This window comes from Ambystoma mexicanum, chromosome 3p (assembly GCF_040938575.1).
Source record: "Ambystoma mexicanum isolate Mex_15411 chromosome 3p, UKY_AmexF1_1, whole genome shotgun sequence".
NCBI classification, from domain to species: domain Eukaryota; kingdom Metazoa; phylum Chordata; class Amphibia; order Caudata; family Ambystomatidae; genus Ambystoma; species Ambystoma mexicanum.
This window is the reverse complement of record NC_090925.1, coordinates 384,395,472-384,467,560: the sequence shown is the minus strand read 5'-3', so window position 1 is coordinate 384,467,560 and position 72,089 is coordinate 384,395,472. Positions and strand designations below refer to the sequence as shown.

Genomic DNA, 72,089 nt, shown 5'->3' with positions numbered 1-72,089 from the left:
TGTGTTCTGTGTGGTGAGTGCTTCTTCACCACCAGTGTGGATTCATGGCACTCCCCCAGTGTCTAAATAGTAGATCCCTCTACATTCAATTGGCAACAGGCATGTCCGGAGCTGCCTGCTGTCCATAAGATGCCGCTCATAATGTTGGGAGCCATGATGGGGCAAGGGATAGAAGGCTTGAGCCTGTCGGACAGCAGAATCAGCAGAGTCTTAAAACCTGCTCACTCCTTCTGGAGGGACCATGAGGCTAAATGAGCCTGATCCCACAATGAGCTCTCTCAGACACAAGTTATCAACCCTGCATACACTGAATGAATATGTTATAGATCGAGAAAACTGGAGTAACAATTCAGAGTGTTTTAACAGAAATATAATTGTCTTCCCAGATGGGAGACTGACTCCATTTATATACATGGGGTCACTGAGATGACCAAGAGTGAAACTGTACATTCAGTTGTGAGATTACCAGCAACGGTCGATACTATGCTCCAAGGAGTGAGGTGCATACTCAATATATCACACTCTTTATATAGGTGTGAGACCCATCCTGAATGCTTGCCCAAAGAGCCTTGGCCAGAGTTTCACACTGAAGTAGTGAGCATGTGATCCGGGGTCTGCAGCCCACACACACACAGGGGATTCCCATGCTCCCACTTGCGAGATTTGCACCAAATTAGTGCGATTGTGCTCCAAGGTAGGAGGCACCCGCACAGTCTTTGCTCCGACGTTTGACACACTCAAAGGATGGGACGGCATTTAATTCTCCCATCCTAGTTGTGTTGCTCTGCTTTTTGAGGGCCACTACAATCTGGATGATTATAGAGGGGTGGAGTAGGGGCAGTGATCGCCTACTGGAATGCAACTCGAAGGCTTAAATCTCCTTCTTACTTGACTTTAGTATATGCAGTACATGCTAGCCAATGTTCCCACTGTTCTGCGACTCCACACCACCACCCCCCCCCCTGCGCACCGTTGCACCAAGTTGGTGACTACATGCAAATTTGTGGTCCTATAACTGCCAGTGATGTCACTTCCTGTATTTGGGCCCCCCCCCCAGGAAATTCATAAATCGGCTCCCCTGCCACCATGTACACAGGGCATGGATTTTGGAATGGCACAGAAGTGTGTTGGCAGTTCAGCTGTGCCACGCCACGTCCAGGTATATAGCGAGGTAAGATGATTTTGGACAAATGTTATCATTTTAGTAAAATAAATGAAAATTACTATGTGGGAGACTACAGAAAAAAATGGAGGGACTGGCAGTGTCCAAAATTGGATTGTATATGAACGGGTAAGACGCAGGTCCTCAGGATGAAACTTGAGTTGCTTGAAGCTGTTTGCATATCTGTCATTCTGCCAACACCCCAAAAATATGCACCCATCACTGCGTGGGGCAGTGCAAAGATAAAGGTAGGCCAGCATTCTGATGTCAAAGGAGCCTCAAAATACAATTGTAAGGTGATTGCTATGCATGTTTACACTTCACTGCAGACTCTTAAGGGCACTGCACAGACGGAGAACCTCCACAAATGCCAAATTACGGAGCATGTTAGGGAGAAGTAAGGAGATGAAAATCCCACCTTTTACAGCCAAGATGATGTAAACACGACTTTATCCTGGTACTTCAGTGAGATAGAAGGCATTTCACTGGGAAGATTTATAGATAAGAATAGCCTCTACCTATCATTGAGGATGGGTTCACCCCTCCACCTCTGTGGACCTCTTCATTCTACAGGCATCCGACAGTCCAAATAACAGGAAAATTCTGAGACTAACTTCAGTGAAATGTGAAGAAATTGGATAGATGATGTAATGCCTCGCACAATAAATGAGACTTCACTATTGACTAGAAACTGTTGAATGTTCTGGAGCAGCGTGGACATGCTCACACCTGCCTTATCAGAAGTGAATGCGGGTTTGTTCAGTCCTGGACCACAGGCACCTGGATTCCGTAGACAGGGATAGTCTTCTGCTTATGGTCATCTTTCCCGGAGAAGGCTCTCTTGCTGTCCCCTTTCTAGAGTATGCACTAGTGCCTCCTATTGATGAATGCCACTTTGCCTACGAGAATCTGCCTAGCACCTGAGCTATCTTCCTAAAATGGGCTGCCCTGTGCCACCTCTTGAAGTGCCACCCACTGGAGACACATTGCAAGCACACATTTCTAAGGATGGCACATGCAAGGCTGACTATTGCCCATCTACTGGCTGACTGAGTGGACAGGGGTTTTGGCATCATCTTAATTAATATCGGGTGGGTAAGCTGTAAAGAGGTTCTGGTGCTAATGGAGTAATAGAACGCAGAGCATTTGATTGGAATATTCCTGCCTTATGTGCACGGCTGCCAGTCAGTTTGTTTATTTCTATTTTATGCATATTTTATTACATTTGTATAGCACTTTCGCCAAATTGCTGAACTATGATACAAAATGGTAAAAAGTAATTTTTAAAAATTGTATTTATTACTATAGCGCCGAAGCCCGCAGGCATCAGGGTGCATTATATAAAGACAAGGACAACAGGAAAGTAATGGGACAGCAGAGCAGAATTACAGGTCCTGAGTAGATTAACTTTACATTGTCTTTAGTATTTATGCAGGTCCTTTATTTGAACAACAGTGTCTTCAGTTTCTTCCTAAAGGATAGGTAGTTAGATTCTAGCCTTATGCCGTTTGGGATAGTTACATTTTAAAATTTAATATAAAATGTCATATTAAATAATATGACAAGTAAAATAAATGGAAATCACGAATTATGATAGTGAAAGCAAATGATTTTCCAGTGCAGCACAGGAGCGATGAAGAGGGGGCAGAGCAGATAGGGAGAGTTCCAAAGTATGGGAGCAAGTAACAAAAATGAGAAAAACCGGGATGGAGCCCAGGGGATTTGCAGACAGAGATACAGAGAAGAGGTTCAGAGCGAAGAGAACGTGCAGGAAGGTAGAGAGAGTTAAGAGGGCAAGATAGGAAGGAGCAGGACCATTAAGGCCTTGAAGACCGTGCACAGAAAGCGAAAGAGAAGTCGGTTGTCAAATGAGAGAAGTCGGTTGTCCAATGAAAGAAGGAAATTGGAGCATCGGTGACTGCTAACGGAATCACGAGCAGGAAGAGAAAACATGAGACGAATAGACGAGTTCAAGACTGAGCGGAAGGGACGGCGAGACAGGAGACCACCAGAAGGGATGGGCACGACAACTGTTATAAAGGTTATAGCGGCCACACAAACAGACATTGCTCCAACAGTTGCCAGAACATGTGCAGACTTGAAATCCACCGCTGCAGAAAGGAACGGGCCAGAAAAAGGTATTCTCTGTCTATGCCCCAAGACTATGGAACCTCCTCCTCATTAGCATCAGACTCACCCCCACGCTCCTACAATTCAGAAAGGAACTCAAGACCCACCTCTTCAAGGAGTCGCTCATACTCAAACCTAGGCCATCACGTCACCCCTTGCACCAACTGACTCACTAGATGGCGCCTGCCCCTCTCAACACCACCACCCGGTACAGCTGTACCCCTCTTTGCTCCATGTATCCTACACCCCGATGTATATCTGTTCTGTTACCTCTGAAAAGCATTCCGTTATGCATCTGTACTTTTGTATACCTCTAAAGAGCTCCATTATACATATGTACTGCTGTATACCTCTCTTAAGAGCCCCGTTATGCATCTGTACTGTTGTATACCTCTCAAAGCTAGGTCCACCTCAATACCATTATATTAATAATAAAAGCAGTAGTAGAGATATGAGCAGTGAAAGGGAGTGAAGACTCAAAGATTACACCAAGATTTCTCACTGTAGAATAAAGGGGATTGAAGCAGGTGGGAAGGAAATACCAGAAGGGTAGGCAGAGGGAGGAGGGGAATAAATAGAAGCTCGGATTTTGACTGGCTTTAAGGTGAAGAAAGTGGGTGTGGATTCAGAGATTTAATAGCTGAGAAGCAAGCAGAGACATTGGCCTCGAGGGAGTCAGAACAGTTAGAAAGAGGAGAAAAAGTTGGGTGTCATCTGCACAGAAATGAGGCAAAGATTAAAGGAAGATATGAGATGGGATATCGGGGACAAGCGCAGAACCCTGCAGGACACCAAATTGGAGAGGAAGAGAGTCAGGTGTAGAGCCAGCTACAGACCAGGTTACCAAAATGATTGATACGAAAGGTAAGAGGTGAACCAACGAAGGACAGCACGAGATACCAAGTGAGGCAAGGGAAGACAGGAGCGTGGAGTGATCAACAGTGTCAACAACCGTTGACAAGTCAAGAAGGCTGAGAACGGAAGAACGTTGGTTGCGCTGGGCAGAATGAAGAACGTGGCATGAAGGAGGGTGGTGTCTAGTTTACCTTAGCACCGAAACCCACTCACTCTAGATCACCCAAGTAGTGAATCCCAACCATCCGAGCACACCCCAGTCCTATGTTATGTTACTTGCTATTTATATAGCGCTCTATATATCATTAGTATGATCTCAAAGCGCTGGTAGTTTGAATGCCCTCAGGAACCATAGTTCTGGTCAACAACTTACCTGCCTCAGCTTTGCCCTTCCTCCATCATGTTCCCTAGCACATGCCAGCCTAAAGCTCACCACACCCAATCCCACTTTACTTCATCCACCCAGCTGTCCCAACAACCTCACCTCACCCTAAACCCTCACCCAGAAATCTCAGACCGGCCACAATCACCCCACTAATACACCTAATTCCACCCAACCACCACCTCTCCTCAACCAAACCAACCCCCCCACTACCTCACATCACCCCATCTACAGCACCCGACCAACCATGTCACCAGCTCACCCAACCTCATCACATTAGCTCGCCTCATCCAACATAATATCACCCCACCACCTCACTGACCCCATGACCCCTCCCACCTAGGCTAACAATAGCACATACACTTGAGAACCCTAGCACAATACCCACCTACTCTAGCTCATCCAGGCACAACCAATTTTTCATAACTAGCCCCAGAACACCATAGCTCACCCCAACACCCCACTCACACATGCTAGGTCACCTCAAAGTAACACCACCCACCCAACCCAGCCTGCCTCAGCAACCCACCCAGAGCTCACCCATCCAAGCATCTCAATAGCTCACCCACACTTGCTACCCCAGGATCACACCTAACCCTCTACCCACTCTTCCTCACCTAGAATCCCCCCTGCTCGTTGCAGCATCACACCAACACACCCTAAGAACCCACCCACGCTCACTCCCATACCCTAGCCCACCCCATACCCTATGACACCCTGATCACTCCCAGCCTGACTACATCACTGCAACACATGCGGCTCACCCCAACCACCCTTGCGCACCTTAAACCCTAGCTCGCCCCAGCACATGCATTGTAATGTGTAACCAAGCTGTGAATAACCTTGTTGCTCCTGCGCCCTCATACCCTCAGGTCTGGTGCACAACACAAATGAATAAACCAAACCACAACCTACCACACCCAGGAACCCTAGCTCAGCCAAGCATTCACCCCCAATGCAAATGCAATAAAAACAAGCACAACTCATTCAACATAGCTCAGCCCAGCAGCCCACCTATCCAACCACTGCCAAAGCACCCCGAGTTCACCCCAGCGCCCCATTTTCCCCAGTCACACAACCTCCCTCACACCTAACCCAACCTCACACACCCCACCAAACTTCAACAAACCACTTTGCCGCATGCTACACAAGCTTACCCAACAACATCACCCCGCCCTAGCTACCCAGCATAACACCGACCCACCCTAGCTCTCCGCATAACACCGACCCACCCTAGCTCTCCGCATAACACCGACCCACCCTAGCTCTCCGCAGCACGCCACCCATCTACCCCAACTAATCCCTGCACAATACATATCCACCCTAGCTCCCTCCAGTACATAAACCTCCCGGCCTAGCTTGCCCTGGCACAATACTTATTGTAGCTCACCCAGGGCACCATAAGCTGCCTCAGCAAACCAATCCACACACCAATCCCAGCTTGCATCAGTACACTCCCAACCTTTCCTCTCTCCAGCTCACCACCAACCCAACATAGCTCACCACAAAAAAAACACAACCCTAGATTTCATCTTCTTGATGCCCGCCCACTGTATCAATTGAGCAAACCCTAGCTCACACAAGCATCCCATAGCTCACACAAACACACACCCAACTGAGCTGAAGTGTGCTGCTTTTAAAAGGGCCTCATTACAAGTTCAGTGGCACGGCAAAAAGTGGGAATTCCATTACTGCCACTTTTTTGTGCAGTAGCAGAATTACCGCCATTTTTCACAAACCACTGAACACACACAAAAGTATGCCAGTCAGGTAACACAATGGTGTCCCCTCCAAAAACATCTTTTTTGGCAGATACCCTGAATTATCAACATACTTGTTCTGTGACCAAATCGTACAGTTTCTCCTCATGGTGTATGAAATAGTAGGACAATCCTATAATTTTAGCCCACCGCGTGTTGCACCCTGGAACTTGGAGTTCCATATTAAATTTGACATAATAAATACGAGCTCCACAATGCAGAAGCTTGTAGCGTATGTAAAGTGTGCAGTGGACCTCTGCTGCACCAGTCTATATGCAGACCTGTCTACATTGGCTTCTTGGTGGCCCCCACACCTAACGGTGAGCCCCCCACCAGCCATGGAGATTCACCAGCTTCAGGGGAAGGGATGCAGGCAGCTCCAAGGGGAAGGGGCGCCTGGCAAATGGGAGTGTGTGATAAAAGGGAGGGCATGCTGGGGTGAAGAGGATGGCAGAAGGACATTGGCGGATACTGGGGCAAGGTGTGAGGGGCTGTCCAGAGGCAAGGCTGGATAGTGGGAGGCAGGGAAATGTTTATATGCACAGGTTTGGGGAGTAGTAGCCCAACTTTGTTTGCTGAATTGGACAGTGAAAGGTGTAGAATACCTGAGTAGTACTGCTGCTGCCTTTCGAGGTATGTTTATTCTTAAATAACTTACATTTGCTTTTGTTCCCCATTTTGCTTACTTATGGCAACTTATTCAAAAGTCACTTCCATGGTTGGAATTGTGCTGTAGAAAGACCAGGGCATATTGCCTCTGTGATGTTTGTGTGTAGTGAAGCATTGGGGGCAGGGGCGCCGAAATAGCAGTCTCTCATCCGCTCGCCCCCTCAATAAGCGGTGATCAGATGCGCTATGTATATGCATTTTTGAAAGCCAAATAAAGCACAGCTCCTACTCCCCCTGTGAAAGCAAGCCTGTGAAAGCAGTCGGGTGGTGCTGTTCTGCGTCGCGTGCGATAGAAGATATATTGGAAATATTAAAGTTAAAGGAAGTGTTCCAAAAAGCCTGGTCGGCTCACTAACCTTTGCATTAAATGCACCCTCTGGATATCCCCCGCCCCGCTCATAACAAAAACCTGCGAGGGGGGACTGTAAATCCGGCTACCTGCAGAGCGTCTGGCTCTTCGGCGAAGGCCTCACAGGGCTGCCAGGTGCAGGCCCAGACCTTGGTGGCATCGGGCCCGCCTCGTCGCGGACCCTGTGTGTGCTGGTGCTTGACAGTTGATTCTTTTATGTATAATTTTAAGTAGATAAGCGATGTTTACCATGAACGTTACAAATTCAAAAAAGGGCAATGACTACCTTCATTAAACGCTACTTCCATTTTCCCTGTTTTTAAAGTACAATATCTGCACTGAGGACTCTCATTCTGAAGAGCAGAGAAGAAGGCCGGTGCGTACTGGGGACAAGGGAGGGGGTAGGAAGTGAGGAGGCTAGAATAGTGGGCTTAAGAATACGAGAGAGGCGCAACAGAGTAGAGGGCAGCGGGGGGGGGGGAGAGAGAGAAGAGTGAATGGGTGAGGCCTGTACGTACCTTGGCTGGCAGGAGTAAGTGGAAGGGTGAATGAAGGGAAGAGATGGAAAGTAGAAGTATGTACCGAGGGTATAGGTGGATAGACTAACAGAGGTGGCTTATATGTTCCTTTCGTTAGTGACAGTCTTGGCGGGGGAGGTGTTGTACAACGAGGGGCCAGGTGGATGCATTTCAAGAAGGATAGTACCAGCAGGAGGTAGTGAAAGGAAGAGGAGAGCTTGGGTTGTATGTATGGTTTTAAGTTGCGATTGCTAGCGAGAGGGTTGGATGGAGTAAATGGAGTAATGGTTTAAGAGGAGAAACTTCCTTGAAATGGGGGTTGTCTTAGAGGCGCTCGTGCTGCCAGTAGGTGGGTAATGGGTGAATCAGTTCACAAGTAATCAAGGGAATTGTTGGAGGGTTATGAAGGTGTGTAGATAGCTATGGTGTGACTTGGAAGGACTAGGCGGTCAGGCTATGTGTGACCAGGGGTATTGTAGCGTCTCGTATTGGAGGGGATTCATATAGTGAAGGACGAGAGAATGGGACTTTTGGGGGAAATTTAAATGGCATTTGTGCAGCTGGTGATCACGAAGTGGCTAAGCTTGACGAGGAGAGATGCGGGGAGGGCGGGTGTATGGAATTGTGATGTGTTCAACAGGTGGCAATTATATTAGTGAGGGTAACTAGCGCTCAGTTGCTGGAAACATCGGGTGACTTGGCCGAGTTCGGCTTTTTTGTGAGACCAGCGGTGGGGTTTGCATGCAGACGGATTGTGAGCTTGTTACAATGGGGCAGTCTGGGGTGTAAGGTGTTTATGTTGGCAAACAGTTTACAGAAAATAGTGGGTATGCTGTGTGGGTGCGAAAGAAACTGCAGTGAATTGTTTTGGTGGTGGATAGACGGGTCCGTATCGTTGGAGATGTTGCTGTGTACGGAAGGAGATGGATAGTTTGTGTTTTTAGAGTCAGATGTTAGGACGCTTGCAGAAGAGATTGCTAGGTGGGTTATTTCTTTGATAGATTGATGGTCTCTGTGTGAGAGGGGGTTATGTGCTTGATGTAATGCTGGTGAGTACAACGGTGTCTGGGTCTTTAGGAGGCAAATGCGTTGCCTCTGTGTATTGTCGTTTATGCCTCGAATAATAGTTGTTAGGGTCTGGGTTCATCAGTGTCGAGAAGGAAGGGTTTCAAAGTGAGTTTTTGGTGTCATAGAAAATACGCCAGCGAGTGGTTGTATAGTGTGTGAATTTGAGAGGCCATCGAGGATGGGATGGACGTGTGTGTAGATGGAGCGGAGGGGCTGGATGTTCTTAAGAGTTAATGCTGGTTAATGATGGCCTGGAGTGTGTCGTTAAAGAGTTCCAATGGCTATTGTCTCACTCCCTGCCTCGTCTCCGCTGCTTGCACGCAGACTGCGACCCATACATAATTGATGCATGATGCCCCTGGTGGCTAAAGTTGTGCCTGTGCATACCTTGCGCCCCAGAGACATGCAGGCCTGAGCGGAAGTAAACGTGAGGTCCCTGTGCATGCGTGCAGAGAGCTGCATAGAGCACAGGCTTTGCCTTGCGCTGACCTCGGCAGAAGAGGGTGGAGAATGCCATCAGCGAGGCAGTGCCCTCACAGGAACACGGCTTCAGCAGGAGCACAGCTGCAGAGCCACCAACAAATCAATGAAGCCGCGGTCGGCTTTCCTTCCCTATACCCCTCTCTCTATGTCCTTCCCTGAATTCTCTTCTCATCCATATTAGTGTACCCCATTACTGCAACCTCTTGTATGAGTACATGCGAGCTATAAAAAAGTGAGTGCACACCTGCATGCAGATATGTACCCTATGTGCGCGGAGGTCGTGGCATTTTTCCAAACGGAACCAGAAGTACCTGGACCAGGATACAGACACCACTAACGTAACCCTCAATTTTCTGCATACTCAAAACCACTCACAAAACCATTTCTATCCCAGCAATCCCCACGCACTTTACCACACCAACAACACAGAGCGAACCTACAACACACAAGGCCTCGCCCGATCCGATACTTGCACCAAAGCCCAGCACTCGGTGTATAACGAGCTGAAGCTGCCAACAGCACACCACTTCTCCCACTCTTCTACTCCCCTCCTCCTCGACTAACCCTACCCGCCCTCATCCTGTTTACAGATCCGCCAGACAGCATGGGTAGCAATTCCTTTGGCGACAGTGCGCTATATAAGTACCTTTAACATTACATATTGAAATGTCCATATCATTGGAAATGTTAAGTACTGTGTGACATGTTGCCAGAAAAGGTGCAGACAAAGCTCATCCTGTTAGCAACTCTCCAATTTGAACATTGTTTGAGCTTATAGCCGTCAACAATCATGTCCTTGTATTGCGTCTTCGCAATACTAATGATCAAAATAGTAAAGCACTGGTGGGGCATATAGAGATTGCACAAGCTGCCATCCTTAAAATGCACTTTGAGGCAGTACAGTGACCCAAAAAGTTTCAATCCACTTGGGCGTGTCATCAAACTGAAAAAAGAGGAATTGTTTCATAACCTCTTACTCCACTTACCCGGTACACAGGCAAATGCCTGCTCTCGGTATTATTTTCTGACGGGTAGGAAAAAATGGTTCCATGTGTTAATATCCACGCAAAAATATTGATATACAAAAATATCGCCGTATTTTTGCAGCGATATTGAGCTATGGACCCTGCGGGGGACACCCCACGCAACCCCAGCATTATTTTTAAATGTATGGGGGACACCCCCGCATCCCCCGCTCCCACAAATTATCCCTCCCCCTCCCCCCCAAAATATTGCCTATGGCAAGACCACCATATATACAGCAATATTTTTGGTGGGGATAATATGTAGGGTTACCGAAAAAATGACCGTGGGGCTGTCCGATGTCCCTACCCGTCACTTTTTCCTACCCGAGTGGGTTGGCGAATGCCTGCTCTCGGTAGGATTTTCTGACGGGTAGGAAAAAATGACAGGTCAGGCTGTCAGTTTTACCTACCCCCGTCACTTTTTCCTATCGGTAGGATTTTGACGGGTAGCAAAAAATGACATTACCATTCCTGTCAGATTTTCCTACCGATAGGATTTTCTGACAGATAGCAAAAAGTGACGTTACACCGGCCCGCTCTATCAGAGTAGGTGTGCAGCCCTCTGCCACACGGGGCCCAGCCCCCAGGCGCTGTTGATGTGCTGTGGGTCAGTTGGGGGCTGGGAGTGGGAGGAACAGTGCCTCCTCCCCCACGCTGTCCACCACAGTACGAGCCCCTGCAGCAAAACTCTGCACGGCCACTTGAGTCAAGACTCGAGGCCTTGTGTACTCATTTGCGTCATCCACCTCCACCACCCCCGGGGCGCTCAGGGTCTCCTCGGTTGTCCCCACTCACAACTCCTGGGAGTCTGCAGCGTCAGTTCGCTCCTCCTCCCCCGCCCGGGGCACTACAGCAGCGCAGGCCTCTTTGCCTCCTCGTTGCCGTTGGGGCAGTCTCCAGCCGTCTCAGGAGCTCGGGCTCAGTCAGTAGGTGGGCAGTCCTAGTGTAGATGTGCTCCCGTCCCACGATTTACTCCCCCCACCCCCTGACTGTTGGCCAACCCACGTTGAAGAATATAGAGGCGGTTGCCAAAGAGGCAAGAGTCTATACATTGAACCACCCTGCCCACAGAAGTGAGGGCAGCAGCCAGAACTATGCCATATGGATCAGACCCGGCACAAGCATGTCAACAGCCATGAGGACCTGCTGAAGTTACCCTGGGTGGCGTTTTAGTCAGAAACAGGAAGGCAATGAGCCTGCTTCTACTCACTGCAGGGAGGGGATTCAGACCATCAGAGACTGCACACGCTCCGACGACTGTCTCTGGACAGCAACTATAAGGCTGTGAGCCCACTATAACGGACAGCTCAGCATAAAGGTACGGGATTCACCATATAAAATGTATTTGTGCATAATAGGCCTTCCCAGAGGAGGGAGGATCTACGGAATTATTTCTAGAAACCTGGTTACAAGACAACTGAGTTTGAAAGGCTACATTCGAATTGGTTCGCAGAGGCGCAAGAGCTCGCGCACACAGGCCTCCGCCTGGAGCCAGACCTAGAACGGTGATCTTCAACCATAATGACGCACTCCTACAGATGGCCTGGAGGCATGGCCCAATACGAGTGGACAATGGATCCGTCCGTTTTTTTCTCAGATTATACGAAACCGGTGCAACAACTAAGAACTTTGAGGAAATAAAATGAATCCTGGGAGGAAAATGGTACAAAACACGTTGCTGTAGCCTGCGAGGATGAAGATCATTCAAGGGGACAAGCAACAGTCCTGCAACTCCCCAGAAGAGGCATGGGTGTGGTGGGAAATAGAGGGAAGTTGGTCCACTGAATCTTCTAAGAACACAGGCAGAGACCTTCTCATCAATGTAGACCCAGGGGTTAGTCAAAGGATATGCAGTGGGAGGCACGGAAGGTGGAAACAGAGTGCAGGAAGACATCGCTTCACAGATGACAGAAGTAATGAAAGGGGGCGTGGGGGAGGGGGTGCAGAGACAGATGGGCCCACAGGAGAATCAGATCATAAAGGCAAAACCCCTTGAACTCTGCAAGAATGGGGTCTGTACAAGACTCACAGTTAAGATATTTAGAAGATCAGGAGATTGTAAATAATTTCAAACTGAATGAATAGTCAGTGGATAATTATGGCACAATCTGGGAGGCATCCAAGGTCACTATCAGAGGGAAATATCTAGTCACCCCACACACCCCCACCGGGATCCAATTTACGACACAATCTGACAAACTCAGAACCGTGTATGGCAACTAAAAGGCAAACTGGCTAGAGTGCTACTGTGGGGCAGAACTACAGGAATGGGCCTGTAAGGCCCAAGCACATGAACGAAACAATTACACACAATATGAGATAAAAGATCCATGGAGAAGGTGATCAGGCAGGCCAACTGTTAGCTTGGCTTCTGCTAAGGGAAGAACCGAGGGGTACGATAAACCATAGTATAGCAAAGCGGGGAATGTAGTAACGCTGTAAGAGGGCTTAACTATTATGTTAATTTATACCATTAACAGGGGGACCCCTGGAAGCTGAAGATATGAGGGAGACACTAGGCCAAGCACGTCTGACAACAATGGCTGAAGATACTGCAGAATAAATGGGACCAGTGACAGAAGGGGAAACTAGGACTGCAGTTGACTCTTGGGATAGGGAAAACACCAATAAGTGATGGTTCCCGGTGGAATTTTACACAACATAAGCAGACTTGATTCCTCAATTGAAATCGCTATACAACTACGCCTTCCAGACAGGACTTCTACTCGAGTCCCTGATGGAATAAATAATAGTGGTCCTGTTAAAGCCCAGGAAGGATCTGAGTCGATGTGAAATCATACCACCTGATATCGCGCAAAATAAGAAAATACTAGGCAAGTTGATCACGAACTGATACAGAAACAGACCTTGCACCTGGTCCATCAAGACCAGTGCTGCTTTGTGTGGGGAGAAACACAATCATGAATCTGCAGTGGCTTCTACATATAATAGCATGGATGGTAAACTTGCAGGAGGAACTAGTTGTATACTTGCTAGATCCTAAATTTTGCACGATTGGTCAAAACTCTAGGGAACAAAACTCCCTACTAGAGAAGCGCCAAATCACTCCTGTCCTTCAATCCATGTTTACCACAGGAACAGAACGCCGTGCAATGGTTCCATGTTATTTTTGAGACAGGAATTCTACCAGAGTACTTTACACTGCCTGAATTCTGGCAAACAATACTAGACATTTTGCTTAATTTTTAGGGGTTGTGTGGGTCCACTGCAAACCCCCATGTTCCCTACACTAATCCCCTATGCCAGGCCCCTCCCCACCCGTTTAACACAAAGCCACACCACATAAGTCAATGAGTTTATTGGCAGAATTCTGACAAAGTACTTCAGCAGATTTCCTGTTGAATAAAAATGCCTGGATATCCATGCAATATCGTGAAAATACATTCCACTAAAAGATGGCAACAACTCACCCCAACTATATGTGAAGGCAAAATGGGACAGGGACATAAGGTAGGCAATAGATGTGAAGCTGTGGTCCAAGATTTGCTCACAAATTAAAAAGGTCTCCAGAAATGCAGAGTTTAAATTGATCCAATGCAACATCCTGCAACGCGTCTACATAACGCCTAGGAAGCTAAATATGATGAGGATAACACACACAGACACACACGTCAGGGGTGCAGCGAGTAAGCAGTCTGGTTTTGGCACATGCTTTGTCAGCAAAAGGATGCTTTTGGCATGCAGCGACCTGTAAACGGGTAAATTGGAATGTATTCCGAAGAGGCATTCCAATTATTGGGGGTGCATCCAGGTGGGAAAGAGAGAAGACATACGAATGAGATAGCCATGCAGTGTCTCGCGAACTATAAGAGATTTGGCTATCTTCTGGAAGTGCCCCAAGGTACCCTTAATAAGCTAACGGTTACAGGAATGACGTGGGCAGCAACAGAGAAGGCAGTAATAAACAAACAAAGGGCAAGCGAGGAACCAGAGACTTTGCAAGTCCATGAGGAGGTTGCCCCATTCCATTGCCAACATCCCCACAAGATCTACCTCCTTAAAGCAACGCTTCTGGACATGGTAAACAAACTGCACACCAGACATAGTAAAGGGGAGCCTCCATGATCAAAAACTTATCTTTTTAGCTGGTAGGCCTACACGTTCAAGAAACTGGGCTGAGAGGAGGGGGTGGAGGGTGGTTTCTAATGGGATCGGTTGTTAAAACGTCCTTTTTTGGGAATACTAAAGAACAAACGTTAGGGAAAAAACGCGACAAATATATTTTCACACTTGAATTGTGAGAGTTGGTCCAAATAAAATCTTAATGACAAACAGGTCTTTAGTAAGATTGAAGAAAATGTGTAGAATAGGTCATTTGACCCAGTCAAACATTACACAATTCCACCCAATAGTCATTGCTGGAAATTCACCTCCACTTCTGAGCCCCATCAGCGAGGCACTGTGGTGTGCAAATTAGCCGATCTGCAAATGCAATTCTCCAGGAAATTGCCTTGGTCTTAAAGGGCAGTGCTACATCGCTCCACCAACCAAAGACTTGACATTTTGCAAGGCTGTCAGGGCAACTACCTGGCTTCACCCTTATGAGGGACTAGCAAAAAAGTACCATTTCTCCGAACACGTTCTGCAGACAGACATAACTCATCAAGTCTTAATCATGATCATCTAGGTTGCTGTTACAATTCGTTTATCGCTTGATTTGCTTTGCACCCCGAAGTAAACTACACTGAGGAGTGCGTGTGGCTGGCTGGCGGACATACCCCAGAGGAGATGTTGGTGGAAGGCAAGAGTTGATGCGCTGCTGCATAGTGGGACCTTCTGTGCTCTCTCCCAACCAGTCGCCTCAACCTGGTGTGGTAAGTTCGTTGCGGTGCAAATTATCTCGGAAACCGTGCATCCTAGGGCCTTAAAACGTGGTGATGTCAGACAGGGGCCTCTAGTTTTGTTTCACATGTCAAGACCGGTCCTTCTACAACCACATTGATGTTTTTGCGATTTCAGTCAACCTTCTCGTGTGAAGGTGCTAAAATCCAGGGGGGTGCGGTAAGAGGGGTTGTGACACCAAATGTCATGTAGCCAGTAATGTCTGGAGGGTCCCAACAGGTAATTGTGCAAAATATGGTGCAGACCTACAAATTATGACTTATTAATATACAGAACTGGAGGTTAACTTTCAGCGATGGCTACAAGGTGGTGTTGTGGAATGTGTGACTTGGCTCAAACAGACTATTCTACTTTCACATTTCTGGTGAATGTTTATTCAAGTCTTTTTAACCCCACCATAACATGTATAGGATTACAGGAGTTTCCAGTGCTCACATTAGTTTGAGTCGTGTGAGATGTCAAGGTGGACAATCTGGAGGCCCGAAATGCCTAAGGGAGTTTGATGTGCTGTAAAGGCACCCGCTAACTCCCAGTTACAGGATTTGCGAGAAGTGCTTCGCTCACTGTAGCAAGGAATTTACAGAATGAGCTCACATCTGGAATTTGGGTGCATTAGAGCGACAGAACAGCAAGAGCTTTTTCGGATAAAGATTAACATTTCTTTCGGCAAAGTTGTTGTGCTTCCTTTGTAGGCCCCACCATTGTTTCACTGCGTGGTTTTTCGTTCCACAAATCTTAGAGCTCTTTTTTCCATTAGTTTTCCCTTTTAATCTTCCTACACACCATTTCCCACATTAACCCTTAGTCTTACCACTTTCCCCTCCTAAATTTCCTTTCTTTGTGTAAGGATTTGAGGAAACCTGGGATGAAAGGAAGCAAATGCTCTTTTTTTTGCCGACCATTTAGTGGATGGTGAAGGGAAGACTAAGCTTTGTCCATTTTTCGGCTGTTGTGGAGGGGAACAAGACTGGCATAGGAGTCCCTGAGGTTTTGAAAGGGTCAGCGTGGTACCATTCAGGTGGAGTGGATGCCAAAGTGAAAGCTGCTTTACATTTCACAATCGTGATTCACCAGATTAAAAAAAAATAAGCTTGTAAGGTCCTTTGAAGAACGGACATCTGATAAATTGGTTTTAACCTTTACAAAAGTGTCCCTTCAATCTACAGACCATGCAGACTCGGTATACAATTGTGACGAAGATAAATTGAGAATTACAAAAAATCCAGTTTAAAAAAAATCATTGAAATGGAGAAGAAAAAAAAAATGGTTAAACTGAGGTAGTGGACACCCATCACTAGTAACATACAGGTGATAATCTTTGTCAATGGCACGAACACACTAGATATTTCATAGCCAGCCAGAAGAGTATTTTATTGAACAATGAAGTTACATAGACGTTATTTGAAGTACAACCAGCAAGTAAACTACATTTTCGTTTTATAGAGCCATGAATGCATCATTCTTCAACTTGATAGAAAAGTACAGGTTCAAGCAGCATCCTTCAAACTCTAAAACGGAAGGAAAAGAAAAAACAAGGTAGTCAATATTTCTAATGATCAACATATTACAAGAATTTTGTGCATCAGCAAACTAGCCACCTTCGTGTCTAAACTTAGAAAAACACTTTCTAATCAAGAATGGAACCCAAAACATTACCAAATATATAAAATTCAATTAAAAAGGCAGTGAACGTTTGACAGAGCATTACAGAACAAGACAATGCAACAGAGCTCGTTTATGTTGTGTATGACTTTCACTGAATCCGCCCAATTCTTTTTCCAGATACCATACACTTTCTGTGATGTCATGATAGGGGATTGTGGAGTTCATATTCAATTGCCCTGGCATTACGAGGGGGTGGTTGGGCAGAATCTTTACGGCCTACTCAGCTCATCCCCACCCCTACAAGACGAGGGAAACTGACAAAGCTCAGCAGTAGCGTGGACGAACCAATCCCACAACACCCATGACATGGTAGCCTGGATTCTGAGAATTTGTGAAAGCTGTGGCTCGTCCTGCATGGTCCACGGCTGCTCCATCTTGGACGGCGTGGAAGCACAAACTCACGTACAGCCAGACAACAGGCTCCAGCATTTTCTGGATGTGGTGTCATGCAGGTGGGATGCTGACGGCGAGGGAGGAGGTGGGGAAGCCAGGCAGCCCTACAGAATAACAGTTTACCAGCCACATTAATCCGTCCACACACCCAATTATTTTTAAACGTGTAAATACAAGAAAATTAAGTTAGTGGGAATAAGCTAGAAAAGTGCAAGAGAGCAGTGATGTGCTGATGACAGCCTCAGCCCGGTGGGTCCGTCGGCTGGGCTTGGGGTGTTACGGTCGGTAGTTGTTGTGTGCTGTTGTGCAAGTCTATGTGGGGTTTGTTTTGTTGTTGCAGTGAAGTGAAGTTAGTGCGGATTGCTGCGTTTTAGGCTTGTGGTTGCGTTTGGTTAGAGTTTGAGAAGTGTATGCAGAGGGATGAAATTGTTAGTGGATTGGTTAGTTGGCAATGCTGTCCTTGCAGTTTTGTCTATGTCTGATGTTTGCTATCATTCACTATTCCATCGTTGCTAATTTTCAATATTCTGTCTAGATGTGAGGCAGGCTAGTGATCACGATTCCAATCAAGTGTTGCACTTACCATCATTCACAGTTTCATCCAAGTGTGGCGCATGCTAACATTCACATCTCTAGCTAGATGCGATGCAGGCTAACGTTAAGAATTCCATCTAAGTGCGGTACATGCTAATCATAATCCTGTTTAGATGTGACGCAAGCTAAAGTTAAGAATTCCATCTAAGTGTGGCACATGCTAACATTGTTAATCCTGTCTAAAGATGACGCAGGCTAATCTTAACATTTCTGTATAGGTGTGGCACTAGTTAACATTGGCTAGTGTGTTAGTGCGTAATGCAATGCAACATTTACAGTCAGGCCAAGAATGGAATTAGGCTTGTGGTCACAAATCTCTATGAATGCATGGCTTAATTCTATGGCAGTCTACGTTATGGAGAGGTGAGGTAGAGTGGCAAGGGCTTTCTGGAGTAGAGTAATTGCTCTACACCCCACCCATGCCACACTTAGTTTTGTTGCTGTCTGTTGGCTTCCTTTGCGGACACCTATAGACACTCCTTGGAGCCGCTGCTGTAGGAGCCGCCCTTTGCCTCGGGCCATTAGCCAGGGGGCTGCCGGGCAAGATGTGAGTAACATGTTTAGTTTGGACTATTAGATGGCGACTGAGCTGTGTACAAGCCAAAACTCACCTTATAGAACAAATCAGGAGAAATGGCATACGAGTAGGCGTTTGGTTATTTGCCACCTATTGCCATGCTAATCTCTATGGCCATTCGCTGCCCCTCTCTGCCCAAAACACCTCATGGGAACTTTGATCTCACTTCAAGCCTTACAGTACCTGCCAGTGTTTTTTCAAAGCATTCCGAGTTAATGACTTGGAGCTGTAACCTGTGCAATCAAAATGTCTCAACTAGGTCTGCCTTTAGCCACTCCATTTAGAAGCACTATGCATGTCCTTCACTGCAGGCCTGTTTAAAGGGTTTAGTAGCATTGGCAAAGCCAACAGTTTTAGCTTGTATGCAACGAAAATGCATTTGCCGGGGACTACATTTTGCACCATCTACTATGATGGGCAGCAATTTTTCCGCCGTCATAAGTTTTTTGTTCCTCGTGGGCATGGGAGGGGCAAGTGGGGACTGAGCCGTGGCCGAGTTCGTAGCTACTGTGAATAGTAATAGATGGTGGTCAGTCCAGATCTGGGGTACAGTTTCTGTGATGGTTACTCCACAGTTATGTTCCGCTATCCAGTCTAGGATGCAGCCTTTGTCATGAGTGGGAAGGTTAACTTTCTGGGAGAAACCCAGTTCTTCAAGGATCAGAGTTGTAGCTGTGGACTGGATATCCTTAGCATCATTATAGCCTAAGTTGAAGTACCCTAGCACTATTGTTTGGGAGGTGCTTTTTAGGTTGTTGGATATGGTTGTAGATAGATCCTCAGCGAAGGTTCCAGTAGGACCTGGAGGTCTATAGATAAGGATGAGGTTCAGTGTTTGGGAGTTAGCGGTGGCAATTTTGACCGCAAGGCATTCGCAAGATTTCGAAATAGGGGTTGTGGTAATTCTCATGTCAAGACTAAGCTTGGCTATGATAGCTAGGCCCCCACCTCGAGAGGTGTGTCCGTCTGCTCGTAAGATGGTATAATTGTCTGGAACTGCTAATGATAGGGCAGGGCCTGCTGCATCATGAAGCCACGATTCTGAGATAGCCAGGAAATCGAGGTTGTCTGCGAGAATGTCATCTGAAATCTCTGTTGCATGTGCTACTAGCGACCTAGCGTTAATGAGCGCACCTTTGAGATGATGTTTGTGACTTTCAGGTTTGGGGTTCGTGGTACTGAGACTAGCAGTGGTGATAGATTTGGAACAGTTTTGTGTGAGTTTTTTGGGATTGCTATCTTTCCTGGTATATTCTATAATTGGCTTCGACAGTAGGTGTTTTTTTTTGTGGAGATTGAGTTGTTCAATTTTCTTAGCTGGTAGTTCGTGCAATTTAGGTAGGCGTGCGCGAAGTTTAAGGTTTCTGTCTGCGGTACTACAAGGCCTTTGTAAGATAGTATCTTCCTGATATTGGTTCACTATAGGTCCTATGATTTGTTGTGATATCGGCGTGGTGTGGTATGGGAGGTGGGTAGGGAGTGGCCTGGTGCTGTGGGACAGTATGCTAACTTTAGTAGCTAGGCTAAGTGATAATGCTACTAATATGATGGAGGAGGTGATGAGGCGAGGTAGCTTAGCTATCCTAAGGTTGGCAGCAATAGTTTGTTTCACTAGATTTAGGGAGTACATGCTAACTGGTTAAAAGTGAGCAGCCTGGATGCGACAAACAAGCCAGGTGCGGTTTGGAATTCAGGTACATGTAAGAATGCTTAGTGCCGTCAAGCTAGGAGCGTCTGACTGGCTAGGTACAAAATTGAGATGTTTCAGTGTATTTTAAGATGGCTAGGTATAGGCGGGCTAACTGAGGCTAACAGTCATTGACAAGTTTTAAGGTGGCAGGATGTAGATAGACTAGGTGGCATTTCACAATATACAGCAGTCTGAGTGCCCCTAGAATCAAATAAGCAGAATACAGCGCAGCTAGATTCAAATATCAGGCACATCAGGGAGTGCAGTGCAAAATACAGCGCAGCTAGATTCAAATATCAGGCATATTAGCTAAAGCAAAGAGCAGTATACATCAGGCTGAGGGGTGTGCAAAGTTAGGTTGTTAATGCAAATAGGCAAGGCAGTGTAAAGTTCAGCCAAGGAGTGTACCACAGTGAACCGCTAAGGCATGGCGAATCATAAACAAGACAGAACAACCTAGGATAAGGTGCAACATAAATCAGATGTAGTCTATTTAGCGACCATAAGGCACAACCTGAATCAAAAGTGGTCCGTTAGCGACCAGAAGGCACAGCATAGATCAAATGTGGTCCATTATCGACCGTAGGCCAGCATATGGTGCAGCGGGGTAGCATCTAAGTTCAGAGTGATGCATCAACTGATGAGCAGTTATGCGACACATGGTAGGTACATTAGGATAAATATGTAATGCAGTGGGGCCACAACTAGGTACAGAGTCGTACCTAGAACTACAAAACTGCGGTGACTTGTAGAGGGCCGGCTACCTTAAGGCAGTGGGAGGAGAGGTGACTACTCCAGTAGTGAGAGGCCGGTGCAGAGCTAGTACAGAACCGTATGGGCAAAGTCTTCATAGATTACGATCAGGGTTCCGAGCAGGGGGCAGGTTGGCCGGCTGGCGATAGGCTACTTACTAGGTCAGGGCGGCTAATGAGGGTGCTGCTCGTAGCCTGTGAGGACCCAGATCAATGGAAGTTGGATTTGGCCATAGCGGGCGGCCATCTTGGGGAGGCAGCCCAGTATACAACAAGGGGGGGGGGTGCGCTGGTTTCTGGCGGGATGCTGCCGTGAAATGGCACTTTCATGCAGATTGCAGCAGAAATCGGGGGTCAGGGTTAAAAAGGAGGAGGCACAGTTGGCGCGTAATTTCGGCTGGAATGCGCAGAATATGAACTAGCAAGCCCAGGGGGCCTACCTTGATATGTGCGGGAAGCTCCTGCTTCACTCTGCGACGTCACACTGCTCCTGCAGTGGAGGCGAGGCTCCTGTTCCTCCGTTGTCTTAGAGTGTTATGGCGACCCGGCGCCCAAGCGGCGAACAACGGCAAACAAGGCCTTTTACTCCTGGCCTTCTGCGACTGGCCGGCTTCCTTCCGCCTGCCGGCGGATGTGTCCTGGGTAGGTAGGTTGCTCAGCAACTGCTTGGAGCCTCGATCTGAGGCCGCATTGCGCCGGCCATTTTGGGACCAGGCACGGCTCGGAGAACAGCTGATCGTCGGGTACGGCGAATGTGGGAGGCAGCTTAGATTACACACTATGAATCGATTAGCAAGCAGTGTCTGGAGAAGGTGGTGGGTTGTGAGAAGCAGCAAATAGATGTTTAAGCACTGCCTGTCCCACCTGTGAATCTGCTTTAGAATGTGCGTCAATGCAGTAATGCTGTATGTATGGAACTCCATGTAGCTGATTTGCAAATGGCGTGCAGCGGGACATTTACAATAAAGGCCAAAAAAGCTCCTGCACCCCTAGTAGTGAGCTTTTGGTGTGAAAGGCAAGAGTTATATTTGAACGGGAGTAGCAGAGCTGTATGCATTTCACTATAAATCTGGAGATAGCGGTTTTTGAAACTGGATCACCTTCTCTGCCAGGTGCTATGGAGACAGTTGGTCTGTTTTTCTTAGCGATTTTGTCTTGTTTACATGGTAAAGAACCAACCTGCTTACATGTGTATGGGGGTTCTCAGCAGAATTTGTAGGATTTTTAAAGAAAGCGGGTAATTCAATGGATTGTTTAACATGGACGTGGATATGAACTTGGTACCAACAAAGAGAGGGTTGTGCACTGAAAGCTTGTAGCTCACTGACACTTCTTATGGTGGTGATGGCCATCAGAAAAGCTGTTTTGTATGTTCAGTGTTTAAGGCTGGATTTGTGCATAGGCTCAAAAGGGAGGACCTAGGAGCTTTGCTAGTACCACATGGAGATCCCCACCCTGGAGGCCGATTGGAAATGAGGAGTCGGGGCGCGGTGGGCGGGTTGGGATTGGGTGGGGGTCATGGTGGGCAAAATAAAGTTTCTTTACTCCCTCAAGGAAAGCCTCAACAGGGACTTTCCACCAGGATACCTTGTTTTGTGAAGTGATGTACCTGAATGGAGCATTGGCACCATATTACAAATCTTTTCCATTTATTAAAGTAACAGTGTAACCCTCGCAGCTTTTTTTTTTTTTACCAACACCACCAAAAGACCTAAACGCCACAAAAAGTTTGAACTTTTGGTAGTTAGAACTTCGTGGTGTGTGTTTTAGGTCTTTTGGTGAGGTCAGTAATTATGGGTTAGGTAATTTCGTCCTAACCCCTTAGCGAGTCTGCTAGAGAATTGAGTTACCCTGGAATGTGTTGAGATAATAATAGGAACACGCTTGAGTACCCATTTCCAAATTTGGAGAGCGTGTTCCTCCCTGCTCGTTTATGTAAAACAGGACAGTGGTGCTGTCTGAACTTTCACCGTTTGACCTGTTAGATGCACCTGAACGGCTTGTAGGGCCTTGAGAACTGCTAGCAGCTCCAAAAGATTGATGCGATTTTGGGCTGTGATCTGTGTCCACAGCCCATGCACTGTGTGATATAGGATATATGGCATTTATAACTAGTCTATACACAAGTGTGTGGTGAAGGCAATGGGCTCCCCATCCAGAGAGTGAGGCGTCTGTTGCAACCATCGCTTGCACTGGAGGATTGTGAAAGGGTTTTCCCCCTTTAACAGATTTTCCTTTGTCCACCAGCATAGTGATTGAACTAGGCTTAGCGAAACAACTACTAGATCATCCCACTGACCGCTTGCCTGACACTACGGTTATGCAAACCACTCTTTCATTGGGCGCAAGAGGAACCATTCCTGATTAACCAGGTAAATGCATGAAGCCATCATCCTGAGCAAGCACATTGCTTTGCGTATGGTTATTTGGCAACCAGCCAACTACTGAGGTATTTGCAGCAGCATGGTTTTTACTCCCTCATTTGAGGGGAAGACTAGCCCCTCTTCCGTCTTTATGATAGAAAATAGGAACTGTTGCTTTTGCAACGAGCTGCGATTTTCTCGTTGATCGAGAAACCCAATTGGAACAGAAGATGCATTGTCCTTTGGGTATTTGCCAGCTGTCCAGATAAGGGTTCACAATCCTCTGTGTAGGTTTGCTGCCCATACCTTGATGAATACACTTGGAACTGAGGCTATGTTGAAGGGTAGTACCCTCAACTGTTCGTATTGGTTTGCTATTTTGAAGCGCAGGAATTTTCTGTGCGCTGAAAACATTTGAATATGAAAGTTTGCCTTCCCACGTTTGCCATGTAGTGCCCGTGTTTTAGAGTGGGATTACTTCTTGTAGTGTAGTCATGCAAAAGTTCTGAGGCTTGATATTGCAGGGCGCAGCTCTAGGACTAGGCGCACTGTAAGGTCTTGGGACAAGGAAGTACATTGAATAGATACCTTCGATTACCTGGTTTGCCGGGACGATGTCTATGGCATCCTTTAGTAGCAGTGCTTTGTCCTCTTCCAGCAGCATGCGCGTTTCCTCCCGCAACGTTTGTCATGGTTGGGTGGTGTCTGTAAGAGTTCTATGCAATAGCCTCCTGCCACGGTGGAAAGTACCCACTTGTCTGACGTGATGCCCTCCCATGCGTGGGTAAAATGAGAAATCCAACCTCCTACTGGAGAGGCGTGGGAGGGTACCTGGAGCAGTTTGTCCTTGCTTTGATAGAGTGGAGCCTGGAGAAAGATCTGCCTCTACTTCTCAACCTTCTGTGGCCCCTTTGAAAATTCTGTTGGGTGGATTGCCCCTGTGAGGACCCCCGCCCTCGCAATTGGAGGACCGCTGGGGATTTAACAGTGTGTATTAAATGCACTCCTCTCGTTTGTAAGCTGACCCAGGTAGTGGAGGGGGCCATACTCTTAGTACTTTTTAGTGTGTCCTCGACCGCTTTCCCAAATGGAGCGTTCGGCTCAATTGCCAGATTTAAAAAGGGTGGCTTGGGTTTCCAGCTTGAAACCTGATTGACCTAGCCAGGCATGGCGTTTAATGAGGGTACCCTGAGCTATTATTCCGGCCTACATTATATGCTGTGTCCAGATTATTTTTTAGGATGCAGCTTGCCACCTGTTCACCTTCAGCTACCGTTTTTAAAAGCTGTGTTTTTAGGGGCTCTGGGGCAGAGTCTTTGTTGTGAGATCTCGTCCCACTTGTGGCAATTACAACAAGCCGGAAGCATAGTGTTGTTGGCTATCCTTACTTGGTAAGCAGCAGAGGAATCTACTTTACTGCCCATCGAGTACATCTTTTTGCTCTCCTTGTCAGGTGCCGCTTCAGTAGAAGCTAAATGTGTGCCCACTCTTCCTTGTGGGGACCACCACAAGAGAATCGGGCTTTAGCCGGCCCCTGATGTATAAAAGAGTCTGGTCTAAACATCTTCTCAATGCGAGGGTTGACTGCCCTGGTCAGGTTTGGGGGTAACCAAAGAAGGCAGACTACGCCACTGGATAGATTGAAGCAGTAGAATGAACTGTTCTGCAGATCTTATACCTGAGGATCCGGAGTATCAATTTAAAAATGCAGCTTTTAAAAGGTGGTCATATTACAGCTGGTCATCAACCTGTGGCTCAATCACCTGTTGGTCTATAGGGTTTCAAGCTTGAATGATGTATTCATCATCATCATAATAATAATATTGGTCTGTATCCTCTAGGCCCCCTTGGTCTGCTATTGAACCAGGGTTATGCAAAACGGAGTGTCAAAAATAGTATGCCCCGTCAGACATGTTTTGATGGGTGGAGGCACTAGGCTGGGTCACGTCTAGGTGGGGTCTTTTGGCTTCTGGCTGCTTATTAGCCGTTTCGCCTTAGAGGGGTGTGGGGGGCCCCGGGATATGGTAAATTGATCAGGAAGTTTACCAAAAATGTTAAGCTAGACATTCTCATTACCCCATCAAACTGTTCAGGGGTCGACTGAGCGGAGCTTAGTAAGACTGTGGGGACAGGGGCTGGGAAAGGCACTGGTGTAGGTGAATGTTTGTGGTGCATTGCCCCAGAGAGGACGTCACTAGGGGCACTGTTCTTTATCCCTTGTGACCGATGATTTAGGAGATAGGGGGGGGCGAAGATAGTTTCTATAGGTCTTTGCTTTGAGGAGTGTTAAGACGTTTATGAGTTCACTCATTTTTTAGTTCTTTAGGAAGGCCTGTACACGATGACTTGCCCGATTTGCTCACAGTGTCAGAAACTGGCTTCAGCATCTGTTTAAGGGGCCTGTTGTGTGGTTTATTGGTTGAAGACATGGTCGACTGTCGGCCATGGGGTTTGGGATGTGGACGGGGGGCATGCAGCGAGTGCCTGAGCCGCCGGGGGTTGTCTCCGTAGCAGAACTGCCAGCCTGCCTGTTGGAGTTGGGGGCTAGCACGCGGGAATCAGTCAGGTCCTGATCGCCCTCGGCATCACTTAGAACGCCGATACTGCCATCGCTGGAGGCTCCCTCAACGTCCATGGCGGCCTCTGCCTGCCTGGCGTGGTGGGCCCAGCGTTTAGTCTTTCGATCCTTTAGTGTCTTGGGTCCAAACTGTTTGCAGGGCTTGCACTGTTTTTTGGAATGGACCCTAGGAAGGCAGAGACTACACACCCTGTGTGAATCTTTCCAGGGAAATCCAATGGCGTTTTCTCCATAGTAGGCAAAGATGGCAGCTCGGCAACCTAAAAGGAAGAATACGAAAATAGGCTACAGCCATCGCCGGAGATCTTGCGGTGTACGGCCGTCGAAAGGATAGGAAGAAAGTCTAAAATTTGAACTTCGTATAAGTAATGGCAAAGAAACTCTGCAACTTGCGTCCGACTATGATGGCGGGAAAACAAATCGAGGGACCTCGACGCGTGAAGGACCATGGGTACAGGAGACATCACATTAGGGATAGTATTACCGGCGCACCCAGTCAACATCCCATTGAGTTTTGAAAACAAAAAACGTAATACTTCTGCAGCTACCACTAGATGTCGGCTATGCATAGCATGTGATCTAAGATACACAAGATATATATATATATATCATGCCTGCCTTCCCCACCCCCTAGGATGCTTTTCCATGAGGGGGGCACAGGCAGTCGTACAACAAACAGGGGTTCAGGAGGGGATAGGGAAAACATACAACATAAAATTGCAGCTGGAACACATCAACCATCGGGTGCATTTCACCTCAGGATTTGGAGTGCCATTGAATCACTTTTAGCCACTGCTTCTAGTGGCATGCTTATGGGAAGTGTGGCTGTAGATGTCACTTATGCTTGCTGTAAGGGCGCTTGCTGTAAGGGATCAGGACCTGTTGTGTGGTATAAACCAACTTAAGTCACATTTGATGCCAATCGTTCACAATAAATAGACAAGGTATTTGCCCTGTTGAAACGTATAAGAAATCAGCAATAGCTTGAAATGAAGTGTCTCATGTACTTGCTGTAGTGACGGAGTATATTTTGCCTAACGCAAAAAGTAAAGTCGCAAAAATCAGAAGGAAACCAACACAAAATAAGGGAAAGCATATGCATGCAACCTGGTGAGCGAGGATGAAGAGTAGAACGCATACCTGAAAGGCCGAGTAATTGGAGAATTGGGTAATGTACATAGAGACAAGTCAAGAGGTCTTAAGAGGTGGTAAGAAATGGCTGAATAGAGGACTGCCTTACCAAAGGCCAAATCCTGCTCATGGATGGAGTCCAAGGAATAGTGTCTCACAAAAGTATGTACGGAGGCCCATGTGGCTGCTTTGCAAATATTGCGAATAGGAACGCCCCTCTGTAGAGCAGTAGAGGCAGCCACACCCCTAGTAAAGTGACCCCGTAAACCTACTGGAGGGTCCTTTACCGCCAAACGGTAACACTAAAAAATCGTCAAAATGATCCATCTACACAAGGTCTGTTTGGAAACAGCCTGGCCCAAGCGCCTTCCAGCATAACCAACAAAGAGCTGATCGTCAACTCTGACCCGGGACATCCGTGAGATAGAAACTCAAAGCTCTTCTAGGATCCAACCTATGGAGCCTCTCCTCTTCCTTACCAGGATGTGGAGGAGGATAAACCGCCGGAAGAATCACCTTCTGGCTCAAATGGAATTCCGACACAACCTTCCGAAGAAAAGAAAGCCGCACCCGCAGGACAACCCTCTCCCTATGGAACACAGTAAAGGGTGGCTTGGCCAAAAGTGCCTGCAACTCACTCTGCGTGCGGAAGTAACCGCAACTAAAAACAGTTTTAAAGGACAACATTCGCAACAGACAAGAATGTAAGGGCTCATGTAAGGGCTCAATTGGAGCTCCCAATAGGAACTTCAAAACCAAATTCAAATCCCATCCCGGCACCTGGAAAGGCGACGGTGGAAACACATTGGTTAGCCCTTTTAGAAACAGAGAAATCAAAAAGGGATCTTAAAATAAGAACATTCCTCAGACAAGCGCTTAAATATGGACAGCGCTGCCAGGTAACCCTTAAATCCTTAAATGGTATCCACTTACAGGCTCTTGTGGCCTAAAGAAAGCAAAAAAGACAAAACCAAAGAATGGAACATTGGAAAGGATCCACATTCTGTACCCTGCACTAGACACAACTTTCTCCAACGGCAACGGTACAGGGATTTCGTTGCGGGCCTTCTGGCCGAAAGCAACACCTAGATCACGTCTTCGGGGAGGTCCCAATCCTTATACCTCAACCTTTCAGATAACAAGCATGAAGGCTGAGAGACTCGACCTCTGGATGGAGGACCCGACCCCCCTATCGTGAGAGCAGATTGTCTCAGTAGGGAAGACAGCGTGGAGGGCAGATGGACATGTCTAGAAGGTCCGGGTACCATGCTCTCCTGGGCCATGCCAGAGCAAGGAGGATCATTTGGGAACCGAACCTCCGCAACACTTGCAGAATGACGGGGACTGGAGGAAACACGTACAGCAGTGGGAAGGACCACTCCACTACGAACGCGTCCCCCAAGGCTCCTCTTGGAGGAAATTCCCACGAGCAGAATCTCTCGTACTTTGGTTGACACTGGTGGCGAAGAGATCCACTTGTGGGGTTCCCCAAAGGGCGAAGATCTCCAAAAGAACTTCCTGAGCCAGCTCCCCCTCGTGAGAGACCGTGCTCTGCCTGCTCAGGGTGTCCGCCGCCGCGTTTTCGTCTCCGGCCAGATGAACTGAGATCGAAATTTCCTGCTGGATTGCCCAGAACCAGAGCTGCATCGCCTCCCTGCACAACGGGAGTGACCCTGCCCCCCCCCCCTCTTTTTGTTGAGATAGTGCATGGCCACTGTATTGTCCATCATAATCAGGACATTCTTCCCCCGCACAGATGGCAGAAAAGCCTTCAGGGCTAGCCTGACAGCCCTCAGCTCTAACAGATTGATGTGGAGTCTGGACTCGGAGACCAACGTCCGCTGGCTGTCAACTCATTGGCATGAGCTCCCCAACCTGAGAGGGATGTGTCCGTCACGATCGTCACCTCCGGCCATGGCTGCCAAAATGGTGCTCCCTTCATCCGATTGCCTTCGTCTGCCCACCACAGAAGATCCTGGCCGACCGAGGTCAGAATCTGAACGGGATCCGACATCCTGCCAGATAACTGCGACCACTGCACCTTGAGAACCCACTGCAGAGATCTCATGCGCAGTCTGGCCTCTGGCACCAGGAAAATGCAGGATGCCATGAGGCTAAGCAACCTCAAGAATTTGAACGCCGGGAGACTGGGCACGTTGAAAACTTGGTCACTATCTGCAGAATGTGATGAGCCCTCACCTGGGGAGGCGAACACTGCCCCAGGGATGTGTCGAGCACTGCGCCGATGTACTGGAGCCGCTGGGTAGGTGTCAAATGGGACTTCTTTAAATTGAGGGAGAAGCCCAGCTTGTGAAGGGAGTGGCAGGTGATGGAGAGATGATCCAGGGCTTGCTCAGGAGAGCGCGCCCTGATCAACCAATCGTAGGGGTAGACGTGAATCCCTTTTCCTGAGATACGCTGCCACCACCATCAGCTTGGTGAAGACCCTTGGGGCGGAGGTGAATCCGAACAGCAGGACTCAAAACTGAAAATGCGAGTCGCCAACTGCGAACCTCCGGTACTTCCTGTGCTTCAGCACATCAAAGTAAGCATCCTTGTGGTCCAGAGACACCAACCAACCCTGAAGTTGAAGGGCCTGGAGGACTTGAGAAAGAGTTACCATCTTGAACTTGTCCTTCCTGAGGAGCTTTTTCAACCAACACAAGTCCATGATGGGTATCAATGCCCAGTCTTTTTTTGGGATCAAAAAACAAGGGGAATACCATCCCTTGTTCCTCTCCACTACAGGCACCAGTTCTATGGCGCCTTTCTCCAGCAGGGATAGGATTTCCTGCCCAAGGAGCGGATCTGGATGCTACAAAAGAGCTTCCCCGGTGGATTGTCATGAGGCCTCTGCCGGAAGGGAAGACAGTAGCCGTGGGCTATGATCTCCAGAAACCACACATCTGAAGTAATGGCCCACCATTCTCCAAGATGCTGCGCAAGTCTGTACCCAAACGGCGAACCATGGGACATGGCCTCATGACTGAGCGGACACGGCAGTGCCTGAGGACAAAGAGGCAACTGCCAGAGCGGCTTTTGCACCCAGAGTACCTTGCTTTCCACCCCGGGTACTCCTATGGTGCCCCTTTGACTGGCAGCCCCTCTCGATCTACCAAAAGAAAAGTAGTACCAATAGGAACTTTCCCTCCATTGCTGTCCCCTAGGACGAAAAGGCAGAGGTTGACGTACTGCAGCGCTCCAAGACTTTGCTGCAGTTTTGGAGGTCTGCAGCCTCTCAAGGATCTCGTCCGCCTTGCTGCCAAACAGATAACCACCACCAAAGGGCATGTTCAGAAGACGGAATTGCACATCAGGAGCAAACCCCGACTTCCGCAACCACGCAAACCTGCTTATCACAGTGCTCGCAGTCATAGACCGGCTGATACAGTCTGCCGTGTCCAAACTCAACTGAACAGACTCACATGGCATCCTTGGCGTCTTGCACGAGGGCTAGAAAACCATCCCGTTCCTCCCCTTCGGGAATATGCTCAGCCGCCAAAGACGCACAGTTCCACAGTGTGTGTGTTAATCTCGCTACGGCACAAGTGGAGTTGGTCGCCTTCAACGCCAGAGCCGAAAATACCTTCCTCGCCCAACCATCAAAGCGCTTATCGTCCCCATCAGGAGGGATGGTAGGTTACGCAGCCTGCTTCGAGGAGGCCGTAGCCGCCTGCACCAAACTCTCCGGAGTAGGGCATGTCGATAAGTAGCAGGGGTCACAACTGGAGGGGCAGTATTTTTTGTGGAAGCGACTTAACTGCCGGGAAACTCTCCGGAACAGTCCAAGCCGCCACCACCCTCCTTTGCAAAGCCATGTGAAACGGCAACACCGGGTCAGTGGGTGGACCTTGATCCAGGATGTCCGTCAAATCATCCTGAGCAAAAACAGGTGGAGCAGACCACCGCAAGTATTCTGCCACTCTTAACATGAGACGCCGATAAGAGGAATCCACATGCACCCCAGACTCAGGTCGGCCAAACTCCACCTCCGGAGAGGTGTCAAGGCCACTAGCGTCATGCAATGACTGATGGAGTTCCTCCATCTGACTATGCCCAGACAAAAGATCATCAAGGACATCAGGAGGCACAACCATCTCCTCATCAGACAGTTCCTCAACCTCTGAAATATCTAAAGGTTGGAAAAACTCCAATCTAGAAGGAGGAACAGAATACGGCTCAAAAACAGGCAGCACAGACTTACTGAGAGCCTTCCTCGGAGGTTCCACAGCCCTCAGGGGCACCTCTGGCAAATCCTCCACAAACGGCATTGAGGGCATCAGCGTAGGTGTCGACTGAGGCGCTGACAACAGCTTCGAGGGCGGAGCCCTGAGAGTGTCCCTTGACGGCCACAGCGCCGATGGCGTCGAAGCCCAGAGATTCCAAAGCAAACACGTTTGTGGAAAATGAGGCTATGGACGCCGTGCGTCCTATATATAACATCCGGTGACGTCGACCCTCGACTGAGGCCCTCGAGGGACAATGGATTGACGCAGGACACCCGCTACTGAAAATTTTCCGAAGCAGCACAGCTGTGGACATTACCTCTCATAGATGTGGAAAATACGTCGGAGGACACAATCCCCTCGAAATGTGGCCATTATGAAGTATGTTACGAATATTTTAGTGCGGTTGGTGTAAAGGGCGTTTTAGGACTGCGATTCTAGAATGGTGGTCTGTGTATACATTACTATTTACCTGAAATAAACTAAATAGGATAACGGTGTCACGTTTCCTGGTGGTTTAGAGGTCGACCACCACAATGCTAGAAATCTCCCAAAAAATATTGAGGCAGAGGTCCGATGAAAGGGTAGTGCTCTACAAGAATACTGCTGTGGCATCAATTCTGAAACTCAATCAAATGGCAGATATAATCGTCACCAATCTGTGTGTAAAGCAATTTTAAGTCCTGGTGCCTCCGCGCATTATATAGTTGAGCGATTCTTCTATTAATGCATTGTTTTCCTCTTTTGGAGACAAAAATATTGTACCGATTTACAATAATGAAGAGGCACCCACTGTACCCAAGAAGTGGTTCCGAATCGATGCTTAGAAAGAGGTTGGGACCATGGGTCAGTCACCTAAACACTGGAAAGTTCATAATTTCGTATGAAAGTATGTAAAACGGCAGGCAATTGACCTAAAGGGATGCTGGTCTACAGCAAGAAAGGTGACTACAGTATGCACAAGCCTGCAACCCATGAACATAAAAACGGCATTTGGTGAGACCTGGACTTAATATTTCAGTTAGTAGTAGGGGTTGCAATATTCCAGTGCGGAAGCCGTTGCTGGCACGGAACACCATGCTGAAAACACAAGAGGGTGAATAAAAAAAGAAGTTGAATGTTTAAAAAAAATAAAAAAATAAAAATAAAAAAAAATCCTAAATTGTATTGTGATGGAGCAGGGGGATTAGTTGAGGATTTAAAAGCGCACATTCCAAAGGCAATACGACAGACATTTTCACAGAATTCCAGAAAGTGCCGCAAGACGGATATTCGATGGTGGAGAACATTGAGATCCACAAGTTAAACAGTAACCTACTGGAAAATTGTTCTAAACACAAAGAGGTGGAATCCTGGAACAGGGCCCAGAAAATGACTGACAAAATCCATGGAGGCGGGGAACAGAAAAAGATCCTCAGGGAGGGAAAATACAGCAAACCGGATGACGGTTTGGTATCCAGCAAGGCAATAATTCTTCCCCACCATCAAAGGCTGTGTGAAGTTATTCCCTCAATTCACAGGAGGAACCAAGCCAAGATTTGGAGGCATTAAGGGTGCGATAACTGAGACGTGTTAGAAAGTCATGTGCCTTGAAAGTTATGTACAAGCAATAATCAGGTGATAAGTGGGTGGAATTCATGCACAGCCAAAATATTGCAAGCTTTAAATTGCATGTACCCCAAATGTAACCCTACAACCAAAGGGCTCCTTATCCAATCAATGCATTTATAGTTCGTGTTATTTTTTCGTCAACTGCAAACCAGACTCTTTACTATGGCTGGGTGATATGGGTCAAAAGGCATCTCGATATTTTGGGCTGAATGGCTTTCGATATACATCTTGATATTGTCCATGTGGGTTAAATGATGAGTTGTAAGCCACCAACTACATGCGAGATGTCACAAACAACTTTATTTATAAAAGACATTAAACTAATGTGCAGGCACAGGGTTCCTGTTCGAGAATACACGCAGCTGTGTAAATATAATGTACATAAAATAGTATATGTAATGATTATATACACACGATCTTGCGTCATCCTGTATTGAAATATATATCTCTATATCTCCAAAACCCGATATATATCGCCCAGCCCTACTCCACACAAAGTGTCATACAACTTTCAAGTGACTAATTTCCAATGGATCAACAATTTACGAAACTGTACTGACCTTATGCTGAAACTATGTGCTCTCCTTTTTGGGCTTTACTATTTTGACACTGGCCACCGAAGCCTTCTCCGCCTCAGCTTTGAACTGTGGCTTCAGGGCAGCCCGCACTGCCTGTGCACAGATGTGGGAGTAACGGATGTAGCTGAAAAACAATACATCTAATTACAAAACGTCTTATGGGAGTGGAAAAACAATCTGCCTAAAATACTCCAGACACCCGTACAGGATACACGAGAAACACCCCAGCCCAACTGAACATAGCTGTGAGAAAAAGTCACACACTGCAGGTGACAGACAAAACAAAAAAAATCTAGCAGGGGCGACTGCCACAAAAAAGAATTGTGCTGATCACTAAGGGGTCTCAAAAGTCGCAACATAAATGCAGTCAGGCAGTACACATTCATCGAAAGGCCCAGAACTCGATACCCAAAGATGTGCACATCTGGGATGCTTAGACTAGGTCAACACCTTTTCAAGCTCAAAATAGTTTAAACAACGATTTACTTTAGTTGATGCACCGTGGTACGGTTCACTGCTTGCAAAAATAACATGCATCTCAGATTATCTTCATATTTACACATGCGGAATTGAAAGTCATTTCCACAAAATACGGTTTAGAAAATTACACTGGTTAAGCACATGACTCGGGACATTAAAAATGCATACAATAAGAAAAAAACATGCCTTCGATTCAGTGGCGTCGCTAGGAATAAAATGGAGGGGCACAGAGGGGGCCAAAGACAAAAGTAGGGGGAGAACATGGTCACTGCTCGTCTTAGGTAGGGGGCACAAGGGGGGCACAGGGTTTCAGGCCCTGCCCCCCCCCCCCCCAGGCCACCCCCTAGCGACGCCACTGCTTCGATTCCTTGTTGGGATACGGTAAATTGGTTAGGTGTTCCATTTCACCCAACGTCCTAGGGAACAGTGCGTGTGGCTGCAGCACGCTTTTGAAACCGCTTGTTCTTTTTTTCCTTTTAGAGTTCCATGCGTCCAGGCACCGGTCATATATGATAATTAGATAACCTTTCTGCGTCGAATTTAGCATGCTCCAGGTATCTCAAAGGCCTAAAATTCTTATAGTAAAGTCCCTCTCTGTCTTGTCGGTAGGACGGGCATAAGAACTTCAAACAGATTGTGGACTCGGTTGGCTTTCACAGAGATACAAACTTGTAGAGCGCTACGGCTGACCCTCCTAGCAAAATGGCAGCAACTTGCTTACTAATGGTAGTAACTGTTCAGATGAGGCTGCAAAGTCAATAAAGCCAGGACTCTTGGCTTTTTAAACACTTGCTTTAATACACCCACACACAAAGGACACGAGTTCTGGGACACTTATTATTTAGTATGAATAACATTTCCTGTGGAAGCAGATATTGCATTTTAGGGCTCCATTTTTGAAAAAATATTAGGACTCAACGTGGGCTCTCATTTAGCACATTGATACATGGCCCCATTTCACCTTTTATAATTATGTGCAGGATGAGGCTGCAAGAATGAAAAGGCCGTTCATTTTGCTCTAGTGGGAAGCATTTACCATCGTAAAAATGCAACCATGGATGTCGAGGACTGTCGCAGACAGCAAACTCTGACTGTGTGGCATATATAGGTAAAGTCTACGCTGCCCAATTTACTTCCTCGGACTCGTGCATACTCCACTAGAGGTTTGTGCTGCTGTCTCTATGGTCCAGTAAATTGCCAGCTTTATCTTCCTAGAGGAGTTCACAAATCATTTTGTTGCATTTCACACATTCAACGAGCCGGCCGGCGAATCTCTTCGCAACCCCCAGTTTCTCTTGCTGGTTCTCCTACGACCTAATTTGTTGGCATTGGGTCAAGAGACCATTCTTTTAAAAAGCAAGAAAAAAACATTTAGAAAGACTGCTCTGTGACCGCACACGGCGGTCTTTCTAAATCGAACTGCCCCTGCGATGCACACAAGGGCGCGCAGTGGCACACAGGCACGCAAGGAGCCGGAAGCTGCCTCGACAGAGAACGGTAAATTGATATGTATGGGTGTTCGTGTACGTTTAGGTGAAGGTGGGGGGGTAGGGGGGGGGTTTGAGGGGTGAACCACAATCCGGGAAGAAAGGGCGAAGAAATGCCATTATTACGATTTTTGTATGCCACCTAAAATCGGCCAGAAAAAGTAAAATAAATAACAGGAATAAAATTCTTGGTTCCGCGACCTTCAAAAATCAAAATAATGCCTTAGAACCAATTTCTTGTTCTCGTGCCTTAATACTACCCATAATCCGGACACAATTGAGGCATTTGAACTAGAGCGATATGGTTTAGACCTAGCCCAAGCCATTTCACCGCTATAAAATACTGCTGGTAAACCTCACATCTCTAGGTTGCTGCATCATTGTTTTCAAGAAAAATCTCTCCTCTAGTGCAACCTAACAATCTTCTCAGCCGAGCTGTCTCATCAGCAAAAGAGACCTGCACCCTCACACCTCCCCCGCCCCCATTATCTTAGTTTAAATTTATTTTTGTTTGTATTGGTTTATAAAAACCTTAAAGTAATTAAAAAAAATAAAATATAAAAAGTATGACATGCATTTGGCAAATCTCCAGATTTAAAAACATCAGAAAGGTTTTAGTACAACTATCTAGAAATATCTAGATTTGTAAAAGTGAAAATCTGTGTGAGACTTGGCGAAGCATTGTTTCAATTCCACACTGTTTCACCAATCCGCATAAATCTGAAACCTCCTATAGGATCATTGACTTTCAACAATTGAGACTTGTCACATCTATCGGGTACTTTTTGCTAGTACAATATAAAACTCAATCAAATATATAAAACCACAAAAAAGTGGAGTTCTCCAACATAAAAACAAATAGATTTACATCAGTTTGAGATAATAAAAACAGTAAAAGTTAAAATTGCTCAATTAAGTTTCAATTAGTTAAAAAGAATGCAACCGTAATTAAAAGTGAAGTAGGCCGACCACTAAGAATCCTGTAGCAAAAATAAACCTCATTGAGATAAGCAGGTCTATTCTTAAGAGCTGCAGCACAGGACATTGGAGTTTGTTTTGCAGCCGTTTGTTGACAAAATCAGCAAATATCTACGCCGAGGTTCCCGATTTATAGTTTGAGTGTTGAGTCTAGGGAAAGTTCTTGAGGCGTCCATCAGGACATTGCCTTAGATACAGGGGAACAGTACCCAAGAGCTTATTCTTGGTTTTAATTCATAGACTACTACTAATGAAATCCAGACTTTGCCAGTGATTTAAGCACACGTGTTCGACTTGGTGACCTTTTATGGACTGAAGTCTCTTGTTCAACTGGCACCTCCAATCTTCTAGACAATTTCAAAGCGCATCACTCAATTGGTTCTACAACCAACCCGTAGGATGGGTCACACTACTGGTACGTGCTTTACTTTGATGGCTCATATTTTGATCCTTGTGCTTATCCCAACTGCTCCCCAGCCAGTGCCCCCCCACCCCCCAGTATCACTTTTTCAAACTGTGCTACATAGGGGTGTCACGTATTAGTTTTAGGACGGTACGATAACTTTCTTGCCAAATGACGGTATATCATGGTTATCGCGGTATAGAAGGTGGAGTTAACTAATCTTAAATATTTTCTGAAAGATCATAAAGTGTCAGATTTATCATCTGAAACAAAACCAGGCACCCAGGGATAGAATTGGGCTTTTCAACATACTTTCCACTGAAATGCCACCCTTTGCTTCCACCAAACAAATACGTGTGGAGAGGAGGGCGTGTGAGCCCTGTTGCGACTGGCAAACAAACTAAATAGCTTTTCTTAAGTGGTCATTTAGGCTTTTAGCTCCCCCACTGGCTACTGGTGAAGATTAACATGTTGCCATCTTTATAACCTGCATGCCACAGAACAATGGAGGCTGATGGTAGTATACGCTTGTGCGCATAAACGCACACGCACTCTTTACGTTACAGCCTTTAGTTTACTTGCGGGCCAAAAGGTGTTCAGTAATCACGGACATGTTACCCTTTGGTATGACAGCAGGTAATACCTACAGAGAGGAGTGAATTTCGCAGCGTGGCTTATATGTAAATTCAATGATAGAACCAGGGAAATCCCCATTGTCGTATGTTTAGAAAACATCCATTATAAATATATAAACCACAAAGCTGCCAACCCAAAGTAAACCCTTTTCCTTCTTGGCACTGTATTTATTCTTCCTATTGCTAACATATTGATTTTGTGTCGGGCACGTGTGGTTTATGGAATGGCATTAAAAACTGCTCCAACTGAAACTTGGCAGACAGCACATCCAACAGTGCAAGACCAAGACACTGCAGCACTTGCTTACTGCAGCCTTTCCAAATCAGATTGAAAAGCACACTTAACGGTATACCGGTATAAACAACGTGACGGTTATTGTTCAATTAAGTGGTTCACGGTATCTTTAACAGTATACCATTATACGGTTACATCCCTAGTGCTACGTGCTCCTCCGCTCCATTGACAGCTTGCTCAATAGCCTTGACCCATAAACTGCAATCCCAGAGCCGCTTACAATACATGAGTCACTGAAGCACTAAGTTATTTCCACTTACCAACAGAATTATCAGGTCTGTCAGAAAACAGGCAAAGTGATTTACTTGACTCTTGTAAGAAATCAAGACCTATAAAATCTTGCGCAAGCTCACAATGCAAAGCTCGTCCGTCATTTGCTATAATATTGCCACAAAATTGATTTTGTAGACAAAATTTCCTCCATCCACAAAGACAACTATTCAAATCCCTCGTGGGTCTAATAACTGTACATATTTCAGAAGAAATGCGTTAAAGCCAATTGTTTTTATTGTGTTTGGCTGCAATAATGCCAGAGTAGGACATTTTGCCCCATGCCTTATAGAGCTGCAGATGCCAATTTCTAAATTTATTTGGCTTATATTTGTACTTGGCTCTCATTCTCCCTTAAGCTAATTAGTTACAAATAAATCAGTATTACAATCATAATTTATGTTTTGACAAAACCAAATAAATGCTTCTTGAATTGTTGAATTATTCTATTGGTAAACACAGCAACTTGCCAACATGTTTTTCGATCTACCAGTCTTGTCAGGGCAAGATCTTTCCAACAGTAAGTTCGTGAACAACTCAATCGAGTTCATACATTCTCCTGGTGGTCAGGAAAGAAAATAGGTTATCACTGCCCTGACGAAAAAGTTGATGCCAATTACTGAGCGGCACAGTAATCGGATAGATGCATGCCGGCCCGCATTTTTCTTCCCAACCCACACCACTTACCTTGCCGCCCACACCCTTTGATCCCTTCGGTGTCAGCTCCTTCAACTAACATGGGTGATAGCCTTTTCTTTTCCTTGTCCCCCGCTTACCAAATTGGTAAGTGGGGGACACCCCTGCTCTGCTTGGGCGCAGTAAATGTCACCCTCATTTTGTGAATGTCACCCTCATTTTGTGTCCTCCCCCCTCCGTCAAAGTAGCATTGAATGCAGGAACGTACAAATGAGGGATACATTTTAGTACGTTTCCGTCAGGAAATATTGCTTCATGCCTATGCTCAATGTTCTGTGCATCGTTCCTTAAATATCTGTAGTAATGCATATCTAGGATTGTTCCCAGTACTACAGAGTATTTTACTTACAATTTTTTTTTTTTTAACGCTGTGTAAAATGGCTTTACTTTTTTTAAGGGAAGGGGTAAAACAAAAAAATAGTCCTATTGCCAATGGGAGTATTTTATATGCAAGAAAAAATGTTTTAACTATGAAAAATGTTTTTGTAATACTTTTGCACCTAGTTATAGATGCACATTAAAAAAGATACACATTAAACTCTTTACGGAGGCAGTACTGTTCAAAACATCCATTGAATTGCGTGGATGAAACCAGGACAAAAAAAAGGTCCTATGTGTCGGTTTCCTATTTTTATTGAGGGGGGGGGGGGGAAATCTATTCCTCCATTTTCCTTTTTCGGGAGTATTTGTCAATTATTATTATTTTTTTTTGGAAGTAAAAGTGGCTGATCAATAAATGAGAGAATATTCAAATTAGGGAAAACATTCAAAAAGAACTACTTCAAAAGGGAGATAAGTGAAGACTTCACTGTGAAAAATAAAAAGTTTAAAAAATATTTATTAAATGCATCCAAGGAAGAGTGCACAGCACAATAGGCACAGCCAAGAAGGTTTGCTTTAAGCCTATAGATGAAAGTTTGTAACCAATTAACATAAGGGAGAGGTAAGAACAAAGGTAAACCAGACAAACGCAGGAATAAGCAAGCACATCAGTCTGCCTCCATCCGTTTCCCCTCGCCTTGCAACGTTGTTACACTCAATGGATTCAGTCATCAGATTTAGTACTTTCCCTTTCAGAGAAAATGAAACGAAGAGTGCTCCAGGTCTGATCACATTTGTTAGAAGATGGTTAACATTTCGTCTGGGCTGTCAATTTAACGTCCTCGCTTTAAAAATAAAAAATAAAAAACACACTAGTGTGGACGCCAGATCAAGAAACAATCTCTTGATCTCCTCCACCCTGCCACTCTTAGACCAATCTCACATAAACCTCAGCAGCTAAAGCCACATTATTGCCATCCTCTGGCTATTAAAACCTGACTTAACCCTCACAAGCAGGCTTTCCCCATTATGTAGAAGTACTGAATCTGAGCTTCATTCAGTCCTTGTAATATCTTCTTGGTCAATGGGGTCACGGACGTCTTGCAGCCTTTGATTAAGCCCATCTCCTTGACTGACACAATGAGGCTATACTACATGTTCTGGCTTCTTGTGGGTCCATTCCTTTCTCTGAAACAGCTCTGTCGTTTTGTGCTTTTTTTTTAATCCCACCATCCCTTCACTACGGCATTCCACAAGGTTCTTATTTGTCTCAAATCCTCTTTAAACCTATTCATCTGGCCCACCTCACCTACTGGACCTCCCATTTCCCTCCTCCACTGACTTTGCTCAAATTGGCCTGGACTGGGTGAGGGTCGGAACATAACCTTCTGTCAACTTTCAGACTTGTACAATTGCTGTTGACCAATATTCATATTTAACACCACATCATCTGAACACCAAAGGATTTTTTTTTTCTTTTTAAAAACAGCATACCCGTCGAGTGGATGGGGAGACTGGCTCATTAAGTGGACAACAAGGCCCTGGTAATGGGGCAACAAGCAGTAGGACTATTCCCTCTGGCCACCTACTTCTCTGCACCCTACATCATGGCACATAATACGAGCTTCTCCATTGGCTTCACTCTTGGCAAGTGTTTAAATAAAAAAGAAAAACGTGAGTGCTGTCTATGTGTATAGAATGGAGGTAGCAAGTGACTTTTTATGTCTGGTTCGAAGCCTGCAACTTGCACCCTGCTCTCTGTTAGCTTCAGGACTGACACTTCACGCCCTCTTCAACAGGTCAACACTGGGCAACTACTTCTTCCCATTAGGACTGTTGCCACTGCATTTACTGGAGTTCCTGACGTTTTCACATCTCTGCTGCATAGCTCCTTTTGGGTGCCTGACATTCTGATCACGTCCGATTCATTTTCACCCATCTGAAATAGCTTCTCTGCATCAGCGCATACATGTCAAACTTTCTTCTTTGCCCCCTCAACAGATCTGGTGTCACCACAAGAGCGGGAACGGTGCGCTGTCACCGACAGGGCCTTGCCCGGCCCCTCAGAACTGTTGGTATCCCTAGCCTCTGTACGAGGGACCTCGGACCTAGGCCCGGTAGAAACCTTATCAGCACGGGGCTCGGACATCTGTTCGGTAACCTCAAGCCCAGCCAAGACCTCGGGGCGCACCCCGGTTTTGTTTTTGAGGGAAGCCGAAAGAGCGGCCTCAGTGCAAGCTCCAGTACCCCACGACTCAGTAGAACTGGGTCTACAAACAGCCCCCACAGGAGGGGCCTCGGAGCGTACTCCGGTGTTCACAGGCCCCTTACAGAGACCCTCGGAGAAAACTCTGGTAGATTTATTAGGCCCGACAGACACCTCAGGGCGATCCCTGGTAACAGAGCAATACACACCCCTCCCGGCTCGAGAGGAACCCGGGAAGGTATCCCCCGGCCGGGGTGCTCTGAAAACTAAAGAACTTAACAGGTGTTTTTTCTTCTCGTCGATCAACGCCTGAAAACGCGAAGGAGGAGTCCGTCCGAACACCACCTCCCACCGCTCCAACCGACGTTGAAGTGCACGGACCGAAAGGGAGTCACAGTAAAAACAGGAGTCCCAACGGTGTTCCGGACCCAAGAGGATGGGGATCCGCCCTCGAAGCGGCGGTGACAGGATGAACAGTCTGGAAAATCTAGTTTAAAAGACAGACTAGTAAACGAACGCTAGCGAGAGCCAGAGAGGGGAAAAAGGGAAGAAAATCTTCCGAGGATGCAAATGCGTCAGGCCCCGATCGTGCGGAGAAAAGGACTGATGGGCGATGCGTGGGGCGGAGCCAAGGTGGGCGGGGTTACGGCCGCGTGCCGGGCCCCGCGCAGGAAAGAGAGGGACACATTTTTGAAAAAAATGTGGATGCTTTTTTACAAAGTGCTCCGGTCCCGTCCCACAGGACGGAGAGATGTCCCGGGGACGGGACGTAGGAGTATGCTACTCGCCCTTCATAAAATCTACTCGACTGAGTGGGCGAAACTTCTTTGCGAGCCTTAGATGCATGAATTAACACAAATAAATAGATGTGATAAAAAAAAAACCTCTGAAAACAGTTTGTCCAGCTATCACCTGTAGGTGACAATATATATTACAATCATAAAGCAAAGCGAGCTTTAGAGGCCAACTACGGTGTTTGGTATTGCAGTAGATCTACAGACTGGATGGATCTATTGATCACTACTTTGCGCAAGCATTTAGTTCGCTTTGTGTATTTATTATGCAAGAGGAAAGAAAGACTAAGCAGAGTGGATTGCGTAGCAGGCACAGAACTGGCTAAACTAGGTGGAATATTGTAGTTAGTGGTTATCGCACTTTCAGGGTCCCTGGATTAAAGCAACAGGGTGATAGCATAGAATGTCGAGCAGTATGGGTTCGATCATGGGTTGAGCACCACTTCCAAGATGTATGCAACCTGCAGGTTACAGAACTAGGTTTGTCATCAAAAGCATGTGATAATGTACATTTTCAAACATTCACCAAGTCAACCTGATGCATCTTCCCCAACAAAATGAAATGTAGTCGACACTATGAAATTTAGATAGATTGACCTAAACTTTGCTGTAAAGCATGGATCGTTCCAAGGTTTTACAGTCTTAATGAGAGGGTTAACAAGTTACATTTTAGGAATGGAAATGAAGGACTAGTCTTTTTAAAAGATATAAAGTTGACAATTATTGTCTTCGCCAGACAGGATATAAAAAGCTTAATTAAAAAATGCTCCCCCCCCCCCCCATTACTTCTGGTTTGCAAGAATTTGAAAAAATAATTCTTGCACTCCTACACATGCATTTGGCTGGATGGAGGATAAGACTACTACTTTACCTCCATTAGCACTTGAAGTGAACAGAGAAAAGAGGGTGAAGAGAGCACCGACAGCAAGAGAGGAATGCAGGGTGAACTGTGCTTTCATTGAAGAGGGCAACTTAAATAGCTAACTTGGTACACAAGTGTTCATTTGATTAGCAAAACTACAGAATTGCATAGCAAATGCCTTGCATGCTACTCCAGGAAATCGAACCTGGGAATATTATGGAGGGCTTCACCATGGAGAGGGCTCATACGGTACCGACCAGGCGCCCACCCCCCTGGAGCGCCTCCCAGACTGATCCTGAACTACAAGTACAGGGAGAAAATACTGGCTTTCTCCACGCATGGATGGGTACTGAAGAGAGCTTCGGCCAACTTGACAGTTTACCATGATTATACCTTCCAGGTTGCAGAAGAACAGAGCACAATTCTTTGCAGCTAAAGCTAGGCTTCGGTCGGCAGGACTGAAATACATGCCGATTTACCAAGCCTGCCTGAAAGTTACACACAAGAACAGAGCCCTGTTTTTTTGACCTCCCGGAGGAGGCACCGTCATGAATGGACAGAGAAAAGATAAGCCTGGTGAAGTAGAAGGAGCCGAGGATCAGGCGAGGCACAAGGGAAGATCGTTAGGACTGAAGCCTAGATAAGTTTGAGGATCTGCCAGCTGGTTATGAGGCTCCGCTTGCTGACATGACATCCTTTGTAGTTTGATAGGCATCATAAAACAAAAAGGGTTCTGGTGAGAGGAGTGGTTCCTTCTTCGAGGATACATGAGGAATCTAAGCTTAATTTAAATGGCGGGGTAGTAATGGTAAACGTCTCGTCTCACATCACAGGAGGGAGACCAGACCTGTGGCTGAAGTTGCCACACCCTCAGAGCTTCACTTTTTAGGAGCACTTGTTTTTGTGCCCACCCACTGTGCACCAGCCCCTGGCATCCTTACTGGGAGCGAACGTGAGAAGCGGATAAGCCTGAGCAAGGAGAAGGATGCTGGCCTGTTTTTTGTTGGGGAAGATAAAGGGGATTGCATGTATGCATGTCACGGAAGAATAGTAGTACTGTAATTTTGACTGGATCACTGCATATGGAGAAAGGAGACTCATCTGCTGCGTTAGATGCAGACGCAGGTGGACGGTCAGAAAGGGACACAAGCTTATAACTGGAACAGTAAATGTACTTCGAATGTACAGTGTCTCAACACTTAGAGGAATAGGGTCTATTCATACCTAAAGATGTGTAAAAGTGGATATCGCCTTGTTGCAGGAAACATCGGCTGAAAAACAAACACAGCTAGCAAATTGGAGGGGCGGATATTTGGTTCCCCGCACTCAGCCTATGCCAGGCGGGATCCTGAAATGGGTAGCGCCTACGGTACCCTTTGAGGTTACCCATATTAAAAACTGATAACGAGGGTAGGATGGTGAAAGGCCTACTAGAGCAAGTAGATGTTTGCTCCTAATCATGACGCTGCATTTTTTCGTTCACTATACCACCAGCTAGGCCCATACAGGGACGGTAACATATGGGGGCGATTTTAATTGCACATTAAACCCGTCCTTCGATAGATCTGATGGGGAAAACCATAAACCTGGCCCGCCTGCCAGGACACTACAGATGCTCTGACTCATTTGCTTTAGTGGACGCTTGGAGAGTACTCCACCCAGATACTAGACACAAATCGCACTACTAAGTGCTGCGCACACAAATGACTACTTTGTGGGACAGGAGTTGCCACATATCATCACGCGTGAACAGTGTAAAGGAAGGGTTCTGTCCGACCACCCCCCTCTAAGCCTACACCAGCAATACGTACCACGCCCCCCCCCCCCAGAACCCCAATTCTGACATGGAGACTTAGAAGCAAATTCCTGAAAGATCCCCCCCTTCTGAAACTGCTTGTAAGACAGTAAGACAGCATCGCAGACATCACAAAATGTAGGGAGTGTACCTAGGGCCGGAATCTTTTGTGAAGCATTATCAGGAGAGCTGCCATTGCTGGGGCATGCAGTGTCCAAGAAACCATCAAAGAAAAGGCCTCCACGGAGGAACAGCTGAGGAAATTGGAGCAATCCCAGGCGAAGCTACCAGTTGAGAACAAGGTGGGTATGGAGCTTAAACAGAGATGCATGGATGCTGGGAGAGGCACGCTAAATACATTGAGAGGCAGCATAAAGACGGGGATAAACCAGGCAGATTGCGAGAAGCAGGACCCTATCCACTTGATACTTACACAATATGGGGCCCTATGCCACACCCAAACCGGGGTGAACAAGGCTTTTCAGGTATTTTATAAAGATCTCTATCCGGAGGGGACCCCGACAACAGGGGCTTATCTGGAGGAAGTGTTGGGAGAGGTGCTCCCCAGGCTGATTCAGGAAGCGAGAGTCAGTCTTGAGGAGCCTATCACCCTGGAAGACATACAAAGCACGATCAGAGCATTGCCAACAGGGAAGACCCCCCCCCCCTCCCCGGATCGGATGGGCTGCCTAGTGAATTTTATAAGGCATATGCTCGGGAGTTAGCCCCACATTTGCTCAATACTTTGACAGATTTATGAGGCAGGCAGGCATCCTCCCCCTCAAGTCTGAGGGAATCCATTATTATACCACTTCTCAAACCCCACAAAACCCTAATGGATTGTAGCTCATATAGGCCCCTCTCGATGCTCAACCAGGACAAGATACTGACATCTATTCTTGCAAATAGGTTGAAGGCAATACACATCATGGTACACCGAGACCAAATTGGCTATGTGCCAGGCCGTAGCGGGACATGGAGTCTGAGGAGGTTATACCACATGATAGAAAGATCATCATCTTGGGAGACTCCGGGTGCTATAGCCACGCCGGACGTGGTGAAGGCATTAGATTTGTGATCCCTGTATAAGAGCTTTATCCAGCGAGGAAATCCCTCTCCTATCCTAAAGTGGGCAAGTGCGCTCAGCAGCCAGTTCCAATTTACAGAGTCAAAAGGCTTCAACAGCGTCCAATGACGCCACAGTGTCGCCCTTTCTCTGGTTAGTTTGATCCACTACGCGGTGGAGTCTGCGCAGATTCCATGTAGTGTTTCTCCCTGGTACGTAGCCGGTTTGGTCTGGGTGCACCAACGTGGGTATGACTTGTTTAAGCCAAGCCTTTGGGGGTTGGGGGAGGAAGCGTTCTGGCAGAGCTGGGGGAAATAGAAAGGGAGATGCAACGCACTGAAACACAGGTGGGCATAACTGGGGTGGAACAGGGGGAACTTGCATCTCTGAGGCTGCAGTGTATTGCCATTTGGGAGAAACTGGGGAGAACTGTCACGTCATGATTGGGGGTGTACGTGTTTATTAGGCATACTTCTTTGTTATCCAGCATGCCATGGACAATCACCATTCTGCCCTCGGAATCGCTTGTTTTATAAGCTGGAAGGGGACTCCAGGAGTTATCCACATCAGCACTCCCCTGGCGTAGTTGGAATATGTTGAGCTATCCATTTGTCCGCCCCATTTCTTGGCTACCTTGGATTGCTTCTCTGCTGTCAGGTGAGTTTCTTGCAGCATTGCCATTTTAACGTTTGCCCTGTTCAGCCAGGCATATACTTTTAGTCTCTGAACATAGGCGTTCAGTCCCTGGACATTCCAGGTGACCATCGTGGCCTCTTCCTGGCCCATTTGCTTAATATGTCTTGCGGCCCCTCCATTCCCACAGGCCTTCGTGCTGTCCTGTGTCTGGCTACAGGCCCTCGTGCTCTGCCCTTTGCAAGTCTACTTCTCCTGGGGTATTTGACCCTTTTTCCCTCCCAATCCATGTGGCACTGGTCTGCCCGGGTTTTGCATGGGTCCTCTGCCCTGAGGTGCTGTCTCGACACCCCCCCCCCCCACCTGTACAGGTGAATCTCAATGTTAATTGCCACTTCCGCTTTCCCTTCGCCTTTATTGCATGGTGTGTCCTACACTTCTCGTGCCTTCTTCCAACCAACCAAATAACACACTAACTGTAACCGTTAACAAACGCCCAGCCTCCCTCCCCCGGCTCGGGCTCTGCCGCTTTCCTTGCGTCACCCTCCATCCTGTGGGTGCGCTTGTTGCAGCAAGATGCCTTAAAACTGGCATCTTGAGTTCTGTCACTCTGGAGTTTCTGTTTGTGGTGTCTGGCTTGCAGCCCTCGGAATGTGCTGCCTCACGCTTATTTATCTCCTGGTCTATGTCTTGTTGATCATCCATCTTCTTCCTGCTCTGTGTCTCATTGGGGAAGATCTCTATTGATCTGCTTGTTTCCATCTCAGTCTCAGTTGCGGGATCCCTTGCTGATCCATCCACTCGTGGGCTTCGGTCGTAGTTTCAAAGAGGTGTCCTGCCGTTGTGGAGCACTTCAATTTAGCAGGGTACAGAGTATATATCTCTCACGTTGGCGGCCCAGAGGAGTTTTTGCTCTTTGCTTTTGCACCAGAACTGTGTAGTGCGGGTAAATTGCTATTCTGGAGGCGTTCCTCATCATCACCCCTCCCTCCCTTGAGAATGCCAATATCTTTTCACTGTATTTGAAATTCATGAGCTTTGCAATCATGGGTCTTGGGGGTGCCCCTGGGCGGGGCTTCCCGGTCAGAGCTCTATGTGCCCTTTCCACCGCAAAGCCCTAGGATAGGACCCCCGCTCCCACTTCTTGAAGCAACAAGCTCTCAACGTAGTTCGTGGGGTCCCTGCCGCCCCACTCCTTGCGGCAGTCCCACATTGTTGCGTCAGGCCCTCCCTTCTGCCCCATGTCCCAAGGTGCATATGCGGTTCAGTGCATTCGCCATTTGGGTGGTCATAATGTTCAGTGTTGCTCTGCACCTGCTGTTCCGCCATGTTCACCCGCTACGCCAAGCACCTCATGTCTACAATGATGGCATCCATTTTGTACTCAGTGAGGATTTCAGTGCTGCTATGGCTTCGAGTATGGGGCCCTCCTCCTGCCTCTTTTCCAGCAGTTTGGGGTTGGATGTGCTCGTGCTGGCCTCTAGTGCTGCAGGCTGGGACGCGTCATTTATTTGAGCTTCTGTTTCCATACTGGTCTGCTTTCCTTTTCCGCCCTTCTGTTTTTCTGGCACGATTACTCGTCCCGTTTATGATGCGCTTCTTGTCTCCCCAATTATCCTCCAAACGGGGGGGGGGGGTTCTTTAGTACTCTTCTTCCCCTGTGCGATGGAAGGAGCAGCCGCGTTTGTGGGGGCAATCTATGCTGCGTCTATTACCAGACCGCGTTCTAGCGTACTGTTCTACTCCGTCCGTGGCACCATCTTCTTCCTGTACCCAATGTGGTTGTGTTTGTGTTCCTCTGTCAATCTGTTGCACTTGCCTTTTCCGTGTCTGGCGTTCCTGTTGTGGCCTAATCATCAAGTGGCCTCCTCCTTCGTTGTATCCGGGGTCTTCCCCCTCCGCCCTGGCCAGTGCTGGGAATTGGTCTGCCATCTTTTGTGTAGGCACTGTCCAGGGGTAGCCTTCCCCTCTATTGCCCTCTCTCGGCTTGAGTCGTGGTACCCACAACCCCTCAGCATGTGCGTGGGTCCTCGCCTGCCAGTGGCGTAGCTGGGCAGTATAGTTCTGGTAGTATCAGCAGTCAGCCCCACCTCACTTGGCAGGCCCGGGCTGATCTGCCTGCGTGGTCCACAGTGCTGTTACTGTCGGTGGATTACGCTCTCCCACGTTGAGACTGTTGTGTAGAGGTGCCAGCTAGCCTTAGTATTCACACCTATGGGGTCTACCATGTCGTTGCAGTTAATAGCAGCTGCGCCTGGGTCTGCGAGTATAGTGTGGAATATGAGTCCCCCTCAGTTGTTTTCTGCTTCCTTACTGTCCTTTGACAATGCAGGGGGCTGCCTTGTTGTCTTCGTGATCGGTCACAGTCCCCTCACCCCTTTGAGATGGGCGTGGGTCCAGGCCCACTGTTGGTATGGCTGAGGCAGTAGAGCCCTGGGAGTCAACAGGCCCAGGTAGGTCTGCTTTGCGGCCTGCAGTGTGTTATTAGTCAGTGGATTATGCTCGCCCACGTCCAGGACGTGCTGTGGGCGAGTGCTGACCAGTCTTTATGCATCCACCAATTAAGCAACCCGCTTGTTGCAGCTTATGGTAGCTGCTCCTGATAATGTCAGTATACAAGAATGCAGTGTATCAGAGTTCCCCTTCTGCAGTTCGTTCCTGCTCCCGTTTGTATCTCCAGATGGTGCTTGATAGGCAGAATCCTGTGCAGTGCCCTTAGAGACCAATACACATAATTAAGACTACAAGTGGTAATACAAGTTCACCTTTGGTACAAGCCTGTACTACACTGTTAAAGTGGTAGCAGTAGCTGAGCAGCCAGACTTATCTCAAGAGCAAATGAGCAGTAGTAGAAATTACACAAAGGACCACAATTACTGCGACTCAAGCGAACACTGACTCAAGGTTTTTGGTTGAAAAGTAAAAGTACATTTATTTCTAGACCATCTGTTTGCAAAACATTTCACTTCTATTAAATTAAAACCACACGTAAAATACACTACACAAGCAATTCACTTTGTGCAGCACAATTCAAGGTAAGTACCTTTGGTTTTGACAGACCGGTGTTGTGAAATAAAGACGTTAACCAGGGGGACAGATGCGATCACTTGACAGTAATGACAATTCAGTCTTACTAAAGATACGTGTACCCACAGAAAGAAATATCACCGGAGTTAAAACACACTTAGCACATGAAACACATCAACACAAGAGAGTTGGGGAGAAAAATCAAAGGCAATACTTTTGTCAAGGCAGATAGAATCAGAGGACACTGCCCTACAAGTGAATAAAAGTCAATAGTCCTGCGCCAGTGTCAAGTGGAACAGCGTTCCTGTTGTTGAGGATCACACGGTTAGTACAGTTCACGATTCCGAGATTGCCAGGAGTACTTGGATACTGTCACAAGAGGAAGCAAAAGTGGAGGGAAGGAAGATCATGGCAAGCCATTAGTGAGGAAAAAAAGGGATTCACCCTAATTCGAGGTCGGAAACAGTACCTTATTCAAGTGAAGAGCTGGTGCCACGGCAGTTGTTCCTGGTAGTTCCTGCAGACTCACGGTTCCTGTGAATTCCGTCGTGGGGACAAGAAGGACGACGTCTGGAGCGATCTGCACTACCCAGGATGAGGCCAGCAAAAGCAACGGTGAATAAAAAGGTGCACTCCTTTAAAACAGGAGGAGAGGCTCTTTAGGTGGCTAGCGGACCACTACAGCTGTGTGCAGCGATTTCGACCATGAAGGGGGTCCTCTGCCTGTGGAAGATGAGCTGGTTAATCCCACCAAGCTCAAGGGAAGAAGACTCCGGACTGGATCTTCTCTTGTTGTCAAAGGGTAGATCGCTCAGGACTGCAGCTAGGCTCCACCGGGACTCGATAGTTGCAGCAGCCGTCTTCTTCTCCGCTTCCTTGCAGTTCCAGTGGCGACTGAATTCCAGCCCAAGAGTCCTGCCTTTTATGCGAAAATCCCCCCATTCACACAGCCTGGCTGTCAATCACCCAGCAGCGGCTTTGTCCAGCCCGGACAACCACCTTAGCCAATCATGACAAAGTGCGACTTGGGTTTCCAAGGATATCCTGTGCAGGGGCGACTACACCCCTCCCTCACATTCAGCCCACCTAGACACCCAGGCGTCAAAGGAGGGCTTCTTGAGAGAAGCCCGCCAAAAGACGGTGAACAAAGAAGGCAAACATGGTTTGCCACGCAAAGTAAAACAAAACAAAAAGAAATGGCGAATAAACCCGACCGGAGCCAAAAGAAAGGATTTGGTCAAGCGGGTTCAAGTTAGAGGCCAATATAATAGCCTGGAATAGTACCACGTTTATATAATATAAATCGCAGTAGAAAAGTTAGGGTAGATGCCACTGCCACCAGCCAAGTCTAATTGTTAAAAGAGAGGCGCAGACAAAAAGGGATAGGAGTTAACCCTTTCAAGTACTCCATGTAAGATGGGGTGTACTGGGTCTGTAGTTTTAAATGACTATGTAAAGTAAATGACAACTTTACCTGTTTTCTGGGGGACAGTAGTCAGCCCCAGAACATGGAGTCATGGGAAAGTCTCAAAGACAACCCTGTGTTACTGCACGGAAGGTCCCGTGTAACACACATGAAAAGTGGGGTTCATGGAGTGGTGTCCTCCAGTGCCCACTATCACACAAACAGTAAAAATACACATGGCAAAACACATGTAAGAGTGGGAAAAAGGCTCACTCTTACCAAGTTGAAAAAATAAACTCCAGAAATCCAGCAAAGCTGCTGGGGGACTCACTAGGTGAGGGAAATTAGCCATAGAATGAGAACACTGCTGGAACCTGTCTTATTGTCATGTGTGCTGGCTCAGTTAGGGATGCCTCACCCCTTCGGTGTGCCATCTAGGAGTCAGCCTCTTTCGCCCCCTTGCTCTGATACACGGGTGCTGTCGGCTATCTGGAGCTGGGCGCCCGTGGAGGTTGCAGCGGTTCGCCCCTCATCTTCCCCTGCAGTCCGGGTGCGTCTCGTGTTGCCTGCCATTCCGATGATGTGGGACAATGGATTGTGCTCTCCCACGTGAGAGCGTGTTAAGCAGGTGTGCCGGGCCGCGTATGTTCTCCTCTGCCGTCGCCAGGCTTCATGTACTGTGGGCCCTAACTGAGTACCCTGGGCCTCTCCCGGACGGCCTCTTGCCGTCTCACCCGCCTACGTTGCTGTTGCTCCTCCGTATGTTCTGTTGCCCCGCGCACCATGTCCCGGTTTAGGGGCTCTTCCACCGCCTCGAGCAGGCCTTCCCCTATCCTCGTGGTGTTAGCTATCCGCGCCTGTGTGGCCTCGCCGACCCTTTGTGCGGATCCGCCCAGCACCCACCTACCTACTTAGTGTGTCAGGCTGTGGTGTCTGTCTGTTGGCCTTCTTGTGGCCAGGGGTGCCGGATGTTCAGGGCTGTGCAGTTTCTCTCTGCTCGCTCCGGGCCCAACTCCTTGCCTGGCCTGCTCCCCCCCCCCCCAGGTGCTGCAGTTAGTGATGCCGCTCCGTGTAAGCCGGAGTTCCTGAGCAGGCGGTCAGGGGGCAGGGCACCGCGTCCCTCGTTACTTCTTCATCCCCACGCGGGCCGTGCCACTCTCTTGTTGGGTCACTGCGGCAGAGTGTCCGGCTCCCCGCACCGGGGCCGCTTGCTTCATGCAACGGACCAGAACATCTCCTGGTCCCACAGGGACCTGCTCCGCCTGCGGACGAAGCTGTGTCTTCCCTTCTCCACTCGTTTTCTCTCCGGCTCCCCAGCCTCGCCGTCACACTGTGCGTGCACCGGCGGACTCCATTTTGGCTCTTTGCCCGGTCGTTGCATCAGATCTGTTTCAGGTCCTTTCCACACCTCGTTTCCTCACCGGATTCGCCTTTGTTGTTCTGCGGACCTTCCAGCACCCTTAGTGAGCATTTTTCAGAGGTTTCTTCTACAGATCAAGCCAGATTGCAGTATCATGCGGGAGCTCCGAGGTGCTGCTGCCCATCGCATGGTCGCCTAGCCACCAAGGCAAGCACCTTACGTCTAAAAATCTGTTAATATGTTCCGTATAGCAGAATGTGAATAGGAGACATCGAACAAGCTCACAATCAGAGAATTGATTAAGTGGTCTTGTAGCAAAGTCTTTGGCTTCACAGCTGTGCGACCCTGGTTTGAATCCTATCTGTGGCACCGTTTATATCAAGTAGGGGAGGGGGGGGCAGCACTCCCCCCCCCCCCCCCCCCTTTCAATTCCTTGAAAAACACACATGGATGGCATCGGACCCAAGAAATAAAAGTGGACAGACATTGCCTATCCGCCAGTTGCCTCGACTTGTGCCCGGCTGAAAGCACTCTACATGGCTTTGTGTCGAGCCAGGAGTGCACAGTACAGAGGCCGGGGCTTAACAAAAAGAAAGTCATGCCGAAGACAGCAGCCCAGCTGAATTTCTACTGCTGTTCCCACCGGCACTTGTAACAGACGAGGCAGAATATCAGTTTATGGGCACAGTACGTGCATGGGTGGCAGGTGCAGTGCGCGAAGATTATCGCGACAAAGTGACTGCAGTCCCTCTTACCTTCAAAATCACGAGAGGCATAGCCTTACCATTAGCACACCCCGGGTGAATCAGCACCGGGGATGACTCCAGCCCGAATTTCTCGACCGGCAGGTTGGCTCTCTTGTAGTTAATGTGGCGTATGGTCCCCAGCCATGCCCATGTGTACACTCAATTGTAATCGAGGTTGCCTTTGTTGCATGGGATTGGCTAGGGCTTGCACATGTTCTTTAACTAGAGGCTGATAAGGGCACATGATGCAGACCTGCCGTCATCATGCACTGCCTCTTGCTGAGAGCTAGTGCTGGTCCATTAGCCGCTGTGAATTCTAGGCGAATCCCTTCAATTGGCAATGGGCTGCACACACGGACTTCAGACCACCAAATGTATCCAATTCCTAACTCACCCCACCCCAATTATCTGTCACGATTTTGCAGCCCGCATACATCATCTTGGGAATTGTCTGAAGCATAAGTGGGGAACCTTGAAGATCATCATTGCCCTATCAACATTGTCCTTAATCCATTATTGCAGCATCATCTGCCATGGAAGAAAAGCCTGTACGATTAGGCAGAATTTAATTCACTGGTATCTTCTCAGGCATCGATTGCTCTACTCCAGTGAGAGTAGGAAACCTTGGCATCACAATCTTGTCGGACTCTCTCCAGGTTCTCAATATATTTCTATTAATGTCTGAAATTACAGGTCTCTCTCTACTGTAAGTATTTTGAGATCCCCAGAGTATCCTGTGATATCTACAGCCTTGAACCGATACATCCTGCCATTTCTCTGTAACAGTATTTTCCAGTCTTGCGTCTTCTGCGTAAAATTCCAAGTCAGTGGATGGGGAAACAGATGACCAGGATGAGGATGAAGAGTAATAGTAAAATTAGGAGGGGGAAATCTGTGTTCTTCGCTTTCAAGTTTAACAATCTTTTATCTACACAGCAGATCATTTATCTTTTCTTTATGTTTGGGAGTGTGCTTTTTCCTTTTTCTTACAAGGAGGGGATTCATATGAAGACATCACATTCATGACAACAGGCATTCTCTGCCCCAAGGAGCGCATGCTACTCTTAACAAGACTTGACACAAACTAGCCTTGTAACCTTCAGCATTTTTTTGTAATACATAAAATAGTCGTACATGCTCAACGAGGCCAACAACTTCCTTACACAACATGGCAATCAGCCTGCTACATGAAAAGCAGGAAGAATCTGCTCTCCGCCTGCAGCAGTAAGGGGTCAGGGGGAATAACTTAACTAGTCGGGATCTCGCCCTCTCTTCCCCCTCCTATTTGAGGGAGGCAGAAAGACTCCCACATATAAATTGCTACAGTGGAATCAATCTATCCTCAGAAATTAAGGCAGACAACCAACTCCCGGTAAGACCTCTCCTTACAGTTTTCAGTTGCGGGCGATAATCCACTGTAAATTCACATGGCACATCAGGCAGCAAACAACCACTGTTAGGCTTCTGCTGCTCTCATTCAGACTTGCCCCACAGTGATTTAATTCCACGCTCCAGCCCAGTGGCCACCCAGCAAGGGATAGCCCATGGGAGGGAACCAGCTACTTTTTTGTAGGCCTGCAATAAGTGAAAGTGCAAGGCCCTGGCCAGGACCTAATGTTTCCGTGAAGACCAAACAAAAATGTAACTATGGATTGGGGAAGCATTTATACATTCTGGAGGGGCAGGGCAGAGAAAAATATATGGGTGGGTCCCTGTATGATCACTAAACCACAGAATTAAGTACTGGACAATGAAGTAGTTTGAGTCCAACTAGGGAACAAGTAGGATAGCCCAATCTACATCCCTCAAATTTCCCTCGTTACCACCAGAGCTCCCCTTGTGTCATAGTGCTTGGCTGACAAGCAAACCCAGTGGATGAAATCTGCCAAAACCTAGTCCCTGAACGTTGCCTGTATCCTTTACTCAAAGTATCAAGCATGTCAGGAAACACTAACTCCAAGTACTTCACCAGTACACTACACCTCCAACCACAGTACCCATCAGCAATATACCTCCCAACTAACTAAGCCAGCCCTGCCACAAGGCTCCCTAAAGCCCAAGCTTGCCAAGTCAGCGGTATCAAAACATACCGAAGCCTGTACTGTCCCCAGTATTTGAATTCCTTATAATCAGTACTTAGTACGTCACCAGTATCCCAAAACAAACTTGCCCCAGACATGGTTCTAGTAAACCAATACCTGTAAGCTGGTTTTGGCAGCTTCAGCATTACTCACTGTACCAGAGAGCTTCCCATTGCCAAAAATGATCCCTGTACCTGACCCATCTCCCACGTTTCTCCCTGCCTTCCCCAGGGGTCCCTTCCTGTTCCAGATAATTCACCCTGTACTTGAGCGCTACCAGTCTGCATTATCCAGCTCTACATCTACAGTATCACTTCCCTGTACCCATCTGCCCAACCATCATCTACTGTCTCTCCAAGGCCTGTCCAACTACCACGTCTTTCCCTGTACCCAAGCCCTGGGTGTATCCAGTGTCTCTTGGTGCTCCCGCTACCTGTATAGGTCTAGTATGGCTCAGATTATGTGAATTCTGCCTAGCTATCTCCGGACTCTCTTGGCGTGCAAAGCTTGCGTGTCTCCGCTTTCACTAACCGTACTGCATCTTTTCAATATGGATTCCTTGGCAAGAGGGCTGCCAGTCTTCAGAATCTCCCCCTGTAACTGATGTGCTGCTTCCAGCATCTCCCTCTATACCACACAGTGGATGACTACACCATTTCTTCATTGAGCTGTTCATATATGTCTCAAATTTTGATATGTACGAAATCCTACCTAGCGCAGCTACCCATCCCGCCCTGTACCAATTGTTGGAAATGGAACGAATGTACTATTGGCTGTGGAACTACATCTGTTATTGTTGCAAGGGAGGGTTGATGTTGGAGGGGCAAAATCCCAGCCCCAGGTGGAGCAGAGCCCAATCTCCATTCTTGGCACCATATTAAGTGCAACAAAGGGGACGGGGTGGGCTTAGCTGCAAAAGTGACTTTTGGGTGATTTGCCTAAAAGCAAAGAGCACTCGTGACAAAGAACAACACAGAATTTCATATTTGAAATAGGTCTGTAATAGTGGTTGACGTATGAAGCCCTCCGGAGCATACAACACACTGGAGCTCTCTGCTTGGTAAATTTTTTCTACTACCTAAAATATCTGTAAACGACATGACACATACTCATTTGTATACCGCTTGTTTCTCAATGCGTGGCTTGGGCTGTTCAAGCGGAGAATGTTTCATTTCCCTAAATACTCCTGTAGCCACTATGTTTTCCAGCTCTGGCCTAGTGCAAGAGTACATTCCTTACCCCAAGCTACAGATGGATTTACTGAAACCACCCCCAGAGCAGCTGGACAGGGACTGGCACTACGCAACCAGTAATAAAACAGAAGACAGGCTACGCCCAAGTGCTTATTGTATTCTGAACGATGCAGCACAGACACCAAGATGGACTTGGATCCCAAATGGGGAAACTTTATTTGAAGCAAAACACAATAACCATATAGCTATTAGTAACTCTAACCCACCCCTGGCACGATCTCTCTCTAAGGGCTCTATTCCGTCAGTCCACCCTGCCTGAGAGGGGACAAAAGCAGACACTTATGTTGGACTGAAGAACAGTCCCCTACTCCCTATCCAGCACCACAAACTTCTCTTTCCAGACCAATGTCAGGGTACTTTCTAACACATCTTTATCTAACTGTACATTCATTTAACCCCATAACCAAATCTATATACATTACTAAGTCATTAGATACATACATAACCGCACACTGCAATAACTAATACACAGGCCCACATGAATAAATACATTAAAAAATATTTACATGGGTGTGGCTGCTGCAGGCAGTCACACCCTTCTACAACCCACCCAGCGTTTTTTTGGCAGGGTCGGCGTCAGGCTCTGGAATGGGGCTGACCTGCCCAAGGCACTTTAGTTTCGGTGGTTAACCACATGGGGCACTGTACCAGGTCTGGTCATTGGTGGGCCCGCTCACCACATTGCAGCCGCCAAACAAAGGTCGTGTCCCCATGTCCATTCTTTCCTTCATGCGACCCCAACCATTAGGTGGGACCACCGGGTTCATTGCCATGCATCTCTTTTAGCAGCTTCTGGTTATCATGCATCACCCATTAGGAAGGAGCCACCACTGGAGAACCAGCAGCTAGAACATAGTGCACATTCAAACCCGATTTATGCACAAGATGTAACTTTTGGTCCATCATATGCACAAGATGTAACTTTTGGTCCATCATATGCACAAGATGTAACTTTTGGTCCATCATATATTATCCAATATTCGTTAAACGTCCTTTAGCTGTGTCCTCTTTTATACTCAGTCCCAAACCTACACAGTTAATATCACATAGCTATACTTGATGGCACCCCTTACCTGGGGAGTCAAAGGTGGCTACTAGTAGCTCTTTGTTTCAAGCTAACCAGTATCCCCTTGGTGATAACCAGGGGCAAAATTGCTCCTAGCACCTGACAATTTCAAACCCTGTGCACTTAACCTTCCGGGCCAACTATAGCGTAAGTGGTCCAGCAGGGTGCGTCTTCGGGCTGGCTTCATTCGAATCAGGGACAAGCAAAAGAGGGCCACAGCTGCTCCACATGGTCTGGACCACCCTGCACAAGCAGCTCGGACGGCACTGCTCTTCTCCCCGGGCCACCCGCACACAAGGTCTTTGATGATGGGACCATCCGGTCTCACTCCAGGACAGGCTGCCGGCTCCACAGGACCCATGGAGGACCTGGACACACCGTGGATGAGTTACGCCATGCACACACAGCCCGGCAGAAGAAAATTCATGTAGCCATGGGTGACCGCTCAAGGACATGGGCTTCCAAGGAGCAGATAGTTACTCCCTCCTCTGCTCTCAACCGTCAACTAACAGTTTTCCAACCAACATTCTCTCCTGCCGAGCCCACTCCCATGAAGGGTAGGCGCTGCCCATAGTTCTTTTTTCTGCATTCCATCCAGCCACGTGGTGGGCTGGATGGTTTAGTCCACCAAGAAACAAGTGAATGTAAACATGCACAAACACTAAAACTATTACCACACTTGGTATGTGTGAGTCTTTATTTCACCTCTGGGGACTAGCATGTAGCTCTACCAAGACAGGCCCAAACCTACACCTAGAGTCAAGTAAACACCCTCTTTGATTGCACATTGAACACACCTCACAATTTGGAACTTTGCCCGGTGCCTCCTTCATGCACAGGAGAAATTACTTGAGCCAACAATGGACGACAGTAAGTGGTTTCGAGCCAGAACATGGCTCTGGCAATACACATTTTGCCAGAGCAAAGCTCTTGCCACTTTCCAGACCAATTCCACCCCTGCCTGCATCATTGAGTGACCCAACTTAAGGTCTCCTTCACCCCAACAGTGATTTACTCCCAAGTCTATCGTAAGTATATCCTCTTACACATGCGACATGTGTAGACGAGGTACCAAGCACGATTCGCACTCCAACCACCCAGCTTGAAGTACCAGGAACGTTCACGCCTAAATATGTGACGTATGAGCAAATAAACCAGCAGAGAGCCGCAGTGGGGCTATGTCCAGTACCTATGAGACTGACAGCACGTATTGAAGTACCGACACCTAAGGAAACCTTTTCAGTGAGGTACCCATTGAGAAAACCATACCGACAAGTGAAACAGAATGACAATTGACAAAAGGCAATACCTGAAGAAGCCAAGAGGATACTAAAAGACTAATGGTGACGTCACAAGAACCCAGACTGACTCACATATAAAAGATATATAACGACCAGTGAACGATGAAAAGAGACGAAACACCCTGGATAAGTGACATCCTGAGTCTAAAGTGAAATAATTGATGTCAAATGTCAGAAACTTGTGTCATGAGCGTGTTGAAGATAGCCAGTTTAAACGTGTACATATGCACAAGTAACCGCAAGAAGCACAGAAAATCATGAAGCTTGCTTATGCTTAGTATACATAGCTACCTCAAAAGGAGCACTTTATGCAAGTATACTTCCACTATGCACAAGAGCAGAATCGACTAAAAGGTCTCAAGAGGAGAGCTTTGCAGCAGGCAAGAATTAAAGAGAGAAACTCAGACGAAGACAAACATGCCAAGAAGCCACGGTCGTATCGGCTGAAATAGGCCCACAGCGGATACAATAAATGTGAAGAAGAACAGGAGTATCCTAGCCAGAAAGTTAAGATAAGCCACAGATGGCCGGCATAATTAGCAAGTCCAAAAACACCTCGAAGAAAACCAACTCCTTGGCTTGCGCCAATCAGGTTTCCGCCCAAGACATGGTACGGAATCAGCCCTCCTCGATCTAAAAAACCAAATGGATGACTTGAGGGACTCAGGCAAACCTGCACTTCTCCTACTCCTCAACTTATCCGCTGCGTTCGACTTGGTCGACCACAACACACTGTGCCGCCACCTTGCCTCTGCAGCCAACTTCTCACACAAAGCACGCGACTGGATAACCTCCTTTCTCCAAGGCAGGGCTATGAAAGTCTTCTCGGACTCGGCCACTGCCGCAGCGGGCCTACTTACATGTGGAATCCCACAAGGGTCTTGCATAGCACCTACTCTCTATAACTTGTTCACCAGGCCACTATTCAGCATCCTGGACGCCATGGGTATTTCATACACCAATTATGCGGACGATACGCAGGCGTTAATCCCTCTCACAGGTGACTACATCTTACGGACATATACTCAACCATCCAATCATGGATGGCAGACAACTGGCTCTGTTTAAATAGTGAACTCCTACTCATAGGCTCACCTACCACCCTGGGTAACCTCAGTCACGAATACGCCTCCTTCACCATCGACAATGCACCTATCAAAGTGTCTGACCAAAAAACACTGAGCGTCTACCTGGACTAAAACCTCACCATGGACAGACAAGTAAATGCCATCTCCACCTCATCAGCCTACTACGCCAAAATCATTAATGCAGCCAGACTTTCCTCTCACAAGATAACTGCCTCACCATAGCCAGAGCCATTATTGGTTCTAGACTAGATTACTGCAACGCCCTACTATCTGGAACGTCATGCAAAAACCTCTCTAAACTGCAAATAGCGCAAAACAATGCCCCCAGGGCAGCCACTGGGACGTCAAGGAAAGATCACATCTCTGAAATCAGGAGACAAGTCCATTGGCTCCCAGTCAAACAGAGAATCACGTTCAAAACTCTTTCACTGGCACACAAATGCCTCCACAATACTGCTCCTCCATACCTTGTACAAAGGATTGTCAAACACACGGCTGTAAGACCCCTTAGGGAGGGTTATTCCAACCTTACCCAGGTGCCCAAAACCAAAAAAATCCACGCAGGAGGATCTAGCTTCTCTACGATAGCTGCCTCACAGTGGAATGCCCTCCCGTCTAGCCTCAGAATGATTCAATCCCACCTTGCGTTCCGCAAAGCACTCAAAACACATCTCTTCACTTAACCAACATAACATGCTATGTTTTCTGTGTTTTTGTATGCTCAAAGAAAATGTTTACTAATTGTATCCTGGAACTAAGAGACCTTCTGGTCATATGTAACCACACCAATGAAAATTGCTTGCAAATTCTTGTAACAAGCGCCACGATGCCCCTGGGCTGTACGTGCGCTCTACAAATGCGAATAAATAAAATAAAGTTATTTATTTTATTTATTTATTTATTTGCATTTGTTAAGCGCGCTTGCAGCCCATAAGGCATCGAGGCGCTGTTACAGAGGATAAGAAAACTTAGGATTACAGACAGGTGCCAGGAGGGCTCTTAGTTACAGATTGGTAGGCATATATGCAGTGGACGATACAGGTTCAGGTTAAACAAAGTCTGGTTTTGATAGCCTTACGGAAGGCTAGGTGGGAATGAATGAGTCTTAGGTGAGGTGGCAGAGCGTTCCAGTGCGTGGCTGCTAGGGTGGGGAAGCTGGAGCCACCAGCGCGCACTTTCCGAGTAGTAGGCGTGACGATTGTGTTGGCATAGGGGGACCTGAGAGGTCTCTTGGCGGTGTGCCTAATAATTCTGTTGGTCAGGTAAGGAGGGGCAAGTTCGTGAAGGCATTTGTGTGTGAGAGCAAGAGTTTTAAAAACAATTCTCTCTTTGACAGGGAGCCAGTGTGCTTGCCTTCTGATTTCGGAGATATGGTTTCTTCTAGAGGTACCGGTAGCTGCCCTTAGCGCATTGTTCTGGGCTAGCTGCAGTTTGGCCAGGTTTTTGCTGGATGTCCCCACAAGGAGGGCATTACAGTAGTCAAGTCTTGACCCGCAATCGTGAGGCAATTTTGACGGGCCAAGAAGGGCCTGGCTGCGTTGAGGACTTTGGAGTAGTAGGCTGAGGATGCAGCGATAGCATTGACCCGTTTATCCATGGACAGGTCGGAGTCAAGGTAGACTCCGAGTGTCTTAACATGGTTCGAGACCTTGATTTGAATGTTATCAATGGAGAAGGAGGCGTACTGATCTCCGAGGTTACCCAGAGTGAAGGGTGACCCAATGAGGAGGAGTTCGGTCTTTTCGCTGTTGAGGCACAGCCAGTTCTCCGCCATCCAGGATTGGATGGTAGTGTAGATAGAGGTGAGGGTGTTGGAATCTGCTAGGTAGTCGCCCGTGAGTGGGATCAGTACCTGCGTATCGTCAGCATAGTTGGTATAAGAAATACCAAGGGCATCCAAGATGCTAAACAAGGGCCTTGTGAAGAGGTTATAGAGTGTTGGGGCGATACAAGATCCCTGGGGGACACCGCAGGTGAGGAGGCTAGGGGTGGCGGCGGCAGCTTCAGAAAAGACTTTGATGGCCCTTTCTTGGAGAAAGGAGGTGATCCACTGGCAGGCTTTCGGGGAGAAGTTGGCTTGGGTGGCTAGGTGGTGACACAAGATGTTGTGGTCAACCAGATCGAACGCAGCAGAAAGATCCAGGAGCAGAAGGAGGGCAGGTTTGCCTACATCTCTGAGGTCATCCATTTGGTTCTTTAGATCTAGGAGGGCCGTTTCAGTGCCATGTCGGGGGCGGAACCCAGATTGCCGCAGGCCGAGGAGACGGTTGTCCTCTAAGAACTTTTGGACCTGCAGGTAGGCTGCTTTGTCCAAGATTTTGAGCAGGAATGGTACAGTTGTGATGGGCCTGTAGTTCCCTGGGACGGTTGGGTCGAGTGAGGGTTTCTTGAGGAGTGGGCGTACCCACGCTTCCTTGAGTCCTGATGGGACATGGCCTGATTGGAAGGAGGAGTTGATAAAGGCTGTAAGGAAGGGGGCGAGAGTATGTGCGGAATCTTTGATGAGGCTGGCTGGGCAGGCATCGCCTTTACAATTGGAGGGTTTGATAGAGTTGAGCAGGGTGATGACCTCTTGCTCAGTGATGTCTTTGAATTCGAACATCGGGGATGATGTGGACATGATGGGTGGCTTGGCGTGGAAGTTCGCTATAATATGAGAAAGGGCTTTTTGGTGGCCACGAATTTTTGTTTGGAGGGTGTTGAGCTTCTCTAGCATGGCAGATTGAATGCTGTTGCACCACTTGTCATCTTTGATAACTGAGGAGGGGGGGGCAGATGGTTTTTCAAGTTCCCTGAAGATTGTGAACAGTTCCTTAGATCCTGACTTGGCGTCGGAGATCCTGGTGTTGAAGGAGGCAGCCTTCGCCAGTGAAGCGAGAAGGAAGATCGAGCGATTGCTGATATTAATGGACTCCCCGTTTTTTGTACTCATCATTAAACAGACTCCCTTTGCCAAACTATCATGTTGTCATTATATTAATCTGCATCCCCATCCATCTCGAGGGTGCTGCTATTCATCTTAAAGTGCTGTTTGGGAAATCCCCAGTCCTATAGGCCGGCTGGGGTACCTACTGCACACATGCCCGTCCTGTGAATCAGACCACAGTCTAGTGTCAGAATCCCTCAGCATCTCTGGTGTAATCAATCTTTGGTATGCGCAAGTGTCAGTATCCTACTTTGCAAGTCCCAAACCCCGCTTAAAGTCAGCAGTGTATTTAGCACAGCCGTTCTAGAGCAATCCCCCATTCTATTATGGAAAGGCGTGTCTAGTCCTACCGTTTTCTTTGCATTCTGGAGCAAAGTAACTGCACATCCGCAGAATGGAAAGAAACATCCAATCAAGACCTGGGTTAAACCGCCTAAATAGAACAGGGCATATATTACACACACCCAGCAAGAGCACAATACACCTCTCCAGAAACATGGTCACAGCAAAAAAAGAAAACTCATAAAATAACCGACCAATGCATGCTCGCAACATGGGTACAAGAATATCCCATTTTATCAAAAATGGTATATGCCCTCAACAAAGACCAGATCGCCTAGAAACAGATAGGCATGTGGAGCTCAGGGTATTGCTGATCTGAGTGCAGCAACACTTCCCACTAACCTCACCTATCCCCACGCCTCATTCAGATACACAAGAGCACCTGGAAACCATGCAAATGGCAGCGGCAAGTGTTATTATAAATCCCAATAACATACCTCAACTTGTTCCATTCGTTCGCTAAAAAAGACAATTGCTTATTTGAAGGTAATCACTCGCCCCGGGTTAATCTGCACAGATAGGTTCGTCTTCCCTAAACCCTTCTTCACCCTCGTTCCCGAATAACTGTAGCTCTAGATATACTTTAGACCTTCAAGCCCCCAAACGTAATGTGCCAGGGACGCTCCAAAACACCTATCCGTCTTGCCCAAAGTGTCGCCAATGGCTCGCAGACAGGAGTACATTTTTCCTACAATGCCATACTGCTCTCCAGGTATACCTGAGCCCAGCCTGTCGCCAGTATGCCACCATCTTCGTAGCCGGTATTTGAGGGTCTTGGTATGGCGGTGGACGGACAGACGAAGACGGCCAAGGGTAAAGGAGACACACGCTAGCCTACGCGTAGCCAATCAGACGGCACGTAATACGGCATGGACATGAAAAAAGCGTGCAAGGGGCGGAAGATGCAGAAACGAAACGGCTTTTACTAAGTCTAAGTCGAAGGTGTAGAAGACAGACTAAACGAGGAGCTCTTGCAGAGAAACGACATTGCAGGGACGGTTTGAAAACTAAATACCAGGATTCAAATAATGCATGAGATGAAACATCCATTAAGAATTGCGCAGAATATTTATCTTAACATCGTTTACGGGCTAAATGTGTATATTTTGTAACAATAATATTGACAAAACAGTGCAGTTATTTATTTACCTATGACGTAATGTCAGTTTGGTACTTCTTTGTGTCCCTCCGTTGTGCCAAATCACTGATTGACTTGTAGTGAAACTTTACTGTCGTAAAACCGCAGTATGTATAGGTGGTCTTGGGCTAATAATGCTAGACATTCGTCCTTTGCTTATGTCTTTGACGCAATGACATACACGCGGGACGCCTAGATTAAGTACGGGTGATCCCCATTACTCGTGGTCCTACTCCTCCTCGTCACAGTACTTACTTTTTCCGACCCTGCCTCTACTCGTTAGGAACCCTTTCCCAACTTTAATTACATCACACCCCAGGAGGTAATTCCCACGGTGAGCATTTGTTTCACTGTATTTTTGAAAATATAAACTCAAACCCTTTTAAAAATAACAAATTCTACTTTTAAACGCAGATCCAACTTTCCTTCTGATATTACTCTACATTCATTGTCACTTGTGTTTTTGCAGATTTTGGTCAGCTGTGACGGCCTTTAATTTGAATTTAGTAGACTGGTTTGTGAAGTTGGGGAGAATGTCACATGTTCAGAGAGGGAGCGGGGTGGGTATAGCTCTCAACTCACACGCTTTTGGTGGGTGTCACCCTCCTTGTAAACAGCTGACTCATCCGCCAAGCCTCTTGCACGCCAATTCATTTCAAAACACAAAACACAAAATCGGGTGTTTTCACTCACCTTTGCAACACAAATGGTTGAGAGGTATGGGGGTGGGCGGAAGAGGTTGATTTAGGTATCATACATGCCAACCCTCCCGATTTGGGTGCGAGACTCACGATTTTCTGTGAAAATATTGCTATATTTCACGTTCTCCCGCCTAAAATATTTCTAGCCCCAATGCATCCCTATGGGACAATGTGCGACTCCCGTTTTCTCTGATGAAATCTCCCGCCCAGGTGAGTCGGAATGTTGGCATGTCTGAGGTATGCATTTACAGTTGGAGGAATAAAGAGGTATAACTGTTGTTCCCCGGCTGTCCGCGCCTGCTTTGATTATATTGTAAGGGTGCCGTGAGGGATCCGAATGACAGGTGGGGTATCCCCAGCCTGGAACAGAACACTGGTGACAAAGGTGTTTTTTCGATCCCACTCGTGCCGTCGCTCAGCCAAGGCAGGACTGTCAAAAAGTGTGGTGAGGCCTTGGGCAAAAAATGTGATGAGGCCCCCTTTCGATTATTTACCCTGGGCCAGTGGTGGCACAGGAGACGTGAGAAATCTCCCCTTGAGTTTATATGTGAAGGAACTTGAATATGGTTTATTATTACACCTGCAACTGAACTACAGCAAAGTTGTTTCTCTACTGAAGAAAGGTTTATTCCAGACTCAGTTTTGTATCATATGCATAAATATATATGGAACGGCATGACAAGGTGTGGTGTGTGTGACACCAGCATTAAGTAGCACTCTGCCCCTGTGCACGTGTTAAAAAACACACCATACACAGTTCAAGTAGATGATGTTCAGTGGGTGCTAGTGAATGCTTGAACTAGAGGGGCTTAAAGGTTTGCAACAACTATGCAGGGTCGCCAGAGTACAGTGAGGGAGCCTAAACCAAACACGGGGTACTTGGGAGGAGTTCTCACCCCAAAAACATTGACGCAGTGGGTTAAAATGGTGCATTTTACAACACTTTCTTAGAAAAATTGGGTAAAATGGCATACAGTTTGTGATCTGTTTTGTATGGTAGCACATGCAAAAAACCAATAGATGCAAGACACCAGCGATCGTACGAGCACTGCAGCTCTCTCTGGAGTTTAATATTATGTGGGCAACTGTCAGTGCCACTACAGCTGTTACAGCACTGTAATACTGTGGTGGTAGATTTCAATGGCACTACACGTTTTCCCTGAAATATTACCAGAAGTGGACGTAAACATGTAAAATATGCAAACTTCATTCAATTGACCTTTCCAAATGGCATACAATGCTCGTAGCAGATGAGCTTTTTGCCTTTCAGAAAACGAATCCTCAACAACGGAAAAATAACGTGAGAGGATAATTTCCTGTCAACTAGCTGGCAGAGTATAAAACACATGCACCTTTTAAAACCAACTCTGTATTGAAACTTTCCCTTCAGGGCAATTTTAATTGTATCTCATTGTGGTCTAGTGGTGAATTGCGGAAACCGGATGACCTCGTTTCAAATATTGATACTGGATTCAAAACAGATTAACCCATTTTATTTTTAACTCCCGGCCTTGAACAGGTAACTGGGACAGTATCAGCCGTCTGAAAAAACTTTTGACCTGTGTGGCAGCATGGTAGTATCCATATCCTCTCCTCCAAAAACATATTCTCATTAGGGGACGCATGGCTCCTCAAGTACTGTACACACCCGACAAGGCGGCCCTGGGAATTCACTGGTCAGTCCCCCTTTCTGCAGCTGAGACCTATTCATTCCCTTGCAAATGCCAACTGTGAGTCCAGGCACTCACTTCTGCATGAGGTAAGTGGCACTTTTCAGTGACCCTCTCTTTATCTTAGATTTGCATACTTGCCAACATTCTGTGACCAAAAAGATGTATGATTTTTCAAGTTTCAAAATCAAAAATTAGCATAAAAATGACATCACAGGAAAACACAAAACATACATTGTTGGCACCATTGAAGCATTCTAAAATACACAACCCATCAAACAGCACAACATGGAAAGATGTTCAAATGTTAAAAATGTATAATTCTGAATGGTAATTTAACACCAAATTCAATTACCTAACTTCACAGAAGGTAATCACACACAGCTGGTAGGCAATGTTTTGCCACTGCTGAGTAGCAGCAGCCTGGGCAATAAATATGTATTCCTGCAGTACAAGTTGAACACTGATTGACATGGAGACTGATAACGCCTCAGTCTGATAGGCAGATGCTGTGTGATGGTGTTACGTTCTTCCACTTGCCTTCACTGGTGGTTCGCCTAAGGGTTTTTCCGTTGCGTAGCTTTCAGGTCAGTGGATTGGTCTGAGCCCAATCAAAGTAGCCACCTACCAGCCCACTGTACAGACAGACTAATGTGTTGCATGCTTTGTCCTGCAGCCTGCCTTAGAGTCACATAAATTGCCTGCCACTTTAAAAAGCAGTAGAATCTGTCACCCAAATCTGTAGGTGGTAGGACTGCTTAAAAAGAAGTAGCCTACTGCCTAAATCTGTAGGGTTGGCAAGTATGCATTTGCTTGTCAGCTCCTTCCGCTGTTTCCCTTCATCCGCGTGGCACAGCAACAGGGTCCCGCCATATGAAGATACAGGCTGCAGCTAGGAATCTGGCAGGTACCTGATGGACTGCTAGCAACCTATGGACAGGCCCTACAAGGGACATCCATACCCGGGAAATGCCACAGTCCTTTCCAACCTTCATTGTAACAGAAATCAGTAGGCCCACCCCAGGGACTAGTGTCAGGCCAATAGGCAACTGCTGATTGGACAGCTCAGAAATGTCTGTTTAACCTAGCTCCCCACTCACCTGTCAGCTATGACCAATTGGAGAGAGCATGGCTGTCTGTGGGTGGTGACAAGTTAGGCTTTCTTCCACAGCTGGCCAATCTGAGATCTGTTGTCCATGCAAACATCCTTAATGGATGTTTGCATGGACAAAGGGTCCAAATCACGGGTAGTTATTTGAACTATGCTGCTTTACACTCAGGCAACGGGAAAGGGCTGCGAGCCCCCCCAAGCGTGAGGCCAGGGGCAGTTTACCCCCTCTACCCCCCCTTTTGATGGCCTTGAGCCGAGGGGAGGTTGCAAGAAGAACTGCACGCGCGGTGTGCAGCAGCCCGGGATGGCGCAGGCAGACAGGCGCTGAGGTTTTAGCCATGTAGCTGACGGCTGTCCAGGGAGCCATTCCCAAGCATGCGAGGCCCGCACAGGGAATCAGAGCTGTGGGTGGAAGGACAGTGCGACATGCCCTGAAGCATGCGCAGGATGCGCTTGCAACGGTGCAGGTGAGCGACCAGCTGGGTATCACCCAGCTACATTGCACAAACCGGCAGGCTGCCAGACACGCTCCAGTCCTGCTAAAAGGGACACATTTGTAAATTAAAATAACTGTAAATAGTGAGGCCCGCAGGAACATGCACACATGCATTTCCAGGATTAACATTGAGCTGCATCTTCCTTACAAGAACTCAAAATTAATAATAAAAGGGGACAGGAGAACCAGTGAAGAGGCCTGTGCACACGGGGAGGCAAGGGCACATGGCCACACCAGCCTCACCCCTGCCACCACTGCCACGTGAACAGGAGGAAGCACAGCCTCAGAGCTTGTTGTGCAGCATCAGAAGAGGGCCATACCAGGCACAAAGACCAAAGCATGCAAGTCATCCTTAAGTCATGTCTGACAATGAAAACAAACCTCACTGTACCTGTCACGCCACAAGGGGTTCTGCCCTCGAGACTGCAGGACTCTCTGACTATGCAAATACCCATTTCGTTTGACCTTTAAGAGACCAGCAACCTGGGGTCCAGATGGACAGGCAAGCAAGATACTTTGATGTGTAGATCAGGGCCATAGGCCCTTTGGACGACGAAAAGAAACACAACCTACTGACGCTTGCCATGGGCCCCAATATGAGAGACATTGTAGATGAATTTCCGACAGGCTTCAAAGACTCCTATGATGGCTTATGCGCGGCCCTCACTGAGTACTTCACATCTCACACCAACGTGGACTACGAGCGCCATGTATTCCACACAACCAAACAACTAAAGGGTGAATCGATGGATGCTTTTGTGATGCACCTCCGTATTGGCATGAAACACTGCGATTTTAACAACTACTCCAACAAGGAGGCCTTAAAGTCCCAAATCATCGCAGGATGTGAGTGCACTCACTTTAGGAAGAGACTACTCCAGAAGTCTTGAACACTGGAGGAGGTTTTGTAATTAGCAGGGTTGGATGTATCGGTGGCACGACAGATGGAAGCCATGAACAATGTCAAAGTAAATGGAAAGCAGTCAGAGGTAGTCAACAAGATGGAATCAATCCTGATGCATAAGGGCAATGGAGAGCCTTTTTGCTATCGCTGCGGATATGAATTCCTGCACAAGGGCACATGCCCTGCCCTGGGACAACGTTGTCGGTGTGTGGGGGAGACAACCACTTCAAAGCTGTCTGCCGAATGGCTCACAGCCAGGCATGAGGGCAAGGAAGTGGCCAATGGCAGTGCGCACCATAGAGAAGCCCATGAGGTCCCAAAAAGGGACTAGCCAATTCTATAGGCCACCTCCACAGAGACATAAGGAGAGGAAGGAAGAAGGGAGAACACAAGAAAAAGCGACGCCGGAGTGCCAGTCACACCGTTCGCTGACGTTGCGATTCAATAGAAGGCCTAAGAGATACTTCGGCTACCTGGTATCTCTATGCATTAGGGAATCCCTCTACGAAAGAGCAGAGCCTGATACTACTGATACAGGTCAACGGTCTTTCAGCTGAATTCCTAGTAGACACAGAAGCAACTGTCAATGTCATCATTGAGGAGGTCTAGGGTGAGATTCCACAGGCCCCAAAACTCAGACCAGCATAGGTGAACATTTACCCCTACGGCTCAAAGACCCAGCTACCGTGTGAAGGTTATTTCATGGCGGACTGCAAATACAAGATCCAGTCAAAGACAATACCCATACACGTATTAGAAGCTGCCACAGACAGTGGATGCATCCTGAGTTTTAGAGCAGAACTGGACATGGGGGTGATACATGCACTATACCAACTCATGGCTCACAAGCACATTGACTCGGCAGCGAAAATTGAACAGCTATTCTCTACACTGTTCAAAGGCCTAGGAAAGTTCAGTCGGTCATGTTCGGATGCAACATCAGGACACATCTACCCCACGTCACCCTCAAAGAGGAGACCTATCCGGGTATAGGGCCATGCAGGAGCACAATGCTCTGGCGAAGGAGAACATGAAGCAGGGGGCCGATACAGACAGGAAAGCCCTCGAGAGAAACCTACTTCCAAGGGATACAGTGATAGTCCGGCAACCCTGGATTCACAAACGGACGTCAGCGTTTAGTAGCTTACTCCACTGACAGTCATCAAGGTTAAGGGATCCCTTATTACTGCATAGTGAAACAAGGAAGGTGATCCGCAACTCCCAAGAAGATGCCTGGGTTCGTTACAAGAGAAGTTGGAGATGAGGAAACAGATACTGAGCCATGGGATACCCCGTACAGTGCATATGGTGAGGAGTAGAGTGATGATCCGGCTGATCCCCTGTGGAGTCCAAGCCCGGACCAAGGCCAGGTGAGTGGCTCTGGCCGGCCTCAGAGAGCCCGCAATAGACCACATAGACTCATTGAGGAAATGGACTAAATGCGAACGTTTTGTTAAAAAAGGGGGGGGGTTGTGACGTTGTGAAGGGTTACATGTGATTATAACGTATGAATACATGAAAAATGCATTTTTAACAGATCTAAAACAATGAGAGAAGAAAGAACACATTTCTTTTTGTTGTTTTCAGGGTGGTTCCTCCTAACCCCCCTTTTTTTATTAATACTTTTCCCCACCCACAACTGATTTTCCCATTCCCAACCATATATATGTAGTTTTTAGCAATTCGTTATTTGTTTTTCTTTGTTTTGGGTTCGTTGAAAATTCCATTCATTGTTATTGATTCGTTAAAATCACTGCATACCGTTGTGAAGTTGGGGAGAAGGTCACATGTTCAGGGAGAAGGAGCCGGAAGGCACCGGGAGCAGGGTGCGCGGAAGATGTGGAGTTAGTATGCAGTTAGAGTTGGAGGAATGAAGAGGTATAACTGTTTCCAGGCCTGACCACCTCAACTTTAGTGACCCATGCAGCCGAATCTCAGTAGACTTTTCCCATTCATTAATTTTCTATGCGTTAAGATTGTTTAAGTAATTACTTATGGTTCCTAAATAACTTAATCTCATGTATTTTTCTATATTATTTTGTTGAACACAATCTTACATTTGGTGTTTCGGATTTATATCTGCAGTACTTGGGAATGAATGTTTCTCTATAGTTCTACTTATGTGTTGTCTTAGTCTAAATGGTCTGAGATTGTGGTCTTGGTCTTTATGTACCAATTAGCTGGTTATCATTATTGATATAGACTTATTTTTTTGTAATGTGCTTCTCATTAACAGTGAAGTCTTGATTATTTTATTCTGGCGTGTTATACTTTTGTTTCTGTTACATTTTTTGAATGAGGGAGCTCTGTTTTATATTGGTCTGAGCTGTACAATTACATATGTGCCATCATTATCCATTCCATTTGGGAAAGGGTAGTCCAGTTCTGGTTTTAACTGGATCCTAACCCTGTTGGAGGCTTCAAATAATTTCCAGGCAATGCCGGGCTGAAGTTGGTCTGCAGCTCCTAGGCAGGCCATATCTCTGCAAACTCGCAGACACGGGAACTTCTGCCCCATTCCTGGGAAGAAATATGCTTGGGGTTCTGAAAAACTAAGTATTGCCCAGGACCCTCGGTCTGCATGGCGTCCACTGCATGGCGGATTGGGACTTGGACTAGTTGGTAACAATTTGGTAACAGTTTGTCTGCTTGGGGAGCTGTGTGACATTCCAACCCTTGTCGAGTGGTCGTGGGGGCATGAGAAACGCTGAGCATGGCACAGACCTCTTAAATTGGAGCTTTGTTGGAGGATTCCATGGTGGCATTGGAAAACTGCCTGAGCTCCCGCTGCCCAGGGCCTGCCCTCTCAAAGTCCCAACGCTTCTATGCCTCCTGTCTTGCTTTTGCAGCTGTTCAGCATTGACCGTTTGACATAGTTCATGCGACACCCAGATAACACTTCGAAGCGGATTCCTGATAAACCCCTGGTGGCTCAAGAAACAATGATGAATGGGAAAGGTCAAATGAGCCAAGCACATACTAGCTGAACAAATAAGATTGGGCCAACTGTTTGGCAAGAGGTTCTGTTATGAATACCGCAAAGCTTGTGGCAGAATCACTGCAACACTAGCTTACAGAAACAGCACATTTGGCATTTGTCGGCACAATCATGAGGAAATGTCAGAACTTGT

General features: G+C 47.2%; 1 long non-coding RNA gene across 1 annotated transcript; it reads right to left on the bottom strand.

Moving 5' to 3' along the window:
- Positions 1-16,609: 16,609 nt before the first annotated feature.
- Positions 16,610-63,792, bottom strand: LOC138580477 (uncharacterized). The gene is made up of 3 exons (XR_011304272.1): positions 63,657-63,792; positions 33,405-33,546; positions 16,610-16,772 (listed from the first exon to the last, which is right to left on the bottom strand). It is a non-coding gene; the product is annotated as an uncharacterized lncRNA (long non-coding RNA).
- Positions 63,793-72,089: the final 8,297 nt, after the last annotated feature.